The sequence below is a fragment of the Lytechinus variegatus genome, chromosome 14 (genome assembly GCF_018143015.1).
Source record: "Lytechinus variegatus isolate NC3 chromosome 14, Lvar_3.0, whole genome shotgun sequence".
NCBI classification, from domain to species: domain Eukaryota; kingdom Metazoa; phylum Echinodermata; class Echinoidea; order Temnopleuroida; family Toxopneustidae; genus Lytechinus; species Lytechinus variegatus.
In genome coordinates, this window is record NC_054753.1 from 20,549,780 (window position 1) to 20,621,868 (window position 72,089).

General features: G+C 35.4%; 4 protein-coding genes and 1 pseudogene across 4 annotated transcripts in view; all 5 read right to left on the bottom strand.

Annotated features, from left to right (window-relative positions):
• Nucleotides 1-9,722: 9,722 nt before the first annotated feature.
• Nucleotides 9,723-13,449, bottom strand: LOC121427785 (E3 ubiquitin-protein ligase TRIM71-like). The gene is made up of 2 exons (XM_041624345.1): nt 12,767-13,449; nt 9,723-11,716 (listed from the first exon to the last, which is right to left on the bottom strand). The coding sequence occupies exons 1-2, from the start codon at nt 13,397-13,399 to the stop codon at nt 10,451-10,453; spliced, it is 1,899 nt and encodes a 632-aa protein (XP_041480279.1). The 5' UTR covers nt 13,400-13,449; the 3' UTR covers nt 9,723-10,450.
• Nucleotides 13,450-22,014: 8,565 nt separating this feature from the next.
• LOC121428020 (E3 ubiquitin-protein ligase TRIM71-like) lies at nt 22,015-25,265 on the bottom strand. The gene is made up of 2 exons (XM_041624598.1): nt 24,537-25,265; nt 22,015-23,406 (listed from the first exon to the last, which is right to left on the bottom strand). The coding sequence occupies exons 1-2, from the start codon at nt 25,170-25,172 to the stop codon at nt 22,141-22,143; spliced, it is 1,902 nt and encodes a 633-aa protein (XP_041480532.1). The 5' UTR covers nt 25,173-25,265; the 3' UTR covers nt 22,015-22,140.
• A 7,232-nt stretch (nt 25,266-32,497) lies between these two features.
• On the bottom strand, nt 32,498-35,436 carry LOC121428041 (E3 ubiquitin-protein ligase TRIM71-like). Its single transcript, XM_041624614.1, has 2 exons — nt 34,725-35,436; nt 32,498-33,763 (listed from the first exon to the last, which is right to left on the bottom strand). Exons 1-2 carry the CDS (start codon nt 35,358-35,360, stop codon nt 32,498-32,500), a joined length of 1,902 nt encoding a protein of 633 aa, XP_041480548.1. The 5' UTR covers nt 35,361-35,436.
• Nucleotides 35,437-51,163: 15,727 nt separating this feature from the next.
• On the bottom strand, nt 51,164-54,159 carry LOC121428225 (annotated as a pseudogene).
• A 17,131-nt stretch (nt 54,160-71,290) lies between these two features.
• LOC121427996 (E3 ubiquitin-protein ligase TRIM71-like) overlaps nt 71,291-72,089 on the bottom strand; it is a 5,507-nt gene continuing 4,708 nt past the window's right edge. The window contains exon 2 of the mRNA XM_041624573.1: nt 71,291-72,089. This exon is cut by the window's right edge and continues 752 nt beyond it. Within this exon, the coding sequence (XP_041480507.1) occupies nt 71,564-72,089 (526 nt within the window). The 3' untranslated portion in view covers nt 71,291-71,563.

The window sequence follows — 72,089 nt, forward strand, 5'->3', positions numbered from 1 at the left end:
GCGCCCCCTACCTCGAACATCGATTCGGCCCCCCTCCCTAGTTCGAGTATCAATTTGGCGCCCCCACTTCGAACATCATTTCGGCGCCCTCCTAGTTCGAATATCAAGTCGGGGCCCCTACATCTAGGTCCAACATCAATTTGGCGCCCCTACATGTAGGTCGGTCATCAATTCGCCCCCCCCCCGTTCGAACATAACTTCGGCCCCTAGTTCGAACATCATTTTGGCATCCCTTCGAATTCAATTTGCCTTCCCTAGTTCGAATATCATCCCCCTAGCTCGAGTATCAATTTTGCGCCCCCCTAGTTTGAACATTAATTCGGCGCCCCCCTAGTTTGAGTATCATAGGCGCCCCCCTAGCTCGAACATCGATTCGGCCCCCCTCCCCAGATCGAGTATCAATTTGGCGCCCCCACTTCGAACATCATTTTGGCGCCCTCCTAGTTCGAATATCAGTTCGGCGCCCCTACATGTAGGTCGATCATTAATTTGGCCCCCCCCCCTTCGAATATAATTTCGCCCCCCTAGCTCGAGTATTAATTTTGCGCCCCCCTAGTTAGAACATCAATTCGGCGCCCCCTAGTTTGAGTATCAATTTGGCGCCCCCTACCTCGAACATCGATTCGGCCCCCTCCCTAGTTCAAGTATCAATTTGGCGCCCCCACTTCGAACATCATTTCGGCGCCCTCCTAGTTCGAATATCAGTTCGGCGCCCCTACATGTAGGTCGATCATCAATTTGCCCCCCCCCCCCCCCCGTTCGAACATCAATTCGGCCCCCAGTTCGAACATCATTTTGGCATTCCTTCGAACTCAATTTGCCTTCCCTAGTTCGAATATCATTTCGCCCCCCTAGTTTGAGTATCAATTTGGCGCCCCCTACCTCGAACATCGATTCGGCCCCCCTCCCTAGTTCGAGTATCAATTTGGCGCCCCCACTTCGAACATCATTTCGGCGCCCTCCTAGTTCGAATATCAATTCGGCGCCCCTACATGTAGGTCCAACATCAATTTGGCGCCCCTAGTTGAATATTAATTTGGCGCCCCTACATGTAGGTCGATCATCAATTCGGCCCCCCCCCCCCCCCGTTCGAACATCAATTCGGCCCCCAGTTCGAACATGATTTTGGCATCCTTTCGAACATCATTTCGGCGCCCTCCTAGTTCGAATATCGATTCGGCGCCCCTACATGTAGGTCCAACATCAATTTGGCGCCCCTAGTTCGAACACCATTTCGCCCCCCCCCCTAGCTCGAGTATCACTTTGACCCCCCAGTTCCAACATCAATTTGGCGCCCCTACGTCGAACATCAATTCGCCCCCCCCCCCCGTTCAAACATCAATTCTGCCCCCAGTTCGAACATCATTTCAGCGCCCTTTTGGTTCGAACATCATTTTCTTTCCTCCTCTTCCTCTTTTTTTCTTCTCGTCCTTTCCCTCTTCGTCTCCCCTTTTCTTCTCTTCTTTCCCCCTTTCTCTCTTTCTTTTTTCTTCTCTCCTTTCTTCCCTCTTCCTCTTTCTCCTTTTCCCCTTTTCCTCTCTCTTTTCACCCTCTTCCTCTTTTTTTCTCCCCCTCCCCTCCCTTTTCTTCTCTTCCTTCCCCCTCTTCCTCTTTTTTCTCTTTCTTTCCCCTCTTCTTTTCTCCTTTTTTTCTTCTTTTCTTTCCCCTCTTCTTTTTCTTCTTTTCTTTCCCCTCTCTTTTTTTCTTTCCTCCCTCTTCCCCTCTCTCCTTTTCTTTCCCCTCTTCCTCTTCTTTCCCCTCTTCCTCTTTTTCCTTCTTTCCCCTCCCTTTTCTTCTCTTCCTTTCCCCTTTTCTTCCCCCTTCTCTCTCTTTTTTTCCTCTTCTTTCTTCCCTCTTCCTCTCTTTCCTTTTTTTCTTTTTCCTCCCTCTTCCCCCTCTTCCTCTTTTTTTTCTTTTCCCTCCCCCTCCCTTTTTCTTCTCTTCCTTCCCCCTCTTCCTCTTTCTTTCCCCTCTTTTTTTTCTTTCCCTTCTTCTTTTCTTTCCCCTCTTTTTTTTCTTCTCTTCTTTCCTCCCTCTCCCTCCCCCTTTCTTTTCTTCTCTTCCTCCTTTTCTTTCCTCTTTTTCCTCTCTCTCCTTTTCTTCTCTTCCTTTCCCCTCTTCCCCTCTCTTTTTTTTCTCCTTTTCCTTTCCCTCTCTTTTTCCTTCTCTTTCTTTCCCCCTTTCCTCTCTCTTTTCCTTCCCTTCCTTCCCCCTCTTCCCTTTTTCTTCTTTTCTTTCCCCCTTTCCTCTCTCTTTTCCCCCTCTTCTTCCTTCCTCTCTTCCTCTCTCTCCCCCTCTTCTTTTCCCCCTCTCCTCTCTCTCTTTTTCTTTTTTCTTTCCCCCTTTTCCTCTCTTTTTTTTTCTTCCTTTCTTCTTTTTCTTCTTTTTTCCCCTCTTCCCCTCTTTTTCTCTTTCTTTCCCTCTCTCTTTTTTTTCGCCGAAGGGGGGGGGGGGCCAAGGCCCCCTCGGCCCCCCCCATGGATCCGCGCCTGCATACAGCTGTATATATACTTACTTTCTATCTACCTCTCACCTCTGTCTATACCTACATGTTCCCCTCCCCCTCTCTCTCACCGACTACCCCCCCCCTCCATCCTCTTTTCCTTTTGCAACCGTATGTAGTAAGTATTCAATATAAACAAAGTTTGAACAGACTCGATTCAATGTTATATTTACAATTTAATGAAAAGAGAAATCCATAGATTCAATTCAAAGGGAAGAATGTTCGTTTCTCGATAAACTTCGATTCTAATCAAATATGCATTAGTCCAGGATAGGCCCCATAGAAAATTGACCAACCTTGTTTTTTTATATATACAATATTTTTTGATGGTTTCTTGTCAATTCGAGGGTGCTGATTACGAATCTGAATGATGCCACTCGTGTAACCTTGAGCATTTTCTGCAAATTGGCAAAATCCAATATGGCTGCCAAAATATGCAAATTACCCATGAAACTCATAAAATTGTCCTCACATTGGCTGTGAAATGCATGAAATTGTATGGCAGGAGTGAAATACAATCTTAAAAAATAATTTTCGACAAAATATTTATTTTCCTGATATTCAAAATGGCCTCCATAGGCCATTGTATACATTATCATGTACAATATGAATAGGCAAAAACTAGTTTTCACAAAAATGAGCACTAAACTGCAAAAATCGTGATGTACATGTATGAACGAAGTAATATATGCAAATCATCATTACTAATGAGATATATTATCTATTATGTCAAATATTGGAACATTGCTGTATTTTGATATCTAAAATAGCCGCCACTGGCCCAAAGAGTATTATGTACAATGGCAATGGCCGGGGCCCCCAAAATGACAAGATTGAGCATTAAAATGCAGATTATTAAGATATACGAGTGGAATACTGACTAAATACATGTAAATATGCCATTTATGTGGTAAATGTTGTATTTTGAAATTCAAAATGGCCGCCATAGCCCCTTATTAATTATGTACAATGCGAATAGAGAAACTAATTTTTACACGAGTAAGAAACATAAAATGCATGTAGTTGTGATCTATGAATAAAATATTGTCTGACAACATGTTTTATAGCAAGACATATCATTTCTTTTGTCATGCATGAGATATTCAAAAATCTATATTCCCTAACAGTCCCTAACAGTATTATCTACAATGTGAATTGGGACATATGATTTTGTAAGAATTTGGATTTGCTTGACTTTGACATCCATATAATCCTGTTGTATGAGTAAAACGTTATTTGAAAACATTTTTTTTTTTTAATCATCGCATTTCTTCTTTCATATAGGTGATAAATACTGTATTTTGACATTCAAAATAACCTCTACAAGCCCTAAGTAAATTATGTAACATGCGAACAGGAAAACTTATTTTCACAAGAGTGAGAATCATAAAATGCATAACTGTGATATACGGGTAAAGATATTGTCTTAAACATTATTTCTAACTGAATACATCACATATGGGTGGTGTACATGGTGGAGGTAATAAATGCTGTACTTTGAAATCCAAAATGGCTGCCATAGGTCCTAAAAGTATTGTGTACATTGTAACATGTGACATATAATTTTGACAGAATTTGGCTTTGCTTGACTCTAAATATTGCATATAATTGTGAATTGTGATGTAAAGGTGAATTATTGTCTGAATCCATGGTTTCTTACTAGATATATCATAATGTTGTGTAATTAAGGTGATAAATGCTGCATTTTTAAATTGAAAATGGCCACCATAAGCACCTATCGTATATATACAATTTCGGTGGAGACAAATGATGTTCACAAAAAGGGCATATGACAGCCATTTTTAATGTTGAAATACAGTATTTATCACCTAAATTACATAAGATATTATATATTTTGTTATAAATCATGTTTTCAGACAATATTCCACTCATACATCACCATTTGACCAAGCAAAGGCAAATTCTGTTCAAATGATTTGTTCCCATTCATATTGTGTATGATACCGTAAGGGACTGTAGCGGCCATTTTGACTTTAAAATAACCGTATTTATCACCTAACTGGCAGAATAAATGATATATCTTAATAGAAATTATGCTTTCAGATAATATTTTACTCATAGATCACTATTACGTGCATTTATGGTGCTCACTCCTGTGAATATTGGTTTCCCACTTTTCATTGTACATAATACGGTAAATGTCGATGGCGGCCATTTTGAAAGTCGAAATACAGTATTTACCACAAACTTGAAACCTGAATGATATATTTCGTTAGAAAATTCGTTTTTAGACAGTATCCAATTAATTTATCACATATATATGCAATTTAGTGCTCACTCTTGTGATTTCTTTTCTCCAATTTTTCATTGTGTATAATACTTTTAGGGCATTTGGCAGCCATTTTGAATATCAGAATACAACATTTACCACATACATAGCATATCAATAATATATTTCGTTAATAATTATGTTTATAGTCAGTATTCCAATTGTTTAATCTTCATAATAAGCATTTTAGTGATCACTCTTGAGAATTTTTTGGCCTCCATTGCCATTGTACGCAATACTGTTTGGGCCAGTGGCGGCTATTTTAGATATCAAAATACTGCAATTTTCCCATTTATGACATTACAAATTATATATCTCGTTAGTAATGGTGACTTGCATATATTACTTCGTTCATAAATAGCGATTTTTTGCAGTTTAGTGCTCATTTTTGTGAAAATTAGTTTTCCCTATTCATATTGTACATGATAGTGTATACAATGGCCTATGGCAGCCATTTTGAATATCAGGAAAATAAATATTTGGTCAAAAATTATTCTTTAAGATTGTATTTCACTCCTGCCACACAATTTCATGCATTTCACAACCAATGTGCGGACAATTTTATGATTTTCATGGGTAATTTGCATATTTTGGCGGCCATATTGGATTTAGCCAATTTGCGGAAAATGCTCAAGGTTACACGAGTGGCATCATTCAGATTCGTAATCAGCACCCTCAAATTGACAAGAAACCATAAAAAAATATTGTATATATAAAAAAACAAGGTTATGCCTCTTCTATCCTGGACTACATTGGTTGTTTTTTAAATAGCAAGCTCTAGATTGTCCTCTCGGAATCATTTTCATTCGTTTTCTATCTTTACCATTTATATCTTTAAAAATAATCTAATATCCATTTGTTGTCTCGTTTGCTTTGATATATGCATTATAATACATATAGGTCTAAGGGAATCAAACAATCGAATATGAAAATGTAGCCACTGTATAATGTAATAAAATGACTTCCAGCTTTAGGCGCCTTTCTTCTGTAATGATGATTCTTGATTTGAAGGTCAAGTCCACCCCAGAAGAGTGTTGGTTGGACTGAAAAAGAGGAAAATCAACCTAGCATAACGCTGAAAATTTCATCAAAATCGGATGTAAAATAAGAAAGTTATTTCATTTTAAAGTTTCGCTTATTTTTCACAAAACAGTGAAATACATGTACAAAACTCAGTGACAAGCAAATGAGACAGTCGATGATGTCTCTCTCTCACTATTTCTTTTGGTTTTTATTGTTTGAATTATACAATATTTCATTTTTGTTTACCAATTTGACTATAAGGAACAACCTGACTGAACCATATATATCAAACAATAGTAGTTACACATGTTCAGAGATGAATTAATCGTTGTTTTACTTGACAATTAGGTGAAAATTCGAATATTTCATATTTCATTGAATAAAATACAAAAGAAATAGAGTAGATGACATCATCAGTAATTAGTATCCTCATTTGCATACCGACCAGGATGTGCATCTTAAAGTTCTGTAATATATTATTTTAAAATAATTTTCTTATTTTTCATCCGATTTTGATGAAATTTTCAGTGTTATTCTTGTTGGATTTTTATATTTTCATTCAAGTCAACTTATTTCTTTGGGTGAACTTGTCCTTTAAGTATGAAACAACATATTTATTCAACAGTCAGCATATTAAGAGATATTTTTTTTTTCAATTTTTACATTATATAGTTGGTAATAATCTATACCTAAACCATTCCCATATAAACAGTCTTATAACCATGGCAACATAAAGATTAGCGATTGTTCTAAACAGAGGTCATAACTATACACAAGATAATCTCATAGAATAAAACCTCCGAGAGAGCAGTAACTCGATAACATGCATTTATAAAAATATAAATCGTGATATTTACACAAGAAAAAAATTATTTATACATCAAATTGGAAATAGAATGAAATGTTATTAAAGAAAATAACCACGGATTGACCTGGAGTTGTCCATCTACGTTAATTTCTATCTCAAATTAGTGTGTAAAAAGTTTTTTGTAGCACGGTTAAAGAAAGGCTGTTTTCTTAATCCTGAACTCACAATCAAAAAGAGTTTCGTCGTTTGGGGCTTGTACTAAAACAGCTGTAAATGTTATTTTTCTTTTCCAGGTCAATGTTTACAATTATCTAATTTTACTTCATTAATCTTCCATTTTGAATTTCGGAATAAGGGGTGGTTATATTTTTATTTTTTTACACAAATTGTTAGATGCAAATTTGGGTTAACGATTGCAGAAATATTCTTTAAGAACTACTAAACGGGTGTCAAATACTGGGATTTAAAGTGATCATGGTTACACACTTGAATGTAGAGAGAGAACACCGGGCAATGAAAACTTGAGTGTACAAGTTGAATAGCAATCGTTAACTTAATCTGAAGTTAAAGATAGTGAAATCTATCTCTACGAATTTTCTCTCAATAAATCTTAGAAAGCCTCTGCACCTGACAATAATGCAAGATTTGTACTTATTCTTTACACCATATACAATGCATTTCTATATGCAATATTATGTATATAATATTTGAGATCAAGTTTATACTTATACACGCATATATTGACAAATGAATATAGATCATATATTCACATTCCCACCTGTTCACTAATAATGTTGAAATACACGATTCTTTTCGTATAACTGATATATTCAATCAATACTTCACACAAATTGGAAAAAGTCTTGCAGATAATATACCTTTAACACAAAAAAATATACGGATTTCATTCACCAACCAAATCCAAATTCTTTATTTTTAGTATCTGTACATAGAAATGAAGTAATAGATATAGTGAACAACTTAAAAAACAAAAAAAGCTGTGGTCACGATGGTATTGACAATATTTTATTTAAAAAATGTTATAGAATACATTGTTGACCCATTAGTATACATATTCAACCTTTCTTTAAGTAATGGCGTAGTGCCTGACAGTATGAAAATATCAAAGATAATACCAGTGCACAAAAAGGAGAAAAGATTAATGTATGTAACTATAGACCAATAGCCTTATTACCTACTTTGTCTAAAGTTATGGAAAGGGTGCTCTACACAAGATTATGAAATTTTTTGAATAAATATAATATAATTTCCGATTTTCAATTTGGATTTCGCCAAAAACATAGTACATCTCACGCCACTCTCTCATTTACTGACAAAATCACAAACGCTATTGACAACTTTGAACATACAATAGGTTTTTTTCTGGACCTCTCCAAGGCCTTTGACACTATAAATCATGAGATACTGCTCTACAAACATGAAAATTATGGAGTTCGTGGGAAAGCCTTAGAGTGGTTCAGAAACTACCTCGTAAATCGCAAATAATTCGTAAGCATAAATTAACAAAATTCTTCTCTACAAAATGTTAACTGGGGTGTTCCCCAAGGCAGCCTCCTGGGCCCTCTTTTATTTATAATCTTTATAAATGACATCCAGAACTCCTCTGAAATATTATCTTATGTCCTTTTTGCAGATGATTCAAATGTACTCTATACTCTCATCCTAACCCCGATATTTTAATTAATGTACTGAACACTGAACTGGATAAATTGGTACAATGGATTAGGGCTAATAAATTGTCAATTAATGTTCAAAAAACGAAATGCATGCTTTTTAGCAATTCTTTAGAACAATTGCCATGTAATATCAAATTAGACAATGTGGAAATTGAAGTTGTTACCACAACAACATTTTAAGCCACATAATAGACAACAAATTATCTTGGAAATCGCATATTGACTCTACATATATATGTCGTACAATTTCACGCAATATTGGTGTTATCAACAAAGTTAAGTTTTTTCTTCCAACTTCCTCCCTAAAAATGCTTTATTCAACATTAATTTTACCATATCTAAATTATGGAGCAATTGTTTGGGGAAACACACACTCAACCTACCTAGATAGAATATCGCTTTTACAAAAGAAGACATTGCGTGTTATTTTCAACTTGTCCTAGAGATCGCACAGATGAGTTGTTTTTAAACAATAACATTCTAAAAATAAAAACACTGTACCAATATAATTTAGGTCAATTCATGTATCAGTTAAACAATAATGTGTTACCACCCATATTTAATTCTTGATTCAACAAAAACAAAACCCTTCACAAATATCCCACACGTCAATCCGATGAATTTCATTTACCACTACCCCGGACCATCCTTGCAAACTCAATTTTTACTTTTGAAGGCCCTAGACTCTGGGGAACTATTAATAGCAACATCAACGAATCTCCAAGCCTTAATTCTTTCAAATATAAGTTCAAAAAAATTCTTCAAGATAACCATTTCATTTAACTCTTCATCACTCAAACTCTTGTATTTTTTAAATCAAACATGTTTATCATGTCACGTACACTTTTACATCTCTCTCGTTTCCCTGTTGATCGGCGAGGTCCGTCTGTGAGTGCTGGGGCTGGATTCTGGAGACCATTAATCTCTATTTTTCTTATTTCCTTTTTTATTTTTATTTCCCATTTTTCCTTTTAATTTAACTGGTTATGCTCAAGTTGTTATTTTATTTTTATATGCTAAACAACTGCAAGAATATTTATTCGGAGGCTGTACTCTACGATCTCCGCTTTTTAGCAGCCTCCTCCATTTCCAACCTGATTTGTAATAATCTTGAATATAATTTTCTGTACAGGAATATTTGAAAAATGTTTTGTTATTTATATATGAAAACATGTACAGAAGAAACTGTAATTGTTGAAAATGGAAATAAACGAATGAAATATAGAAATTACCATTACATTGCTTTTATTCTTTTCACAGTGACTTATGACAAATTCAAGGAAGAATAGAAGAATATTATTCTTCAGATGAAAACACTCATAGAAGTAAGGAAATCAAAATAATATATTTTTAAGACTACTAATATCTATATATAAAAAAGGCAGGTTTCATCGGCAAATATTTCATTTTTCAAATGAATGGTTATCAGTGGTTGGCATATTCCCCTCTTGGAGAAGATCACATCGAAAATAAAGAGCAAGATTCGTATGGACGGTCCAAAAGAAAGCATCTTATCATTCCATTATCCACCATGATCCACGATAATTTAACTGAAAAATATACAAATAGCAAACAGGCATGAGTATGATGATACGAATTTTTCGCGTGATGTGAAAGCAAAATGGTCTTATACGGTAGAGTGTACTCTTTCTGCTTATATACCGTTAATTCCCCTTGTGCACTGTAAACATTTTCATTATCATGTATGATAGTGATCATCTTGATTTATATTTAATTACATTTGCTGATTACTTTGTTATATTCTTAATAAATACTTAGTTATGTTTTTTTATAAGTAATTTTTCTATCACTTGATAGCTACAATGATAAATACGATAGGCCTATGCTTTTTGCAGACTAAATATTATATACATGTAGAATACACATGAAACTGGTGTGACGTTAAGTTTATAAATTTGATTCATTTTTTTAGATGTATAACTCGTACATTAGAAGTAACCATGGTAATTAAGACTATCAATATCACATTAACTGATTTTGTCATTGGATGAGGTTATCACATGGTAATACATGTAATACTGGATATCGACACGTGTTAAAGTAAATTTGTATTGTTGCAGGGTGAAAGCATATCAGTCCCCATACTACATGGTGTGATATAACGTGGATTACAGTGATACCTTGATGAAATATAACTTCTCGTAGCAGGCAAAGGCGAGCATGCCTGGGGAGAGGGAAACCAAATAACACCAACTCGAACACAATGTCATATCAAGTGCATTGAACTCAACTCTTTCCTTCAGGTTCAGACCATCAAGATCATAGAGCCTGATCACGACGCTACCATTATCCACATCAACACTCGCTACATACACCCTATCCTGTTCATCCACGGCAGCGTACAGGTAGACACACTCTGGAGCTTGTAGAGACTCACCAGCATTCCCATCCCTGTCATAGACCGTCACCACGCTTGGATCGTCCCAACATGAACTCGTGACGATCAAACCCGTCCTGGTGGTAGATGCCTGCCACGTCTCGTGCTTTGTTTGAACAGTGTGTTTAAGAGTGGATCCTGTCGGGTCATAGATATAGACTTGTTTTTCATAGTTAGTAATGATGATTTCATCTGTTGGACTTCTGTTAACGCTGAGAAAATCTCGAATGTCTCTCACGTGGATTGTTGCTTTCCTGGAACCAAGGGGAGAGTAGATGTAGGCTTCTAAATGACCAGTCGACACGCAAATCGCCCCGTCCCGTTGCAAAATCAGATCATAACAATACATGTCATTTAAGGCTAATATGTTACTATATCGCTGCTTACCACCATTTGAATCAATGATATCAATACCTTGTGCATCGCTCCCATACCCGATAGCGACAGTGCTATTGGAGTACCTTGTCATACCTTGCATCCATTCCCGTAGATCAACACACTGAATGACTTCCATCTTGGGATATGATCCTGAAATACTCCCGAGGTCAAGACGAGTATCGTCTGCTGGTTTGAACATCTTCTCTTGTGCTTTCTTCCTAATAGCTTCCGCAGAGGTGTGATCAGTAATCTCCTTCAGCATGGCATCCAGCTCCTCACAGAGCAAGATATGAGCAGATAAAGTGTCTGTCTCAAGATGACCCAGTCTGTCATTATCTACCAAAGTAATTGAACTACAAATACTCTTGATCCTCTGTCGATCTTTTGACTTCAAGACGTCGAGTTCGTCATCAAAACTATGCTGTAAGGCATGTATCTGCTCGGTGAGATTTCGAAGATTTTCTTCCAGCTCCTTGGCCTTGATACTGTAGGCTTGCTTGACATCATCTAGTAGTATCTGCACTGCAGTGTGTACCTCATGACGTTGTATTTCTATGTTCTGAATGTTCTTTTCCAGCTCTGCTTTCTTGTCAGCACATCGTTGAGCAAGGTCTGTCACCTACGAATTGAAAGTGATAAAAACAGTGAGTTAGATCTGGAAGTATTCCATAAAGGTGAAAATAATAAGTAATAATACTACTAAAAAAAAGAAGATAAATCATACAAAACGACATACGATGTTCTGAATAAGCTTGAATAGAGACAACATATAATCACAAAATTGTACGTCATATTGAAACAATAACGATAATAATCACCAATGTACATTAGTTCAACATAAAGATCAAAGAACTGGATTAAATGCAACAACATTTTAGATGCTGATGATGGTATTACAGATCATTATATATCATTGTCAATCTGTATTCAACAACATCTATATATATTGTTGTTTTATTAATCAATATTCTGTTCTATAGTCTTATTTATTATATCATTATCATGACTATTATTATTCCTGTTACCTTAATTATTATCATTATCATTATTTTATTAGTATTATTTCTTTTTTTTTACTGTTAATGTTCTTAATATCTTGTATATCTTGATATTGTGATTATCATTATTATCGTCATCAGTTTCATCACCATCGTAATCATTAAAAAAAAATAGCGTGATCGTTGGTGTTTTCATCATGAATCTACATAGTGTCCACTGTGTTGGGTAATGTTTGATAGTAAAAAAAAATGTATACATACTTATGTATTCTGGGCAGTTATTGTCTAATTCAGCAAAGTTATTACCCAATTATTAGTTTTTATTACCCAATTTGGACAGACTTTAACTAATAGTAGTATGGATAATATGTTGCCAAGTGATGGTTAAAAATTGGGCCTTTTTGCCCAACCTTTTTAAGAGTGTACGCTCTAAACATGTTGCCTACATTTTTATACAACTGTTTAACCTCACATTACTGGCTTAAATATTTTTTTAAGTGTTTAAACTTGTAAACAGCTAAATTTGATTATTGATATTTGATTCTGAAAAAAATTCTGATTGTTTAAACTTCTAAACATTCCAACTACATAACTGTAAGGTTCAAATAGTGAACAGTGTTATATGGATTTTTATACAGCGTTTTTGCTGTGATAATTATGAATAAATTCACCTTGTGTCGCAACTCCTGCTCAAAGTTAACCTGGTTCTTGACTTTGTGATTTTGATGATCAACGAGTACGCACTTGTGACAGACATGGACCTTACAAACCTCACAAAACATGTCCTTGTTCTCTGGTTTGTGGATGGAACACTTCTCGAATAAATGACCAATGCTGACCTTCCCTTCGATGACATCATCCATGGAGACAATCTCATGATCTTCAAAGACTGACAGATATTGATGACATTGCAAACATTTATCACATATGTAGTTATTACAGGTTCTGCAGAATGAGACAGCATCTCCTTGAAGCTTGCAACCAGAACATTTTGGTCGCATCTCGAGGACAGCATTCATCCCTCCACACTTGGCGTGGTGATCGTCTACGCATCCGTTGATGGAGACATTGAGGCGGAGATCATCGACACGGTTGGCCGACAACTTGGTGATCTCCCTGCAGAGAGGACAGACCATGTGATCAAGGTCCTGGTGGGTTAGATCGTATTTCTTGAGGCATCGCCTACAAAATGTATGTCCACATGAAGTTAAGATTGTCGCCTCGACAAATATATCAAGACATAATGGACATATCAGGTTCGGTGAAGAACTTGATGCTTTCTCTGATCCACACTTCTCAGCCATCTCTAATAAATTTAGAAACTCGAGATCTAAATTCCTCAATGTCTATCAGTACAAATGTATATTGAAACGTCGAGTTTGTGGTTCGCATCGCAATGGTTCAGCTTCATACTATTGTCGTACTTCAATACAAATTCAACTACAAGTCAAACACCCACTTTGAATAGAACTGGGTATTCCCAGCTACCTTTGATCTTGACTGCGTGTTATGTATTTATTCGTTGATAGAGGGAGTGTCATTATCAAATTAGGCAATTATGTGCAAAATCCCACAATGGATGATTTTATTTTAGAAATTATATTGTACGCAGGCAACTCTATTTCCCTATCGAGAAGATATATTTTATTCGGCTACCTTACTTGAATTTTCGAATTTTCCTTTATTAAAAGAGAGAATTCATTTTCAGTGTAACTCAGTGTAAAATACAAGAGTCAATTTTTCGTGTTTTTTCACCTTCATATGCATAAATCCAAGAATGGATGATTTGATATTTCCAATGTTTTATAAATCTCTTTTTTCTACATCAAGAAAATATCTCATCAGGTTACCTGACTTGAATGTTCCAATTTTCCTTTACAGACAGAATCTGTTTTCATCATTTAGATATCTGATTATGTAAAAAAAAGGTCCTTTTCCACAATTTTTGTCTTCATGTGTAAAAATCCCAGCATGGATGATTTGATATTTTCAATATTGTAATGCATCTCTATCGAGAAGTGATTCTGTTATGGTATCTGACTAAATGTTCTGTATTTTGAGAGATCTTATTCGGTAACAAGTACAAAAATCTTCAATGGAAAGTTCTGAGTCTGTATGTTGATATTGTTTTGTGACATTGTGGTTTTATGCTCTTTTTAAAAAATTGTTTGAGTAAAAGAAAATCATTCATTAATGTTTGTGTTGGGATAATTATATTAAAAAATATTCGTATCTTTCTCTCATTTCTGATTCTCGCTCGGGTTTCATCTCATGTACTCCTGATCTACTTTTGTCATATTCTCCCCCCTCCCCCTCTCTTTATTTCTTTCTGAGTTTATTTTTTCTTTGTGTATTTTCCTTTTTTTTCATTCCGTTTTCTTATAGTAAGAGGGTGTTTTTCTCAGTGTTTATTGTTGTCTCTCATTGTTGTTCATTCTTTTCTCTTAAAGTTTTTCTATGTCCGTTCGGGGGGGGGGGGTAATACTTTCTTTGTATACTTTTTCTAGCTTTATTGTTTTTAATACCATAGTGGTTCCCGTTCCTTGTAATCTGTTCCTTGTCAAAAGTTATTGAACCCCACCACAAAATGCATGCACTTCTTCATGCTCGGTGTTGAATATAGACAACAACACTACGATACGCAGCGAGCCCATAGATTAACAAACTTTAATGAATTTGAAAGTTTATCATATTAATTCATTATTAGATATCTAAAAAAAAATGGCAGGACTTGAACATTCTAAATACATAATCGTGTTTATTTTTGGTAGGATTCACTGACTTTGTAGCTTCAAGATAAATCAGTATCCGAGTAATTATGATTTATTATCAATTATCTTAATACGATTCCATGATGAAAAAAAAAGACTTAAATCACCAAGAACCTATTATGCACATAGTGTACCAAAAGTAATGCCACCGTTTAAGAAGATAGAATAGCGCCATCATACACAGTTTTGAAACCAGTCTTACTTTCTTGAGAATTATTTCGAAAACCGATATTATTGTTATCATGTTTCTTTCCTACTCCTCTTTTAATCTTTGCTACTTTATTTTTCTAATTTCTTACCCTTTTTTCTTTAATTCTTTCTCCCTTTCTTTCACCCCCTCCCCCTCTTGTTTCTTTCCTTTCTCCCTCTGGGAGTGCGTACATGACCCATTTTTAATAATCATTTATAAATCAGTGTCCACCAAGAGTTCTTCCTTATCATGAATATTCAGTTAATTTTGATGATATTTTTGATAAAGGTTATTTCATGCGCATGTCAATCGAGATAAATTTGCTGTTTTGAATATATATGTAGATTAAGGAAAACATCATATTCTATTTTCATTGTGATTTTCGCATTCGTCCAAAAGCAATTTATATCTCAATTGTCCTTCTTTACATCTATCTCTGCTTATCATCACCATACGTATTAACGATGGTTATTCCGTTATAACTTATTTATTTATATTTATTTATTTGTTTCTGCATGTCATGATAATTTACATAGTGTAACCATCACAAAATTGATTACATTGAATTTTACATAATAATAATGTATAATTATGATGATTAACATAACATTAACATAACTGATTATAACAAGGTTGCAGACATGCAGTGGTATGACAAAATAAGCAGATGCTTGAGCTGTTGTCAGACCTTTGAATATATGAAATGCATACATAAATATAAAAACAATACTGAAAAGTCAAAACTAATGATTACTCAAAGAAGGGAAAGAAAAAGAAAAACAAAACAAAGAAAACTAAATAAACAAATTATTATGTTCCACAACTATTTACAAATATTTACAAGAAGTGTATGAGGCGTAATAATACTTGAAATTATATCAATCTATAAGTTTAAAATGTACAGTGCAACAAAATGTGTCTTGCTAAAGAAATTACATCTTAGAGACAAGTATGCGTTTTACCGCATTTTTGAAGGAATGCACTGATAATATATTCCTAATACTAGTAGGTATCGAATTCCAAACATCAGGTCCATAATGTCTGACAGATTTGTGAGCCAACAGTGTGCGAGGGTTATACAAATGCATATTAGATGCTTGTCTTGTGTGGTAGGTATGGATAGTATTATTTTGTTGAAACATATTGGAAAAGCAGGTAGGTAACATTTTGGCATTAAACCGATACATAAAAAGGGAAGTTTGAAGAAAATGGACATCATCAACAGTAAGACATTGCAGCTTTATAAAGAGAGGGCGTGTATGATCACGGTAACCAACTCCAGCACAAATGCGAATTGCTTTCTTTTGTAGCAAAAGAATTGAGTTTGTGACACTCGTTGAAGTTGCCCAAAGAATATTGCAATATGACACATAAGGTAGAATAAGAGTATTGTACAACATGTAAAGTATTTTATAAGGTACAAGGTACTTAACTTTATATCATCACCGTCATCATCATCATCATTACCATCACCATCATCGTCGTCGTCATCACCATCTTTACCACCACCATGCCACATTCGTCATCATCGTCTTCATCATCATCACCATCATCATCTTCGTCATCATCATCAGCAGCATCATCATCATCCCAAACTCTATCACCACCACCATCATTATTATTATCATTTTGATCATCATCGCTATCATCTTCACCACCACTATTATTATCATTATCACCATTAATACCACCACGACCAAAACTACCTTCATAATGACAGTAATAATAACCATCGTCATCACAACCACCACTCCTATCATCATCACCACCACCATCATCATCACCACCATCATCCTCATAGTCACCATCGTTATCATCACCACCACCCCTATCACCACCACGGCTACCATCATTTGAATAATCTTCATCACCACCATCATCATCATCTATGATCGTAATCTTACGAACATCATCATCATCATCATTGTCATCATCATCATCATCAATGTAATCATTATCACCATCACCACTATCATCATCTATCATCACCATCATTACCATCATCACCACCACCATCACCATCATCATCATTACCATCACAATAACCATCATCATTACCAGCATGATCATATTCATCGTCGTCATCATCACCATCTTTACCACCTTCTTCATCACCATCATGTCACCAAAATCACTATCATCGTCGTCGTTATCACCATCATCATTACCATCATCATCACAATCATCATCGCCGTCGTCATCATCATCATCATTACCATCACCATCTTCATCACCACCAGTTCCACTAACTTCATCATCATCATTATCATCTTCTTCTTCATTATCATCACCATTACACCATCATCGCTATCATCTTCACCACCACTATTATCGTTATCACCATCAATATCACCACCACGACAACACTACCTTCATAATGACAGTAATAATAATCATCGTCATCACAACCACCACCCCTATCATCATCACCACCACCACCATCATCATCACCACCATCATCCTCATAGTCACCGTCGTTACCATCACCACCACCACCCCTATCACCACCACGGCTACCATCATTTGAATAATCTTCATCACCATCATCATCATCTATCATCGTAATCTTTACGAACATCATCATCATCAACGTAATCATTATCACCATCACCACTATCATCATATATTATCACCATCATTACCATCATCACCATCACCATCATTACTGTCACAATCACCATCATCATTACCAGCATGATCATAATCATCGTCGTCATCATCACCATCTTAACCACCATCTTCATCACCATCATGCCACCAAAATCACTACCATCGTCGTCGTTATCACCATCATCATTACCATCATCATCACAATCATCATCGCCGTCGTCATCATTATCATCATCATTACCACCACCATCTTCATCACCACCAGCTCCACTATCTTCATCATCATCACTATCATCTTCTTCTTCATCATCATTATCATCATCATCATCATCATCATCCTAAACTCTATCACCACCACATCATCATGACATCACCTTCATCGCTACCATCTTCACCACCACTATTATTATCATTATCACCATTAATACCACCACGACCAAAACTACCTTCATAATGATAGTAATAATAACCATCGTCATCACAACCACCACCCCTATCATCATCACCACCACCACCATCATCCTCATAGTCACCGTCGTTACCATCACCACCACCCCTATCACCACCACGGCTGCCATCATTTGAATAATCTTCATCACCACCACCATCATCATCATCTATCATCGTAATCTTTACGAACATCATCATCACTATCATCGTCGTCATCATCATCAACGTTATCATTATCACCATCACCACCATCATCATCTATCATCACCATCATTACCATCATCACCACCACCATCAACATCATCATTACCATCACAATCACCATCATCATTACCATCAATATTACCATAATCATCATCGTCATGACGTCATCATATCATTACCCCATCATCATCGCCATCATCATCATCATCATCGCCACCATCACCATCATCATCGCCATCATCACATCGTCTGTCATAATCACTACCATCTCATTCGTCGCCATGACACTTATATCACTTACCTATGTGCCGGAAGCAGTAACTAGCAAATTTAACACAAAATGTATTCGAGATGACACCCCCCCCTTCCTCAACTTTTTTTTCTTGTTTTTTTTTTTTCAATTCAATTTCAATTCAAATAAACATTTATTTTCCTCCATTTTACAAAGTTACATTCATTATTGTTCACAAGAATACACTTCAAATCAATTTCTATAAAGAATATAAATATAAACAAATTATGTGTAAAGAGGAAGGCGTATGTCCCTAGAAGCATAATGCTTGTGGCGGGATACGCCTGTGGACAAATAAATACAATACACAAAATACAATACAAAGATAAGGGCGAGGAAAGGAGAAGAGAAGTAGAAAAGAAAACGGGAAGAAAACGAGAGAGGGAGAAGTGAGCAGGAAGGCGGGCGGGCATGAGTTACCGAGTACCGAGCAAGTAGAGCGTACAACAATGTATGATGGAGAGAGGGAGAGATAAAAATAATAATGCCGCAACATTTGCACATTATTCATGTTAACTTAAGATCAAAAGGAATGTAAGGTATTAGGATATTCAAGCATAGGATGATAAAATTGATTTTTTAATCTTAAATTTTAAGCTAGTTGCTGACAAGGATTTTTTATGTAGTCTGGAAGATCATTCCATATTTTCGGGCCAGAATAACGGATGTTGTGTTGAAAGATAATCTTTTTGTGTTTAGGAATATATATTTGGTTATTTGTTCGGGTATCAAAATGATGTATATTTAATACATGCGTAAAGAAATCACGAAAATTTTCTGGAATTTGAGAATTTAAACACCTGTACATAAAATTACATTGCTGAAGTTTATTGATGTCGTTAAATTTCAGCAGTTTCTGGGAATGAAATAAAGATTTCGTGTCTGTTGGTGGTATGATGTCATTCACAGAAATTATACGCACAATTTTATTTTGAAGGGAACATAATTTTTTAAGATGGGTTTGGTATGTGTTAGCCCAGACCAAATTACAATAATAAAAATATGGCAAGATTAGAGAGCAATATAATGTACGTAGGACCGGTTTTGGAAGATAAAAGCTTAGGCGATATATAATTCCGATATTTTTCGCTACCTTGTTTTCAATTTCATTTATGTGATGTGACCATGTTAAATTACTGTCAATGATAATACCAAGAAATTTTGTATTTTCAACTCTGGGAATAATTTGGTTATTAAGCCTAACTAGAAACTCTCAGAATTCATGTTGGTGTCTCGGTGATTATCTATTAAAACTATTCTACCAGAATCTGATTGTGTTAACTTTACATGTTTAAGTGGGAGGAGGTTTACCGAAATTAGTGATAAAATAAATCATCTTCATATTCCCCTCTCTTCTCGGTCCCTCTCTCTCAGCGACTACCCCCCCCCCCCTCATTCTTTTGCAAGCGCTCTAGTTAGTATTCAACAGGTACACAGTTTGAACAGACTCGATTCAATGTTATCATATTTACAATTTAATGAGAAGAGAAATCCCTAGATTCAATTTTAAAAGGAATAATATCTATACAGCTCGATAAACTTCGATTCTAATAAAATATGCATTCAACGCTTTAGATGACAAATTCTAGATTGTCTTCTCTGAACAATTTTCTCTCGTTTTCTATCTTCACCATTTATATATCTCATAAAATAATCAGATATATTATTTGTTTCTATTGTTTTCTCTTTTGATTTGCTAAATGCATTCAAATACATAATTATAGGCCTAAGAGAATAAAACAATCGAATATCAAAATGTAGCCTATGTATAATATAATATCATTTGCATCTTTATGCCCCTTTCATCTGTAAAGATGATTCTTGATTTGAATATAAAACATGATATTTATTCTACACTCAGCATATTAAGAGATAATATATTTCCTATATTATTATACTACATAGTTGGTAATAATCTATACCTATACCATTCCCATATATACAATATTATATGTCTACGAGGGTTCTGTAGGTTGGCGATTGATCGTATGCTTGGTATTCATGATTAATTGTACATTGTAGTCAATTCAATCAATCATAGAGATATTCATCCAAGATGATTGTTAAGGTTCGTGTAAGAGGTCCCACAAGTGCATTTCCAAACATGACGCCAATTTGATTTTTTTTCATGTTGAACTAACTATATAACACAAAGGTTAGCGATTAATCGTTAAATGAAATAGCCAATCAGGATCGTCGTTGCATGCGTATTTTGCTCACTTGACTGAATAGGAACCAATCAGAATTGTTCTTTCAAATAATGTGTTACTGGCTCCTGATGTCACTGGTTATACATTCAAAATAAATTCATCTAATAGCTACGCATAGTCACTAATAGTGGTGCATTCACGGCGTCAAGAAACACATATTATTAAATAAAACAAACCTTATACCGAAATTAAAAAACTATAAGTTTTGTAATCAATTTACTTTTAAAATACTCTTTCCCCAATGATAAACTGAGTCGTTTAAAACATAAGTCATAACTATACACAAGAGAATGTCAGAGACCAACCCCTGAGAGTGCAGTAACTCGATAACATGCATTTATAATATATAAATCGTGATATTTACACAAGAAAAAAAATTATACATCAAATTCAAAGTACAATTACATGTTTTTAAAAGAAAATTACCAAAAATCGACCTGGAGTTGCCCCTCTACGTTAAAGGTGATAACCAGGTCTTTCGAATTATTGCATAGAAGTTTGGGTTGCTTTTTTGCACGTTTCTTTTTTTTTTTAAGGCTGCTTTCATGATCTTAAACTTTTGGGGATAGAGATTGCTGGAATGTTCTTGAAAAAGCAAATAAATGGTGTCAATTGGGGGATCTGGTGGGTGTTCCATAAAGCTGTTCGTAAGTTAAAAGCGACTTTAAGAACGACTGGTGATCCTTTCTTACGCACTAAATCATCGTCAATGGTGTCTACCATTTACCAAAGAAAGGATCACCAGTCGTTCTTAAAGTCGCTCTTATCTTACGAACAACTTTATGAAACACCCACCTGAAGCGATCGTGGCTACATATATACTTGAATGTAAACAGAGAAAATCTGGCACTGAACACTTGAGTATATGAGTCGAATAGCAATTGAACGTTTAAGTTAATCTAGAATTAAAGATAGTGGAATCTATCTTTTTGAATTTTCTCTAAATAATTCTTAGAAAGACTCTACACATTAATATAACGATAATGGACGATTTGTAATTATACTTTACACCGTATACAATACATTCCTATATGCAATATTATGTATATAATAATTGAGATAAAGTTTGTATTTATACACGCATATATTGGAAAATGAATATAAATTATATATTCACATCTCCACCTGTTCACTAATTTTTACGAAACCATGGTAATTAAGACTATCCATATCACATTAAGTGATTCTATCATTGGATGAAGATATCACATGGTAAGTAATATACATGTAATACTGAATATCGACACGTGTTCAAGTAGATTTGTAGCAGGATGAAAGCATGTCAGTCTCCATACTACATGGTGAGATATAACGTAGATTACAGTGATACCTTGATGAAATATAACTTCTTGTCACAAGCAAAGGCGAGCATGTCTGGGGAGAGGGAAACCAAGTAACACCAATTCCAAACCAATGTCATATCAAGTGCATTGAATTCAAATCTTTCCTTCAGGTTCAGACCATCAAGATCATAGAGTCTGATCACGACGCTATTATTCTTCCTATCAACACTCGCTACATACACCCTGTCCTGCTCATCCACGGTAGCATACATGTCGACACCCTTTGGAGCTTGTAGAGACTCACCAGCATTCCCATCCCTGTCATAGACCGTCACCACGCTTGGATCGGCATTACATGAACTCGTAACGATCAAACCCGTCCTGGTGATAGATGCCTGCTCCGTTTTGTGCTTTGTTTGAACAGTGTGTTTAAGAGTGGATCCTGTCGGGTCATAGATATAGACTTGTTTTCCATAGTTAGTAATGATGATTTCATCTGTTGGACTCCTGTTAACTCTGAGAAAAATTCCATTGTCTCTCACGTGAATTGTTGCTTTCCTGGAGCCAAGGGGAGAGTAGATGTGGGCTTCTGTAGAACCAATAGACACGCATAACGCCCCGTCCCGTTGCAAAATCAGATCATAACAATTCATGTCATTTAAGGCTAGTATGTTACTATATCGCTGCTTTCCACCATTTGAATCAATGATATCAATACCTCGTGCAGTCTCCCCATACCCGATAGCGACAGTGCTATTTGAGTACCGTGCCATACCGTACATCTCTCCCCGTAGATCAATATACTGAATGACTTCCATCTTGGGATCTGATCCTGAGATGCTCCCGAGGTCAAGACGAGTATCATCTGCTGGTTTGAACCTCTTCCGATTTGCTTTCTTCTTAATAGCTTCCGCAGAAGTGTGATCGGTAACCTCCTTCAGCATGGCATCCAGCTCCTCACAGAGCAAGATATGAGCAGATAGAGAGTCTGTCTCAAGATGACCCAGTCTGTCATTATCTACCAAAGTAATTGAACTACAAATACTCTTGATCCTCTGACGATCTTTTGACTTCAAGACGTTGAGGTCGTCATCAAAACTATGCTTTAAGGCATTTATTTGCTCGGTAAGATTTCGAAGATTTTCTTCCAGCTCCTTGGCCTTGATGCTGTAGGCTTGCCTGACATCATCTAGTAGTGTCTGCACTGCTGTGTGTACCTCATGACGTTGTATTTCTATGTTCTGAATATTCTTCTCCAGCTCTGCTTTCTTGTCGGCACATCGCTGAGCAAGGTCTGTCACCTACGAATTGAAAGTGATAAGTAAAAACAGCGAGTTAGACCTGGAAATATTCCATAAAGGCGAATATAAGGAATGCTAATACTCTAAAAACAAAGAAATCATACAGAATGACATACGACAATCTGAATAAGCTTGAAGAGAGACAGCATATAATTACAAAATTGTTTGTCATTGAAACGATACGATAATAATCATTAATGCTGTTCAACATAAAGAATGAATAACAAAATTAAATGCAACAACATTTTAGATGCTGATGATGGTATTACAAATTATTCTATGTCATTGTCAATCTGTATTCAACACCATCTATATTTTTATTTTATTAATCAATATTCTTATTCATTATATCATTATTATAGCTATCATTATTCATGTCATCATTAGTAGTAGTATCATCATTGATATTTCATTATTATTATTATCTTTATTTTTTATTTTTACTATTACTGTTCTTAATATCCTATATATCTTGATATTGTGATTATCATCATTATTGTCATCACAATCATAATCATTATTAAAAGTGGTATGATCTTTGGTGTTTATTCTTTAATTTTTAATTCTTAAAATTTTAATTCTTTAATCATTTAATTTTCATCATGTTCTGCTCAATGATCGCCCCCAATAGTTATAAACATGTTAAATCTATACCTATTATACACACTTAAAATGTTGGGCAACATACTGTCCACTGTGTTGGGTAATGTTTGTAAAAATATATATACATGCTTATATATTCTGGACAATTATCCAATTGAGCAAATCTATTACCCAATTTTTATTTTTCATTACCCAATCTGGACGATTTTAACCAAGAGTAGTATAGATAGTACGTTGCCCAGTGATGGTTAAAAATTCGATCTTCTTGCCCAATCTTTTTAAAAGTCTACGCTCTAAAAATGTTGCCTACATTTTTGCACAAGCTGTTTAACCACACACTACTTGTTTAAACAGTTTTTTACCTGTTTAAATCATATAGCTAAGTCTGATTTTATTATTCTCAATCAAAATTAAGCATTTTTGTATGAAATTCTAAACAACTATACTCTAAGATTTACATAGTAAACAGCGATATATACAGTAATTTTAAGCAGGGTTTTTACTGTGATAATCATGAATAAATTTACCTTCCGTCGCAAATCCTGCTCAAAGTCAACCTGGTTTTTGATTTCATGAGCTTTATGACCAACAAGTACGCACTTGTGACATACATGAACCTTACAAACCTCACAAAACATGTCCTTGTTCTCTGGTTTGTGGATGGAACACTTCTCGAATAAATGACCAATGCTGACCTTCCCTTCGATGACATCATCCATGGAGACGATCTCATGACCGTCAAACAACGCGGTAAGATGTTGATGACAATGTAAGCACTCATCACACATATAACAATTACATGTTTTGCAGAATGATACAGCGTCTTTCAGAGACTTGCAAGCGGTGCATTTCTGGCACATCTCAAGGACAGCATTCATCCCTCCACACTTGGCGTGGTAATCGTCTACGCATCCGTTGATGGAGACATTGAGGCGGAGATCATCGACACGGTTGGCAGACAACTTGGTGATCTCCCTGCAGAGAGGACAGACCATGTGATCAAGGTCCTGGTGGGTTAGATCGTATTTCTTGAGGCATCGCCTACAAAATGTATGTCCACATGAAGTTAAGATTGTCGCCTCGACAAATATATCAAGACATAATGGACATATCAGGTTCGGTGAAGAGCTTGATGCTTTCTCTGATCCACACTTCTCAGCCATCGCTAAATAAAGAGATCTAATTAAATCCAACCACAAGAACTATCACATTACAACGAAGCCAACAGTGCATTTCGATACAAATCATTCGTAGTGCTGCAATTGTAAAAGTACACTACTGTGAACTGAAGTAGGAACTTTCTATTAATAGAACTGGGTATTCCCACCTACCTTTGAACTTGGCAGCGTTAAGTATGCATAATTTCATCGAAAGAGGGATTTTTTTCATTCCGCTTATATAATATATTTAGTACACATTGATCCAAAAGCCTCGTATTACTTTTTGATTACAATCAAAGGTAAAAGCACACTGCTGCGCAGTATAAACTTCCTAAAAATAGAAGTGGGTATGATAATTATATATCAATAGCATGTATGGTGCTGACTCCATGTGACTACCTGATGACTATGTCATCGGAATTGTTCTTCCACTACAAACTCTTGTCAGTTTTATCTATTACAAAGGTTGATAAGCCAGAATGCAGATATTCCTATTTTCAACTGATTATCTAATTATTCGAGATTTATCGATCCGTGCTGGTCTTGGCATTGTTTGACTGAAGCAACACAGCCAAGAAGCTGTTTAAAACATGTATACATATACCACGCTGTTTTGCTAAATCAACTTTACAAGAGTTGTTTAAACGTTGTTTAAAGTCTGAAACAACATTAATAAATCAAGCATGTTTCTTTAAACCGTTTAACAACTACTGTGAGATTCATATAGTAAACAGTCTTGTATTAAGAAACCCAAAACTTTTTACTGTGAAGGACTTAATTTGATCGTGGTGTTGGATACTGCACTCTAAAAACGTGATTATCAGTGATTGCCATATCAGTTGCACCCAGCTGACTACTGGTCTAGTCAATTTGACTGATTTGTTTTAAGAGTATTGGCGCTTTAATTTGTATTTGAAACCAAACAATATTTCAATGTAGAATGTGATCTGGAAAATTAGTCACGTGATAATACCTGGAAAAGAAGATCTTTTAAAATGATTGTTTTGGTTGAAAGGTTCTTTAATATATAGTCTCAATGAGAAAAAAGGGTAGATTTAAAGAATCATTTACCTATTAAAAATGACAGATTCAAAGAAAGCTATAATCTAATTAATCTTTAAAACACATAGCGTGATATGTAGGAGCTTATGAACGTTTTCCTCACATTTCAAAGGGAGTTACTTGTAGATTAATAGGCCGTAGGGTAGTCACATAATAATGGAAGGACTGGTAATTTCTTTCGGCCCCCTTTTCTTGCTACGGCAGCAGATCCCAAGGGATATCATTATCCCCTTTATTCAATCACCAACCAGTACCCCCCCCCCCCCACCTCCCGTTTCCTAATCCCCTCATTTCATGCAGGCAACGTTTAAATATTAAATTCCAGTTCCCTAGCACCCCCCTCCCCTTGAAGAGGACCATATAGTTCTTAAATACTTTCCTTTTCATATCAACTTCAATTCTTAATTGCTTGGAGACATGGTTTCAGATTTTGGGCCCGCATTGTGTAAAAATGAAAACTGATCATTTTTTCATATAATTTTCGTCTTCATGTGCAAAAATCCCCGACTGTATGATTTGATATTTCCACTATCATGACTATTGTAAAATCTCTATTTCTCTATCAAGAAGATATTTCATTCATAGATTACGTGACTTTAACGATCAAGTTGCCATCTTTAGAGTAATCTCTGTGTAACTCATTGCGGGATCTTTTTCTATATCATTTATAATTTAATATATGTGTAAGACAGATCTTATTCGGTTAAAAAAGATATTAATCTTTAATTTCTGAGTCTGTATATTGATATTGTTTTGTGTAATTGTGATTTTATGTTCTTCTTTATATTGTTTTTAAGAGAAATTATTCATTCATGTTTTGTTATATATAAGAATAATTGTAGAAGGATTGTGAAAGCAGTTACATTAATCTATTAGTTATTTCCTCTTTAAGAATAGCCTAGAATGATCAAGTACATTCCACAGCATGTTTGTAAGAACGTTCCAGAATGTCTTTTATTATGCAGTCCTTGCCTCTTTAAAGGCCAAGGAGTTTTATTGTTGAATAGGGAAAAGCCAAACAATAGAATTGTATTGGTAGTGGAAATGAATAGGCTTAGCTCTGTTATTTACACATGTTGATTTCAATGAGGTCATTCAAGAGTCTTCTGGATTTTGACTGCTCCTGAAAGGAGAAAGTTCTTTTGGAAGGCAATCCTAGAACTTTCCATTATAGTGAATTCTAGAAGGATAGCTGTAATGAGTTTATAAAGCTGCAGTTTCTTTAAGGATATCATCACATCATATGAGAGCAGGAGATCACATCATATGAGATCACTTCACCAGATCATATCAGTTTATTTCCACCTGGAATATCTATATTGTGTGGAATTACTTGCCCACCATCAATGAACTGTTTGCAGTTATTTTGAGAGAGAAATTATCAGGTCTCATCGAGATCATCAACATCATCAACCTGTTCAATGAACACGCTTCAACCCATGGATTGTTGAAATTGACTGTTAATCATCATCACCATCGTCTTCACGGACATTTCTACTCGTTACAGTGACTTTTATTATTCATCGGACTTCAACATCAGTTTCATCATCGCCATCATCAATAAGGAATCTTCCCAGCCTACCTGGAATATATATTGGACTATAACAGTGAACTATAACCCTGGATTGTACATCAGACACTTCAAGAGATTAATGTAAGATTATTTGGTTTTATTTCGTTTATGTATAATTATTTCCTGTAATAAAAAAGGAAAATTTAAACTTTATATATATTTAAAAATCTTCTTTAGTATTTGTTGCAGTATCGTAACAGTTTCATTTCTGTTTTCTAAAATTTTTCTGTCTACCTTCCTCTCCTATAACCCTACGCAACCATTGATGGAGACATTTAGGCAGAGATCATCGACACGGTTAAGAGACGTTAAGAAATTATTCAGTTATTTTTTATTTGTGATAGTTCTAAAGATTTCTCTCCTTATCCTTCTATTCATGTTTCATTTCTGGTATTTCTAAAGATTTTCTGTTTATATAATTCCTCTCCTATAACCCTACGCAACCGTTGATGGAGACATTAAGGCAGAGATCATCGAAACGGTTGGGGGACAGTTGAGGGACGTTAAGATAAATTATTCAGTTATTTTTCATTTGTGATAGTTCTAAAGATTTCTCTCCTTATCCTTCTCTTCTCTTTGATTCTATCTCTGGTTTCATCTCATGTACTCCTGATCCACTCCTCCCATATTCTACCCCCCCCCCCTCTCTCTCTCTCTCTTTCTCTTCCCCTTCTCCCCCTAACTCTCTCTGGGTGCGTTTATTCGACACTTTTTTACCCTAGAATCATGATTCAAATCACGATTCTGCAGAATCACGATTGCGTTTAGTCGAAATTGAATATAATCATGATTAGAATCACAAACATGAAACACGAAAAAAGGGGCGTTTGGAAAGACGTTTCTGTAGAATCACGAACGAAAAAGGTCGTATAAACGATATCGTGATTTGAATCATGATTCTATGACGTCATTGTGTCGTGCTTCTTCCGGGTTCGACTCAAAGGCGCGCGCTGTGTTTCGTGCAGGTTAATTTTCGTGTAGCAGTATTGCCAGCATTTAGGAATTATCATTCTGTGTATTGTACCCCCGGGGTTGTACTGTAGCGTCATTTGTATATTTCATTGTTTTCATCAATCATTTCTTCAAGTTCCAAAGGCACAAATTGGACTGATCGACGATGAATTAACTCAGGGCTCTGCTTGTGCTTTGGCCCGTGCTTTGGGCTCAGCCTGAAGCTTACCGGGATTCACAGAAATAAGACGATCCTTTTCAGCGGCGCTTGCGAGGGAGGGATTTCAACGGAGATGTGGCACCGCCTGTCGAGACAAAATTAACAGAATTATTGCCCAGTTCAGGACCATCATAGACAAGAAAAATCGATCGAGAGGTGGGAGGGAGGATAATGACCCCTTCTGGTTCCCGATCAAAAACAATATGAGGTACAATACACGGAATTCTGGAAGTAAAAGATTTATTTTTCGGAAGCCGAGTAAGCGTTGCACTTGCACAAACGTTTGCTCGTTAGCTCCGGCGGCAGCAAAAATCTAGCAGCCGACGTGAAGTTAGAAACACGTGCGAAAATGTTGACCTATACTTCCTGGGTCAAACTGCGCACTGTGATGCGCACTGGATCTGCCCGAATTCAGGGAGAAACAGCGTTAGAAAGATGGTCGTATAAACGCTGATTCTGTCGGATCGTGATTCATGCTGCTGTTTTGAATCATGATTCAAATTGTGATTCAAATCATGATTCTGGGTCGAGGTCGCATAAACGCAGCCTCTGATTGCCTCTCTCTCTCATCCTTTCTAGTTTGCATTCAAAGTTTGAACAGACTCGATTCAAATTTATGATATTCAGAGTTTAATGAATATTGAGAAAAACATAGGTTCAATTAAAAGAAAAACGATATAACAAACCTCCATAATTATGTGCTCGATCTACTTCGGGGTTAATGTGATTGGGTAGCTTTTAGAAAGCAACTAATGGGCCTAGTAACACAAAGGTTAGCAATTAAGCGCACGCTTGATTTTAACGATTGATGATACATTATAGTCAATGCAATCAATCGTAGAAAAATGTTCTACGATCATTGCTAAGCTTTGTGTATACGGGCCCCCGGTCGACTTCCCCTCGTTTGTTGTTTTTATATCTCATAAAGCCATCGTAAATCCATTTGTTTTCATTTTTCTCTTTTGTTTTGATAGAGCTACTCTACTACACATGGAAGTCTACGTTAGCGAATGAAATGATCGAACATTAAAATTTATTGATAATGTTAAATTAAACGGATTTATATATTTACAAATATTAATTTTACAAATATAAATCAGTCAGCCTATCGATAACATATTAATTTCTGTATTTTCATGCTATTATACTACTTTTTCCATGTTTTCCGAATGCTGTAAAAAAAATGGGCCTGAATAAGTGAATGAAACAATCAGGGGAAAAGTATTATTTCATGCGGCTGTATCGATTGTATTTGCGATATACGATGACTTTCACATCCTACCGGGTCCAGAGTGACAAAGTGTGGATAGACGCCTCGCCAAAGGACGCCAGACCGCGGTGGAATTCGCACACACATCCTCTGTTTACAAGGCGAGAGTCAAAACCACTACACCACGGCTCCTCAACACTATAATTTTTTCATTAATTTACTTTTAAAGTACTCTTTCCCTTTGGATAAACAGTACTGGAGTCGATCCGTGACGTCATACTCTTCAATTGGGGGATGAAACAATAGGCCACCCCCCCCCCTTGAACAAATTAAAGATTCACAACACAAATCGACACCCATGATAAACAGAATCGTTCTAAACAAGGTACTAAAAAAACAGATACAAGAGAATCTCATAGAATAACCTCTGAGAGAGCAGTAACACGATAACATGCATTTCTAAAATATAAATCGTGATATTAACACAAGAAAAAGGTCACTTTTACATCAAATTCAAAGTACAATGAAATATTATTAAAAGAAAATAACCACAGATCGACCTGGAGTTGTCCATCTATGTTAAAGGTCTCTTGAATCATCGTATAAAGGTTTTTAAGCACGTTTTTATTAAAGAAAGGCTGTTGTCATGATTATAAACTCGCAATCGAAAAGAATTCCGCATTTGGGGCTTGTACTAAAAATAAAACTAGTTTTGTTTTATTTATTTATTTTTATTTTAGCCTCGTCAATATATTTCAATTCATACTTGATTTAAATTCCATTCGGAATATCGAAAAAAGGAGCGGGTTTAGTTTTTTGACACCGGTTTGTTTTCGTTATATGCAAAATGGGGATAAAGATTGAAGAAATGATCTTTAAAAAACTTGTAAATGGGTGTCAAAGTCATGGTTTTGTGGCGATCCTCAAGGTGATTATTGTATGATACACGACTGCATTAGAACATACGCCAACCACTGGAATATACGAGTCGAATAACAATGGAACATTTGATGCAAAATTCAAGTTAAATCAGGAATTCTGTTTGTATGATTTTTTTTCTAATGGCCGCCGTACCGCGAGTCAAAAACAGCCGTTTTAACATTGTTTGTACCAACTGTGATTTGAATATAAAATTAGATAAAACGACTGTTTTCGACTCGCCGTACGGCGGCCGTTATAGGTGGAAATGTGACTGCAACATCTTAAACTTCTCTGTACCATAATATAGAGATATTGTAAGCCTGGTATTATATACCTAAATACATTTCGTATATGCAGTATTATGATCTTCGATATCTTGCAGATAATAATTAAGATTAATTAAGACATTTATATCTAAATGTATCTATTCACAAAATGAATGTGTCTATTCATATCTCCTTCTGTTCACTAATATACAAAATACCATTATATTGCTTTCATTCATATTCAGAGGGACTTATGACAATTTCAAAGAAGACTGAAAACAATGTTATTCTTGAGATGTCTTGTTTGCATTCTTAAAAGAAAGGAAATCAAAATGGAATATTTTCAAGACTGTTCTGAAACAATACCTATACAAAAAGTTTTTACCAGCAAATATTTCATTTTTCAAATAAATGGTTTTAAGCGGTTGGTACATCTTTCCCTTTTGGAGAAGATTACATAATAAGAAAAAAAATGCAAGAATCTTCTAGACGGTCAAAAAGAAAGCATCTTATCATTCCATCATCCACGATGATTTAACTGAATAATATACAAATAGCGATCATGCATGAATATGATGCTACGAAAACTTCGCATGATGTGAAAGCAAAATGGTCTAATAGAGCGTAGTCTTTGTGCTTATGGTACGTTTATACCCCTTATGCACTGTAAATATATTCATTAGTATGTATTATAGTAATTCTCTTAATATATTTTCAATTACGTATGCTTATTACTTTGTTATATTACAATAAACGCTTTGTTATATTTCAGTTTTTAAGTTAGTAATTTTGCTATCACTTGATAATTACAATAATAAGCACGGTATGCCTGTGTTTGTTGCAGACGAAATTGTATATTCAATATTCGGAAAATTGGTGCAAAATAATGTATAGTATTTATACTTCATTAATCGATTCATTTTCGTTATCACTTGTATCACTCGAATATTGTCGAATTGAATTCTAAAATTTACATGTTTTATCCAGCTTCTGGCTGCGAAACATGTTCGTTTTTTTCAACACATCTTCTACGAATTAAATTGTATGTTATTTATATCACATTAAGTGATTTTGTCATTGGATGTAGATGTCACATGGTCAGTAATATACATGGTGTATGTGTGATTACAGTAATACCTTGATGAAATATAACTTCGTGTGACAAGCAAAGGCGAGCATGTCTGGGGAGAGGAAAACGAAGTAACACAAACTCCAAACCAATGTCATATCAAATGCTTTGAACTCAATTCTTTCCTTCAGGTTCAGACCATCAAGATCATAGAGCATGATCACGACGCTACTATTATCCATATCAACACTCGCTACATACACCCTGTCCTGCTCATCCACGGCAGCATACAGGTAGACACCCTCTGGAGCTTGTAGAGACTCACCAGCATTCCCACCCCTGTCATAGACCGTCACTACGCTTGGATTGACCCAACATGAACTCGTGACGATCAAACCCGTCCTGGTGATAGATGCCTGCTCCGTTTCGTGCTTTGTTTGAACAGTGTGTTTGAGGGTGGATCCTGTCGGGTCATAGATATAGATTTGTTTTCCATAGTTAGTAATGATTACTTCATCTGATGGACTTCTGTTAACTCTGAGAAAATATCTATTGTCTTTCACGTGGATTGTTGCTTTCCTAGAGCCAAGGCGAGAGTAGATGTGGGCTTCTGTAGTACCAGTGGACACGCATAACGCCCCGTCCCGTTGCAAAACCAGATCATAACAATTCATGTCATTTAAGGCTAATATGTTACTATACCGCTGCTTTCCACCATTTGAATCAATGATATCAATACCTTGTGCAGTGCTCCCATACCCGATAGCGACACTGCTTTGCGAGTACCGTGCCATACCGTGCATCCCTCCCCGTAGATCAACACACTGAATGACTTCCATCTTGGGATCTGATCCTGAGATGCTCCCGAGGTCAAGACGAGTATCGTCTGCTGGTTTGAACCTCTTCTCCTGTGCTTTCTTCCTAATAGCTTCCGCAGAAGTGTGATCAGTAACCTCCTTCAGCATGGCATCCAGCTCCTCACAGAGCAAGATATGAGCAGATAGAGTGTCTGTCTCAAGATGACCCAGTCTGTCATTATCTACCAAAGTAATTGAACTACAAATACTCTTGATCCTTTGGCGATCTTTTGACTTCAAGACATTGAGGTCGTCATCAAAACTATGCTGTAAGGCATGTATTTGGTCGGTGAGATTTCGAAGATTTTCTTCCAGCTCCTTGGCCTTGATACTGTAGGCTTGCCTGACATCATCTAGTAGTGTCTGCACTGCAGTGTGTACCTCATGACGTTGTATTTCTATGTTCTGAATGTTCTTTTCCAGCTCTGCTTTCTTGTCAGCACATCGCTGAGCAAGGTCTGTCACCTACGAATTGAAAGTGATAAGTAAAAACAGCGAGTTATATCTGGAAATATTCCATAAAGGCGAATATAAGAAATACTGATACTCTACAAACAAAGAAATCATACAGAATGACATACGACAATCTGAATAAGATTGAAGAGAGACAGCATATAATTACAAAATTGTTTGTCATATTGAAACAACAACGATAATAATCATCAATGTAGTTCAACACAAAGAATAAGTTACATAATCAAATGAAACAACATTTTAGATGCTGATGATGGTATTAAAAATCATCATATATCATTGTCAATCTGTATTCAACAACATCTATATATATTGTTATTTTATTAATCAATATTCTGTTCTAAAGTCTTATTTATTATATCATTATCATGACTATTATTATTCCTGTTACCTTAATTACTATCATTATTTTATTAGTATTGTTTCTTTTTTACTGTTAATGTTCTTAATATCTTGTATATCTTGATATTGTGATTATCATTATTGTCGTCATCAGTTTCATCATCATCGTAATCATTAAAAAAAATGGTGTGATCGTTGGTGTTTTCATCATGAATCTACATACTGTCCACTGTGTTGAGTAATGTTTGTTAGTACAAAAAATATATACATACTTATATATTCTGGGCAGTTATTGTCTCATTCAGCAAATGTATTACCCAATTATTAGCTTTTATTACCCAATTTGGACAGACTTTAACTAATAGTAGTATGGATAATATGTTGCCAAGGGATGGTTAAAAATTTGGCCTTTTGCCCAACCTTTTAAGAGTGTACGCTCTAAACAAGTGTTTAAACTTGTAAACAGCTAAGTTTGATTATTGATATTTGATTCTGAAAAAAAGTCTGGTTGTCTAAACTTCTAAACAACTACTGTAAGGTTCAAATAGTGAACAGTGTTATACAGATTTTTATACAGCGTTTTTGCTGTGATAATTATGAATAAATTCACCTTCTGTCGCAACTCCTGCTCAAAGTTAACCTGGTTCTTGATTTTGTGATATTGATGATCAACGAGTACGCACTTGTGACAGACGTGGACCTTACAATCCTCACAAAACATATCCTTGTTCTCTTGTTTGTGGATGGAGCACTTCTCGAATAAATGACCAATGCTGACCTTCCCTTCGATGACATCATCCAGGGATACAATCTCATGACCTTTGAAGACAACTGTAAGATGTTGATGACAATGTAAGCACTCATCGCACATGTAATAATTACATGTTCTGCAGAATGATACAGCGTCTTTCAGAGATTTGCAATCGGTGCATTTCTGGCACATCTCAAGGACAGCATTCATCCCTCCACACTTGGCGTGATAATCGTCTACGCATCCGTTGATGGAGACATTGAGGCGGAGATCATCGACACGGTTGGCGGACAACTTGGTGATCTCCCTGCAGAGAGGACAGACCATGTGATCAAGGTCCTGGTGGGTTAGGTCGTATTTCTTGAGGCATCGCCTACAAAATGTGTGTCCACATGAAGTCAGGATTGTTGCCTCGACAAATATATCAAGACATAATGGACATATCAGGTTCGGTGAAGAGCTTGATGCTTTCTCTGATCCACACTTCTCAGCCATCGCTAAATAAAGAGATCTAATTAAATCCAACCACAAGAACTATCACATTACAACCTACGAAGCCAACAGTGCATTTCGATACAAATCACTCGTAGTGCTGCAATTGATTGATTGATTGATTGATTGATTTTATTCGTCAAGAATATCACAAGAGATTACAATGAAATTGAAGAATACCTTGACAGGATAGCCCATGAAAGCCGAAAGGCTTATTTCCAATGGGGTCCTATAGTTAGTATAAAACATTAACATATTGTAACAAAACTGGAATATGTAAAAGATAATAAAATACATACATGTTACATCAGTCAAATAATATGCAAACATCTGAAGCAAACAACAATCCTCCTAATATGTGAAACAAGATTATATTTTAACATGCCCTAATGTATACATTATCTAAAATAGTAGAAACCAACAGTACAAAATGTGTGATTTTTAATGGTAATATTGCTCCCGAGTAGCTTCCAGTTTTAGGTGCTTCTTTAATGCACTCTTAAACTGAGAAAATATTTTAACTGCTTTTACTTTATTGGGAAGAGCATTCCAAGATTGGATGCCATTAAAATAAAAAGTGTTCCCTATATGTCCTTCACGCTTTGGCAATATAAAATTAAAATTACTATTTCGAGTACCGTACCTATGGATATTTGATACACGGGTGAAATTATTTGCTATATAATGATCTAATGTATCCGAATAGAATATTTTATGCACATGGTGTAATACTAATTGTTGTGATCTGTGATCTACATGAAGTAATCCTGCCCTTTCAAGTTCATTACATCCGACATGTGCTCTTGGTCCTAAAACATTTATGTATCTCACAATTTTATTTTGGATTATTCTAAGCTTTTTCTTATCCGTAATACCCAGGCTACCGTACCAAGCCGCATTAGCATAGTCAAATAGACATTGTATCAAAGCAAAGCATAAAATACGTCTAGACTTCATATTCAAACAGGTTTGATATCTATACAAAAATTTCAAGCGCGAATTGAGGCGAATTGTAAAAGCACACTACTGTGAATTGAAGTAGGAACTTTCTATTAATAGAACTGGGAATTCCCACCTACCTTTGAACTTGGCAGCGTGAAGTATGCATAATTTCATCGAAAGAGGGATTTTTTTTCATTCCGCTTATATATATTTAGTACACAATGGTCCAAAAGCCTCGTATTACTTTTTTTATTACAATCAAAGGTAAAAGCACACTGCTGCGCAGTATAAACTTCCTAAAAATAGAAGTGGGTATGATAATTATATATCAATAGCATGTATGGTGCTGACTCCATGTGACTACCTGATGACTATGTCATCATAATTGTTCTTCCACTACAAACTCTTGTCAGTTTTATCTATTACAAAGGTTGATTAGCCAGAATGCAGATATTCCTATTTTCAACTGATTATCTAATTATTCGAGATTTATCGATCCGTGCTGGCCTTGGCATTGTTTGACTGAAGCAACACAGCCAAGAAGCTGTTTAAAACATGTATACATATACCGCGCTGTTTTGCTAAATCAACTTTACAGGAGTTGTTTAAACGTTGTTTAAAGTCTGAAACAACATTAATAAATCAAGCATGTTTCTTTAAAAGGTTTAACAACTACTGTGAGATTCATATAGTAAACAGTCTTGTATGAAGAAACCCAAAAGTTTTTACTGTGAAGGACTTAATTGGATCGTAGTGTTGGATACTGCACTCTAAAAACGTGACTATCAGTGATTGCCATATCAGTTGCACCCAGCTGACTACTGGTCTAGTCAATTTGACTGATTTGTTTTAAGAGTATTGGCGCTTTGATTTGTAAAGTTTGAAACCAAACAAAATTTCAATGTAGAATGTGATCTGGAAAATTAGTCACGTGATAATACCTGGAAAAGAAGATCTTTTAAAATGATTGTTTTGGTTGAAAGGTTCTTTAATATATAGTTTCAATGAGAAAAAAGTGTAAATTTAAAGAATCATTTACCTATTAAAAATGACAGATTCAAAGAAAGCTATAATCTAATTAATCTTTAATGCACATAGCGTGACATGTAGGAGCTTATTAACGTTTTCCTCATATTTCAAAGGGAGTTACTTGTAGATTAATAGGCCGTAGGGTAGTCACATAATAATGGAAGGACTGGTAATTTCTTTCGGCCCCCTTTTCTTGCTACGGCAGCAGATCCAAGGGATATCATTATCCCCTTTATTCAATCACCAACCACTACCCCCCCCCCCCACCTCCCGTTGCCTAATCCCCTCATTTCATGCAGGCAACGTTTAAATATTAAATTCCAGTTCCCTAGCACCCCCCCCATTTGAAGAGGACCATATAGTTCTTAAATACTTTCCTTTTCACATCAACTTCAATTCTTAATTGCTTAGAGACATGGTTTCAAATTTTGGCCCGCAACCCAGTAATCATGTACTCATTTAGGAATCTTATTGTGTAAAAATGAAAATGAGCATTTTTTCATATAATTTTCGTCTTCATGTGCAAAAATCCCCGACTGTATAATTTGATATTTCCACTATTGTATAATCTCCATTTCTCTATCAAGAAGATATTTCATTCATAGATTACGTGACTTAAACGATCAAATTGCCATCTTTAGAGTAATCTCTGTGTAACTCATTGCGGGATCTTTTTCTATATCATTTATAATTTAATATATGTGTAAGACAGATCTTATTCGGTTAAAAAAGATATTAATCTTTAATTTCTGAGTCTGTATATCGATTGATATTGTTTTGTGTAATTGTGATTTTATGTTCTTCTTTATATTGTTTTTAAGAGAAATTATTCATTCATGTTTCATTTCTGGTTTCTAAGATTTTTCTGTCTATCTTCCTCTCCTATAACCCTACGCAACCATTGATGGAGACATTTAGGCAGAGATCATCGACACGGTTAAGAGACGTTAAGAAATTATTCAGTTATTTTTTATTTGTGATAGTTCTAAAGATTCCTCTCCTTATCCTTCTATTTATGTTTCATTTTTGGTATTTCTAAAGATTTTCTGTTTATATAATTCCTCTCCTATAACCCTACGCAACCGTTGATGGAGACATTAAGGCAGAGATCATCGACACGGTTGGGGGACAGTTGAGGGACGTTAAGATAAATTATTCAGTTATTTTTCATTTGTGATAGTTCTAAAGATTTCTCTCCTTATCCTTCTCTTCTCTTTGATTCTATCTCTGGTTTCATCTCATGTACTCCTGATCCACTCCTCCCATATTCTACCCCCCCCCCCTCTCTCTTTCTCTTCCCCTTCTCCCCCTAACTCTCTCTGATTGCCTCTCTCTCTCATCCTTTCTAGTTTGCATTCAAAGTTTGAACAGACTCGATTCAAATTTATGATATTCAGAGTTTAATGAATATTGAGAAAAACATAGGTTCAATTAAAAGAAAAACGATATAACAAACCTCCATAATTATGTGCTCGATCTACTTCGGGGTTAATGTGATTGGGTAGCTTTTAGAAAGCAACTAATGGGCCTAGTAACACAGAGGTTAGCAATTAAGCGCACGCTTGATTTTAACGATTGATGATACATTATAGTCAATGCAATCAATCGTAGAAAAATGTTCTACGATCATTGCTAAGCTTTGTGTATACGGACCCCCGTCGACTTCCCCTCGTTTGTTGTTTTTTATATCTCATAAAGCCATCGTAAATCCATTTGTTTTCATTTTTCTCTTTTGTTTTGATAGAGCTACTCTACTACACATGGAAGTCTACGTTAGCGAATGAAATGATCGAACATTAAAATTTATTGATAATGTTAAATTAAACGGATTTATATATTTACAAATATTAATTTTACAAATATAAATCAGTCAGCGTCAGCCTATCGATAACATATTAATTTCTGTATTTTCATGCTATTATACTACTTTTTCCGTATGCTGTAAAAAAATGGGCCTGAATAAGTGAATGAAACAATCAGGGAAAAAGTATTATTTCATGCGGCTGTATCGATTGTATTTGCGATATACGATGACTTTCACATCCTACCGGGTACCCATTTAGCACCTGGGTCGAGAGTGGCAAAGTGTGGATAGACGCCTTGCCAAAGGTACTAAAAAACTATATACAAGAGAATCTCATACTCGATAACATGCATTTCTAAAATATAAATCGTGATATTTACACAAGAAAAAGGTCATTTTTACATCAAATTCAAAGTACAATGAAATGTTATTAAAAGAAAATAACCACAGATCGACCTGGAGTTGTCCATCTACGTTGAAGGTCTCTTGAATCATCGTATAAAGGTTTTTTAACCACGTTTTTATTAAAGAAAGGTTGTTGTCATGATTATAAACTCGCAATCGAAAACAATTCCGCATTTGGGGCTTGTACTAAAAAATAAAACTAGTTTTGTTTTTATTTATTTATTTTTATTTTAGCCTCGTCAATATATTTCAATTCATACTTGATTTAAATTCCATTCGGAATATCGAAAAAAGGAGCGGTTTAGTTTTTTGACACCGGTTTGTTTTCGTTATATGCAAATGGGATAAAGATTGCAGAAATGATCTTTAAATTTTGTGGCGGTCCTCATGGTGATTATTGTATGATACACGAGTGCATTAGAACATTATGCCAACCACTGGAGTATACGAGTCGAATAACAATGGAACATTTGATGTAAAATTCAAGTTTAATTATAAATTCTGTGCTAATGCTGCAAGTCACATTTCCCCCCTACGGCCGCAGTACAGCGAGTCGAAAACGACCGTCTTAAGATTATTTTTCTACCAGCTACATTATGGTGGTTTGAATAAAATTAGATAAAACAGTTGATTTAGACTCGCCGTAAGGCGCCCGTATAGCGGAATATGACTGCAATATAAACAATTCTTAAGAATGCATCTATACCATGATATAAAGATAGTGTAAGTCTGGTAATTTTACTATACATTGTATACATAAATACATTGTGTATATGCAGCATCATGCGAGATCTTCGAGATCTTGTATATAATGATTAAGATGAAGTTTATATCTCCATGCATCTATTCACAAAATGAATATGTGTCTATTCGTATCTCCTTCTGTTCACTAATATACAAAATACCATTATATTTCATTCATTCATATTCAGAGGGACTTATGACAAATTAAAAGAAGACTGAAAACAATGTTATTCTTGAGATTTCTTGTTTGCATTCTTAAAAGAAAGGAAATCAAAATGGAATATTTTCAACACTATTCGGAAACAGCAACTACAAAAAAGTTTTTATACCAGCAAATATTTCATTTTTCAAATAAATGGTTAATTGGTTATCAGCGATTGGTATATCTTTCCCTCTTGGAGAAGATCACATAATTATCAAAAATAAAATGCAAGAACTTATAGACGGTCCAACAGAAAGCATTTTATCATTCAATCATACACGATAATTTAACTGAATAACAAATAGCGATCATGCATGAATATGATGCTACGAAAACTTCGCATGATGTGAAAGCAAAATGGTCTAATAGTGTAGAGTGTAGTCTTTCTGCTTATGGTACGTTTATATCCCTTATGCACTGTAAATATATTCATAAGTATGTATTATAGTAATTCTTTTGATATATTTTTACTAACGTTCGCTGATTACTTTGTTATATTTCAATAAACGCTTTGTTATATTTCAGTTTTTAAGTTAGTAATTTTGCTATCACTTTATAATTACAATAATAAGCACGGTATGCCTGTGTTTGTTGCAGACGAAATTGTATATTCAATACTCGGAAAATTGGTGCAAAATAATGTATAGTATTTATACTTCATTAATCGATTCATTTTCGTTATCACTTGTACACTCGAATATTGTCGAATTGAATTCTAAAATTTACATGTTTTATCCAGCTTCTGGCTGCGAAACATGTTCGTTTTTTTCAACACATCTTCTACGAATTAAATTGTATGTTATTTATATCACATTAAGTGATTTTGTCATTGGATGTAGATGTCACATGGTCAGTAATATACATGGTGTATGTGTGATTACAGTGATACCTTGATGAAATATAACTTCGTGTGACAAGCAAAGGCGAGCATGTCTGGGGAGAGGAAAACCAAGTAACACAAACTCCAAACCAATGTCATATCAAATGCTTTGAACTCAATTCTTTCCTTCAGGGTCAGACCATCAAGATCATATAGCCTGATCACGACGCTACTATTATCCACATCAACACTCGATACATACACCCTGTCCTGCTCATCCACGGCAGCATACAGGTAGACACCCTCTGGAGCTTGTAGAGACTCACCAGCATTCCCACCCCTGTCATAGACCGTCACTACGCTTGGACTCTCCCAACATAAACTCGTGACGATCAAACCCGTCCTGGTGGTAGATGCCTGATTCGTATTGTGCTTTGTTTGAACAGTGCGTTTGAGAGTGGATCCTGTCGGGTCATAGATATAGACTTGTTTTCCATAGTTAGTAATAATGATTTCATCAGATGGACTTTTGTTAACGTTTGTTGAATTTATATTGTTTCTCAAGTGGATTGTTGCTTTCCTACAGCCAAGGCGAGAGTAGATGTGGGCTCCTGTAGTACCAGTAGACACGCATAACGCCCCGTCCCGTTGCAAAACCAGATCATAACAATTCATGTCATTTAAGGCTAATATGTTATTATACCGCTGCTTTCCACCATTTGAATCAATGATATCAATACCTTGTGCAGTGCTCCCATACCCGATAGCGACACTGCTTTGCGAGTACCGTGCCATACCGTGCATCCCTCCCCGTAGATCAACACACTGAATGACTTCCATCTTGGGATCTGATCCTGCGATGCTCCCGAGGTCAAGACGAGTATCATCTGCTGGTTTGAACCTCTTCTCCTGTGCTTTCTTCCTAATAGCTTCCGCAGAAGTGTGATCAGTAACCTCCTTCAGCATGGCATCCAGCTCCTCACAGAGCAAGATATGAGCAGATAGAGTGTCTGTCTCAAGATGACGCAGTCTGTCATTATCTACCAAAGTAATTGAACTACAAATACTCTTGATCCTCTGGCGATCTTTTGACTTCAAGACATTGAGGTCGTCATCAAAACTATGCTGTAAGGCATGTATTTGGTCGGTGAGATTTCGAAGATTTTCTTCCAGCTCCTTGGCCTTGATACTGTAGGCTTGCCTGACATCATCTAGTAGTGTCTGCACTGCAGTGTGTACCTCATGACGTTGTATTTCTATGTTCTGAATGTTCTTTTCCAACCTGCTTTCTTGTCAGCACATCGCTGAGCAAGGTCTGTCACCTACGAATTGAAAGTGATAAGTAAAAACAGCTAGTTATATCTGGAAATATTCCATAAAGGCTAATATAAGAAATACTGATACTCTACAAACAAAGAAATCATACAGAATGACATACGACAATCTGAATAAGATTGAAGAGAGACAGATATAATTACAAAATTGTTTGTCATATTGAAACAACAACGATAACAATCATCAATGTAGTTCAACACAAAGAATAAGTTACATAATCAAATGAAACAACATTTTAGATGCTGATGATGGTATTAAAAATCATCATATATCATTGTCAATCTGCATTCAACAACATATTTTATTAATCAATATTCTGTTCTATAGTCTTGTTTATTATATCATTATCATGACTATCATTATTCCTGTTACCTTAATTATTATCATTATCATTATTTTATTAGTATTATTTCTTTTTATATTTTTACTGTTAATGTTCTTAATATCTTGTGTATATCTTGATATTGTGATTATCATTATTATCGTCATCAGTTTTATCACCATCGTAATCATTAAAAAAATAGCGTGATCGTTGGTGTTTTCATCATAAATCTACATAGTGTCCACTGTGTTGGGTAATGTTTGATAGTAAAAAAAAATGTATACATACTTATGTATTCTGGGCAGTTATTGTCTAATTCAGCAAAGTTATTACCCAATTATTAGTTTTTATTACCCAATTTGGACAGACTTTAACTAATAGTAGTATGGATATGTTGCCAAGTGATGGTTAAAAATTGGGCCTTTTTGCTCAACCTTTTTAAGAGTGTACGCTCTGAACATGTTGCCTACATTTTTGTACAACTGTTTAACCTCACATTACTGGCTTAAATATTTTTTTAAGTGTTTAAACTTGTAAACAGCTAAATTTGATTATTGATATTTGATTCTGAAAAAAATTCTGATTGTTTAAACTTCTAAACATTCCAACTACATAACTGTAAGGTTCAAATAGCGAACAGTGTTATATGGATTTTTATACAGCGTATTTGCTGTGATAATTATGAATAAATTCACCTTGTGTCGCAACTCCTGCTCAAAGTTAACCTGGTTCTTGACTTTGTGATTTTGATGATCAACGAGTACGCACTTGTGACAGACATGGACCTTACAAACCTCACAAAACATGTCCTTGTTCTCTGGTTTGTGGATGGAACACTTCTCGAATAAATGACCAATGCTGACCTTCCCTTCGATGACATCATCCATGGAGACAATCTCATGACCGTCGAATAAGACTGTAAGATGTTGATGACAATGTAAGCACTCATTACACATGTAATAATTACATGTTCTGCAGAATGATACAGCGTCTCTCTGAGACTTGCAAGCGGTGCATTTCTGGCACATCTCAAGGACAGCATTCATCCCTCCACACTTGGCGTGGTAATCGTCTACGCGTCCGTTGATGGAGTCATTGAGGCGGAGATCATCGACACGGTTGGCGTACAACTTGGTTATCTCCCTGCAGAGAGGACAGACCATGTGATCAAGGTCCTGATGAGTTAGATCGTATTTCTTGAGGCATCGCCTACAAAATGTGTGTCCACATGAAGTCAGGATTGTCGCCTCGACAAATATATCAAGACATAATGGACATATCAGGTTCAGTGAAGAGCTTGAAACTTTGTCTGATTCACACTTCTCAGCCATCGCTAAATCAATTTACGAACATGAGATTTAAATTCCGTCAAATAACATACAAGTCAAGTCAATACTAACGTATTGAAACGCCAGGTTCGCATTACAACACAATGATCACTTCATGTTATTGCTAATGTGTAGTTCAATACAAATTCAAATCAACTACAAGAGTAAAAAAAAACCACACCCGATTCGAACTTCCTGTAAATAGTACCGGGTATTCCCAGCTACCTTTGAACCTGACTTACTCATCAAAAGAAGAGGAAGCAACTTTAACTGAAGGGATAAGGGTTTACTAGGATGTCTGAACATTGAATTGGTGATAAGCGTAAGAATTTTATTTTGTAAAACTTTTAGTTTTTCACTGTAAGTCTCAAAAGTAAAATTGTCCCATACAACATTACAGTAAGTCAGATAGGGAAGCACAAAGCTGATATGTATGTAAAGTTCCTAGAAAAGTCTCAGACAAAACACATCTTAATCTATATATAGCACCTACACCTCAAGAAACCTTTGTACACACTGACTTTATGGGGTTTCTAAGTCAAAGGTTCTTCGATAATTACTCCTAGAACTCGAACATGCTCACTACGAGCAACACTGTGGCCCCCAACATTAAGAACAGTTTCTGGAATAATTTTGCCTCTAGAACCAAAAATTAATACTTGGGAAGCACTTCTCATCTCATGGACAGAAGTAACTCCTCTCTGAATCCGTAGCCCTCTGGAGATGTTGTACCGTATTCCTTGCTCGTGTCCACCGCTGTACTCCCCATCTAATTGACAGCACGTTCGAATTTGTAATTGATGTAGATACCCCCACATCCAAACTTGTCACCGACCCAGACGTATACCCAGACATCAGGTGTTTTTCATCGTGGATACCAAGACATCACTCAGTCCGACTCCGGTGTGATCAATGGCTCCGATGCAGTCAACTTTAATACGTAAATGTGATAACTGGTCTCCCCCCCCCCCCCTAGTGGAAGGGTCATATTTCCTTTCATCTTCTACTGACCCAACCCTTATTTCTGATCCTGCTGCTCCTGCGGGTCCCATCCACACTTCTTAAAAGGGTCCTGTCCAATGAGCTCTTGGTGGATATCATGTCACTGTTTGATGCATCTCCGACTAGGCCCAGCTCGGAGGGACGTCCCCCATGTGCCTTAATGACTTAAGAGGCTTCTTGTTATCATCTCTAGTTCGAAGAGGTCGACATCTTTCCAGGCCGCCCTCCAGACTCAGCTGGGTGGGACGTTTCCCATATGTGTCAAGAGAACTAGTGAGGGAATTGTTATCATCCTTACTTCGAAGAGGTCGACATCCCTTCTGGCCGCCCTTCAGGGTTGATGATTTTTTTTGTCAAATTATTGTATAAAGGTTGTGATCTATGAGCTAGCTGTTTTTGCCAGCTGAGGATGCTTAATGGTTGTTTATTTAATAACATGCCCCTTTTTATATTTTTGATGCCGAGTTTAAATTGGGTAACACTAGGGTGATAACAATAATTCCATTTTGGCAAGCCAGCTTATAGCGAGGTAGCGACGCAATAAAAGTAATTTTCTATCAATACCAGTAGGTAGAATCCCTTTAATTAATGTTGCCGTTTTGAAGTATATTCGTGTTCGCAAAAATAGGTTAAAACCGGAAAAACCGTTTTGAAGAGGAAGGAGGTAGTGCCTTTTGTGTGTCTTGTTTTTCCTATAACAATTTTTTTTACAGCGTTATTGTAATTTATCGGAAACAGGGGTGGGAGATCAAGGAATTATACTGAAAGTGGGGAAATTCATTTCCTTACTTTACCAGCATTGTGATAGTGCATGAATGTAAATGTTCTAAAATTTGCATATTCTTAGAGAACTTGAAGACATGAATGGGATACTGCATTACTCAATATGTGTACATGCATACATATTGTCGATATTCATTAATGTCTTTTGTTAAGGTACGGGTGGGGCCTCAAAACACCCATTTACATTTACACCGTGCTAACTGAGGCGCGGCTCTATAAAGCCGCGCCTCAGTTAGTGGTGGTCAAACTAGGGGAGGGGACAAGTCCCCCACCCCCCCCAAAAAAAAAAATTATAATGATAATAGATAAATAAAAAAAAATAAAATGTGGAATAAAATATGATAAAATGAAATAAATAGATAAATAAATGAATAAATAAATGAATGAATAAACAATAAGTTTGGGGCACAATAGGACGTGCCCTCCAAATATTTGGAATTCTATTTCGGTTGATTTTTTTTTACAATCGTATGCGTGTAATAACTTTCCCTACACGTCAGACAATGCTTAAAGTGATCATCCCCCCCCCCCCCCTATCTCTCTTTCTGTATATACCTGCCCCTTCCACTCTCTCTGTTTTATTTCCTTTTGTCTGTATTAATTTTTTTCTTTGTGTATTTTTCTGTCTTTTTCATTCTGTTTTCTAGTCGTACTTTTTTAATGCTTCTTAATATTTCTGTCTCTCTTTTTTCCGTTCTTTCTTTCCTTTTAAAGTTTTTCTGTGTTTGTTTGCGTTTTGTGTTGTTCTTTCTTTGAACATTTTTCTAGCTTTGTTTTATTTTTTAATACCTTAGTAATAGTGGCTCCCCTTCCTTGTACACAATTCCTTCTCAAAAGTTAGTGAACCCCACCACAGAATGCAGTTCTTCATGCTGAGTATTGAATGTAGAATGTACAGCGAGCCATCAACAAACTTTACTGAATTTCAAAGTTTATCGAATCAATTCATTAATAGATATCTAAAAAAAAAATGGCAGGACTTGAACATTCTAAATACATAATCATGTTTATTTTTGGTACACAGCAAAAACTGTGGTGTTAACCGTGTGGACCACATCAGTTATTTTACACCGGTGTTAAATTGGCGGTGTTAGTTTTACACCTATAGGTGTTATTACAACACCTATGGTTGTTACATTTGGTGTTATGTCCAATCTCTAGGGTGTTATTTTAACACTTCAGGGTGTGGTCCTCTATTAACACCAATTGGTATCAGTTTTAAACACCACAGTTTTTACAGTGTATGATTCACTGGCTTTGGAGCTCCACTGTAACACTGTCAAGATAAATGTCAAAGATTCTCATTAACATGGTCAAGAGATGAATAGAATCACTACTAAACTGTTGCTATAGTAGGCCCTATCAGTATCCGAGTAATTATGAATTATTGTCAATTATCTTACTTAACACGATTCCATGTTGAAAAAATAAGACTTAAATCACCAAGAACATATTACGCGCACATAGCGTACCCGAAGCAATAGCACCGTTTAAGAAGTTGGAATAGCGCCATCATACACAGTTTTGAAACCAGTCTTACTTTCTTAATAATCATTTCGAAAAACCGATATTATTGTTTTGAAGTTTCTTTCCTATTCCTCTTTGCTACTCTATTTTTCAATTTCTTATTTTTTTCTTTCTACCCATCATTGTTTCTTTCTTTAATTATTTCTCCCTTTCTTTCAGCCCCCCCCCCCTCCTCCCCCCTCCCCCTCTCTCTCCCATTCTCTTTCCTTCCTTTCTCACAGAGCGTTCGTGCATGGCCCATTTTGATAATTATTTCGTAATCAGTGTCCACCTAAAGTTCTTCCTTATCTTAATAATATTTTTTGATAAAGATTATGTCATGAGCATGTTAGTCGAGATAAATTTGCTGTTCTAAATATAGATCAAGGAAAACCTAATTTTATTTCATTTTCATCGCGTGCGTTCAAAAGCAATTTATATCTCAATTATCATCATTAACATCTATCTCTGCTTATCACCACCATACGTATTAACGATGATTATTCCGTTATAACTATTATCATCACCGTCATCATCATCATTACCATCATCATCGTTATCATTACCATTTTTACCACCATCTTCATTACCACCATGTCACCACTATCTTCATCATCATCATCATCGTCGTCGTCATCATCCTCAACACTACCACCACCACCATCTTCAAAACTACTGTCATCATCATTATCGCTATCATCTTCACTACCACTATTATCGTTATCATCATCAATAACACCACCACGAAAATCACTACCTTCATAATGATAGTAATAATAATAACAACTTTCGTCATCACAACCACCACCCCTATCATCACCACCACCACCACCACCACCACTACCACTACCGCCACCATTGTCATCAACGTAGTCATCATCGCCATCATCACCACCACCCCTATCACCATGCACCACGACTACCATCGTTTGAATGATCTTCATCACCATCATCATCTATCATAGTAATTATCATTATCTTCTTCACTATCATCACCATCATAATATCGTCATCATTGCCATCATTATCATTACTATCATCATCAACATCATCCTCATCATCATCATCATCACCATCATCATTACCATCATCAACATCATCATCATTACCATCATATTAGCAATTCACAAATGTATTCGAGATGACACCCCCCCCCCCTTCCTCAACCTTTTTGTTATAGAAACTCTTGGAATTGATGTTGGTGTCTCGGTGGTTATCTGTTAAAATTATTCTACCAGAATTTGGTAGTGTTCAATATACATGTACATGTATAAGTTTGGTGTTTTTTACCGAAATTAGTGATAAGCAGTTCTTGGTTTTTAAGTAAATCATCTTCTCACTCCCTTTCTCTCTCTCACCGACTACCCCCCCCCCCCCCCCCTCCTCGTTCTATTTAGTTAGTATTCAACATGTTCAAAGTTTGACCAGACTTGATTCAATTTATCATATATACAATTTAATGAAAAGAGAAATCCATAGATTCAATTCAAAAGGAAAAATCGGTATGTGCTCGATATATATACTTCAATTTTAATCAAATATGCATTTTTAGAAAGTAAACTCTAAGATTGTCCTCTCGGAATAATTTTCCCTCGTTTTCTATCTTCACCGTTTACATATCTCATAAAATAATCGGATATCCATTTGTTGTCTCGTTTGCTTTGATATATAATATTCATTCTAATACATATAGGCCTAAGAGAAAAACAATCGAATATCAAAATGTAGCCTTTGTATAATGTAATATGATTTGCAGCTTGAGGCCCTTTCATCTGTTATGGTGATTCTTGATTAAAGTATAAACCAAAAGATTTATTCTACAGTCAGCATATCAAAATATAAGATATTTTTTTATATTTTTATATTAGATAGTTGGTAATAATCGATACCTATACCATTCCCTTTTAAGTCTACAATGGTCCCGTAACATTTAGGTTAGCGATTGATCGCATGCTTGGTATTCATGATTAATTGTACATTGTAGTCAATTCAATCAATCGTATAGATATTCATCCAAGATGATTGTTAAGGTTCGTGTAACAGGCCCCAGAAGTTCATTTCCAAACATGACGCCTATTTGATCTTTTTTATGTTGAACTAACTAGGCGGGATAACACGAAGGATAGCGATTAATCGTTAAATGAAATAGCCTATCAAGATCGTCGTTGCATGCGTATTTTGCTCACTTGACTGAATAAGAACCAATCAGAATTGTTCTTTCAAATTCGTTTTACGGGGTCCTGGTGTCACTGTTTATACATTCAAAATAAATTCATCTAATAGCTACGCATAGTCACTAATATTGATTCATTCATGGCGTCAGGAAACATGTGTTATAAAATAATACAAACCTTATGCCGAAATTATAAAGCTAAAATTTTGTAATCAATTTCCTTTTAAAATAGTCTTTCCCCGTGGATAAACAGAGTCGTTCTAAACATAGGTCATAACTATACACAAGAGAATGTCAGAGACTAACCTCTGAGAGAGCAGTAACTCGATAACATGCATTTATATATATAAATCGTGATATTTACACAAGAAAAAAAATTTATACATCAAATTCAAAGTACAATTACATGTTCTTAAAAGAAAATTACCACTAATCGACCTGGAGTTGCCCCTCTACGTTAAAGGTGATAACCAGGTCTTTCGAATTATTGCATACAAGTTTGAGTTGCTTTTTTGCACGTTTCTTTTTTTTCAGGCTGCTTTCATGATCTTAAACTTGCAATAAAAAAGAAACCGAACTATTTTCGGACTTGTACTAATAAAAATACATAATGGCTAGTTGTTTGGATTTTTCTTTTTTGCCAGATCAATGTTTACAATCTTCTATTTTCACTTAACAAAAATTTAATTTCGAAAAAAAGGTGGTTCGGATTTTTTACACCGATGTGTTATCGTAACGAGCAAAATGGGGATAGAGATTGCTGGAATGTTCTTGAAAAAGCAAATAAATGGTGTCAATTTGGGGGATCTGAAGCGATCGTGGTTACATATATATACTTGAATGTAAACAGAGAAAATCTGGCACTGAACACTTGATATGAGTCGAATAGCAATTGAACGTTTAAGTTAATCTAGAATTAAAGATAGTGGAATCTATCTTTATGAATTTTCTCTAAATAATTCTTAGAAAGACTCTACACATTAATATAACGATAATGGACGATTTGTAATTATACTTTACACCGTATACAATACATTCCTATATGCAATATTATGTATATAATAATTGAGATAAAGTTTGTATTTATATACGCATATATTAGAAAATGAATATAAATTATATATTCACATCTCCACCTGTTCACTAATTTATACGAAACCACTGTAATTTCTTGTCAGTTTGTTCAATTTTTTGTATTTATTTATTTCATTTCTGTTTATATAAGTTTAATTGTTCGCCTTGAGTGTCATCGACAGATATGTGCGCTATACAATTCTTTATTTTTATTACTATTATATCAGTAGTATATCACATTAAGTGATTCTATCATTGGATGAAGATATCACATGGTAAGTAATATACATGGTGTATTGAATATCGACACGTGTTAAAGTAGATTTGTAGCAGGATGAAAGCATGTCAGTTTCCATACTACATGGTGTGATATAACGTAGATTACAGTGATACCTTGATGAAATATAACTTTTTGCCACAAGCAAAGGCGAGCATGTCTGGGGAGAGGGAAACCAAGTTACAGATCCCATCTTTCGATTTCATATCAAGTGCATTGAACTTAACTCTTTCCTTCAGGTTCAGACCATCAAGATCATAGAGCCTGATCACGACGATACTATTAACCCTATCAACACTCGCTACATACACCTGTCCTGCTCATCCACGGTAGCAAACGGGTAGACATCCTCTGGAGCTTGTAGAGACTCACCAGCATTCCCATCCCTGTCATAGACCGTCACCACGCTTGGATAGCACCAACATGAACTCGTGACGATCAAACCCGTCCTGGTGGTAGATGCCTGCCTCGTATCGTGCTTTGTTTGAACAGTGTGTTTAGAGTGGATCCTGTCGGGTCATAGATATAGACTTGTTTTCCATAGTTAGTAATGATGATTTCATCTAATGGACTCCTGCTAACTCTGAGTTTATTAATATTTTTTCTCACGTTGATTGTTGCTTTCCTAGAGCCAAGGCGAGAGTAGATGTAGGCTTCTGTACTACCAGTGGACACGCATAACGCCCCGTCCCGTTGCAAAATCAGATCACGACAATTCATTTCATTTAAGGCTAATATGTTACTATGTCGCTGCTTTTCACCATTTGAATCAATGATATCAATACCTTGTGCATTGCTCCCATACCCGATAGCGACAGTGCTATTGGAGTACCTTGTCATACCGTGCATCATTCCCCGTAGATCAACACACTGAATGGCATCCATCTTGGGATCTGATCCTGAGATGCTCCCGAGGTCAAGACGAGTGTCATCTGCTGGTTTAAACCTCTTCTCATGTGCTTTCTTCTTAATAGCTTCCGCAGAAGTGTGATCGGTAACCTCCTTCAGCATGGTATCCAGCTCCTCACAGAGCAAGATATGAGCAGATAGAGTGTCTGTCTCAAGATGACCCAGTCTGTCATTATCTACCAAAGTAATTGAACTACAAATACTCTTGATCCTCTGTCGATCTTTTGACTTTAAGACGTCGAGGTCGTCATCAAAACTACGTTCTAAGGCAGTTATTTGCTCGGTAAGATTTCGAAGATTTTCTTCCAGCTCCTTTGCCTTGATGCTGTAGGCTTGCTTGACATCATCTAGTAGTGTCTGCACTGCAGTGTGTACCTCATGACGTTGTATTTCTATGTTCTGAATGTTCTTTTCCAGCTCTGCTTTCTTGTCAGCACATCGCTGGGCAAGGTCTGTCACCTACGAATTGAAAGTGATATGTAAAAACAGCGAGTTATATCTGGAAATATTCCATAAAGGCGAATATAAGAAATACTGATACTCTACAAACAAAGAAATCATACAGAATGACATACGACAATCTGAATAAGATTGAAGAGAGACAGCATATAATTACAAAATTGTTTGTCATATTGAAACAACAACGATAACAATCATCAATGTAGTTCAACACAAAGAATAAGTGACATAATCAAATGAAACAACATTTTAGATGCTGATGATGGTATTAAAAATCATCATATATCATTGTCAATCTGTATTCAACAACATCTATATATATTGTTATTTTATTAATCAATATTCTGTTCTATAGTCTTATTCATTATATCATTATCATGACTATTATTATTCCTGTTACCTTAATTACTATCATTATTTTATTAGTATTGTTTCTTTTTTTACTGTTAGTGTTCTTAATATCTTGTATATCTTGATATTGTGATTATCATTATTGTCGTCATCAGTTTCATCATCATCGTAATCATTAAAAAAAAAATGGTGTGATCGTTGGTGTTTTCATCATGAATCTACATACTGTCCACTGTGTTGAGTAATGTTTGTTAGTACAAAAAATATATACATACTTATATATTCTGGGCATTATTGTCTCATTCAGCAAATGTATTACCCAATTATTAGCTTTTATTACCCAATTTGGACAGACTTTAACTAATAGTAGTATGGATAATATGTTGCCAAGGGATGGTTAAAAATTGGGCCTTTTGCCCAACCTTTTTAAGAGTGTACGCTCTAAACAAGTGTTTTAAACTTGTAAACAGCTAAGTTTGATTATTGATATTTGATTCTGAAAAAAAAAGTCTGGTTGTCTAAACTTCTAAACAACTACTGTAAGGTTCAAATAGTGAACAGTGTTATACAGATTTTTATACAGCGTTTTTGCTGTGATAATTATGAATAAATTCACCTTCTGTCGCAACTCCTGCTCAAAGTTAACCTGGTTCTTGATTTTGTGATATTGATGATCAACGAGTACGCACTTGTGACAGACGTGGACCTTACAATCCTCACAAAACATATCCTTGTTCTCTTGTTTGTGGATGGAGCACTTCTCGAATAAATGACCAATGCTGACCTTCCCTTCGATGACATCATCCAGGGATACAATCTCATGACCTTTGAAGACAACTGTAAGATGTTGATGACAATGTAAGCACTCATCGCACATGTAATAATTACATGTTCTGCAGAATGATACAGCGTCTTTCAGAGATTTGCAAGCGGTGCATTTCTGGCACATCTCAAGGACAGCATTCATCCCTCCACACTTGGCGTGATAATCGTCTACGCATCCGTTGATGGAGACATTGAGGCGGAGATCATCGACACGGTTGGCGGACAACTTGGTGATCTCCCTGCAGAGAGGACAGACCATGTGATCAAGGTCCTGGTGGGTTAGGTCGTATTTCTTGAGGCATCGCCTACAAAATGTGTGTCCACATGAAGTCAGGATTGTTGCCTCGACAAATATATCAAGACATAATGGACATATCAGGTTCGGTGAAGAGCTTGATGCTTTCTCTGATCCACACTTCTCAGCCATCGCTAAATAAAGAGATCTAATTAAATCCAACCACAAGAACTATCACATTACAACCTACGAAGCCAACAGTGCATTTCGATACAAATCACTCGTAGTGCTGCAATTGTAAAAGCACACTACTGTGAATTGAAGTAGGAACTTTCTATTAATAGAACTGGGAATTCCCACCTACCTTTGAACTTGGCAGCGTTAAGTATGCATAATTTCATCGAAAGAGGGATTTTTTTTTTCATTCCGCCTATATATATTTAGTACACAATGGTCCAAAAGCCTCGTATTACTTTTTTTATTACAATCAAAGGTAAAAGCACACTGCTGCGCAGTATAAACTTCCTAAAAATAGAAGTGGGTATGATAATTATATATCAATAGCATGTATGGTGCTGACTCCATGTGACTACCTGATGACTATGTCATCAGAATTGTTCTTCCACTACAAACTCTTGTCAGTTTTATCTATTACAAAGGTTGATTAGCCAGAATGCAGATATTCCTATTTTCAACTGATTATCTAATTATTCGAGATTTATCGATCCGTGCTGGTCTTGGCATTGTTTGACTGAAGCAACACAGCCAAGAAGCTGTTTAAAAACATGTATACATATACCACGCTGTTTTGCTAAATAAACTTTACAGGAGTTGTTTAAAACGTTGTTTAAAGTCTGAAACAACATTAATAAATCAAGCATGTTTCTTTAAAACGTTTAAACAACTACTGTGAGATTCATATAGTAAACAGTCTTGTATGAAGAAACCCAAAAGTTTTTACTGTGAAGGACTTAATTGGATCGTAGTGTTGGATACTGCACTCTAAAAACGTGACTATCAGTGATTGCCATATCAGTTGCACCCAGCTGACTACTGGTCTAGTCAATTTGACTGATTTGTTTTAAGAGTATTGGCGCTTTGATTTGTATTTGAAACCAAACAAAATTTCAATGTAGAATGTGATCTGGAAAATTAGTCACGTGATAATACCTGGAAAAGAAGATCTTTTAAAATGATTGTTTTGGTTGAAAGGTTCTTTAATATATAGTTTCAATGAGAAAAAAGGGTAGATTTAAAGAATCATTTACCTATTAAAAATGACAGATTCAAAGAAAGCTATAATCTAATTAATCTTTAAAACACATAGCGTGATATGTAGGAGCTTATTAACGTTTTCCTCATATTTCAAAGGGAGTTACTTGTAGATTAATAGGCCGTAGGGTAGTCACATAATAATGGAAGGACTGGTAATTTCTTTCGGCCCCCTTTTCTTGCTACGGCAGCAGATCCCAAGGGATATCATTATCCCCTTTATTCAATCACCAACCAGTACCCCCCCCCCCACACCTCCCGTTGCCTAATCCCCTCATTTCATGCAGGCAACGTTTAAATATTAAATTCCAGTTCCCTAGCACCCCCCCCCCTCCCCTTGAAGAGGACCATAATTATAGTTCTTAAATACTTTCCTTTTCATATCAACTTCAATTCTTAATTGCTTGGAGACATGGTTTCAGATTTTGGGCCCGCATTGTGTAAAAATGAAAACTGAGCATTTTTTCATATAATTTTCGTCTTCATGTGCAAAAATCCCCGACTGTATAATTTGATATTTCCACTATTGTATAATCTCCATTTCTCTATCAAGAAGATATTTCATTCATAGATTACGTGACTTAAACGATCAAATTGCCATCTTTAGAGTAATCTCTGTGTAACTCATTGCGGGATCTTTTTCTATATCATTTATAATTTAATATATGTGTAAGACAGATCTTATTCGGTTAAAAAAGATATTAATCTTTAATTTCTGAGTCTGTATATCGATTGATATTGTTTTGTGTAATTGTGATTTTATGTTCTTCTTTATATTGTTTTTAAGAGAAATTATTCATTCATGTTTCATTTCTGGTTTCTAAGATTTTTCTGTCTATCTTCCTCTCCTATAACCCTACGCAACCATTGAATGATGGAGACATTTAGGCAGAGATCATCGACACGGTTGGGAGACGTTAAGAAATTATTCAGTTATTTTTTATTTGTGATAGTTCTAAAGATTTCTCTCCTTATCCTTCTATTCATGTTTCATTTCTGGTATTTCTAAAGATTTTCTGTTTATATAATTCCTCTCCTATAACCCTACGCAACCGTTGATGGAGACATTAATGCAGAGATCATCGAAACGGTTGGGGGACAGTTGAGGGACGTTAAGATAAATTATTCAGTTATTTTTCATTTGTGATAGTTCTAAAGATTTCTCTCCTTATCCTTCTCTTCTCTTTGATTCTATCTCTGGTTTCATCTCATGTACTCCTGATCCACTCCTCCCATATTCTACCCCCCCCCCCCTCTCTCTCTCTCTCTCCTCTCTTCCCCTTCTCCCCCTAACTCTCTCTGATTGCCCTCTCTCTCATCCTCCTTCTAGTTTGCATTCAAAGTTTGAACAGACTCGATTCAAATTCATGATATTCAGAGTTTAATGAACATTGAGAAAAACATAGGTTCAATTAAAAGAAAAACGATATAACAAACCTCCATAATTATGTGCTCGATCTACTTCGGGGTTAATGTGATTGGGTAGCTTTTAGAAAGCAACTAATGGGCCTAGTAACACAAAGGTTAGCAATTAAGCGCACGCTTGATTTTAACGATTGATGATACATTATAGTCAATGCAATCAATCGTAGAAAAATGTTCTACGATCATTGCTAAGCTTTGTGTATACGGGCCCCCGGTCGACTTCCCCTCGTTTGTTTTATCTCTCATAAAGCCATCGTAAATCCATTTGTTTTCATTTTTCTCTTTTGTTTTGATAGAGCTACTCTACTACACATGGAAGTCTACGTTAGCGAATGAAATGATCGAACATTAAAATTTATTGATAATGTTAAATTAAACGGATTTATATATTTACAAATATTAATTTTACAAATATAAATCAGTCAGCCTATCGATAACTTATTAATTTCTGTATTTTCATGCTATTATACTACTTTTTCCGTATGCTGTAAAAAAAATGGGCCTGAATAAGTGAATGAAACAATCAGGGAAAAAGTATTATTTCATGCGGCTGTATCGATTGTATTTGCGATATACGATGACTTTCACATCCTACCGGGTACCCATTTAGCACCTGGGTCGAGAGTGGCAAAGTGTGGATAGACGCCTTGCCAAAGGTACTAAAAAACTATATACAAGAGAATCTCATACTCGATAACATGCATTTCTAAAATATAAATCGTGATATTTACACAAGAAAAAAGTCATTTTTACATCAAATTCAAAATACAATGAAAAGAAAATAACCACAGATCGACCTGGAGTTGTTCATCTACGTTAAAGGTCTCTTGAATCATCGTGTAAAGGTTTTTTTAAGCAGGTTTTTTATTAAAGAAAGGCTGTTGTCATGATCCTAAACTCGCAATCGAAAAGAATTCTGCATTTTGGGCTTGTACTAAAAAATAAAACTAGTTTTATTTTATTTATTTATTTTTATTTTAGCCTCGTCAATATATTTCAATTCATACTTGATTCAAAGTCCATTCGGAATATCGAAAAAGGAGCGGCTTAGTTTTGACACCGGTTTGTTTTCGTTATATGCAAAATGGGGATAAAGATTGAAGAAATGATCTTTAAAAAACTTGTAAATGGGTGTCAAAGTCATGGTTTTGTGGCGATCCTCAAGGTGATTATTGTATGATACACGAGTGCATTAGAACATACGCCAACCACTGGAATATACGAGTCGAATAACAATGGAACATTTGATTTAAAATTCAAGTTTAATTATGAATTCTGTGCTAATGCTGCAAGTCACATTTCCCCCCTACGGCCGCAGTACAGCGAGTCGAAAACGACCGTCTTAAGATTATTTTTCTACCAGCTACATTATGGTGGTTTGAATAAAATTAGATAAACGAAACGGTTTGACTCGCCGTAAGGCGCCCGTATAGCGAATATGACTGCAATATAAACAATTCTTAAGAATGCATCTATACCATGATATAAAGATAGTGTAAGTCTGGTAATTTTACTATACATTGTATACATAAATACATTGTGTATATGCAGCATCATGCGAGATCTTCGAGATCTTGTATATAATGATTAAGATGAAGTTTATATCTCCATGCATCTATTCACAAAATGAATATGTGTCTATTCATATCTCCTTCTGTTCACTAATATACAAAATACCATTATATTGCATCCATTCAAATTCAGAGGGACTTATGACAAATTAAAAGACTGAAAACAATGTTATTCTTGAGATGTCTTGTTTGCATTCTTAAAAGAAAGGAAATCAAAATGGAATTTTTTCAAGACTATTCTGAAACAATACCTTTACAAAAAGTTTTTACCAGCAAATATTTCATTTCTCAAATAAATGGTTTTAAGCGGTTGGTACTTCTTTCCCTTTTGGAGAAGATTACATGATTAATAATCAAAATTAAATGGAAGAATCTTCTAGACGGTCAAAAAGAAAGCATCTTATCAGTCCATCATCCACGATAATTTAACTGAATAGCAAATAGCGAATAGGCATGAGTATGATGGTACGAATACTTCGCATGACGTGAAAGCAAAATGGTCTAATACTGTAGAGTGTACTCTTTCTGCTTATGGTACGTTTATACCCCTTATTACACTGTAAATATATTCATTAGTATGTATCATAGTAATTCTCTTGATCTATTTTTAATTACGTTTGCTGATTACTTTGTTATATTTTCAATAAATGCTTAGTTATATTTCGGGTTTTAAGTTGATAATTTTGCTATCACTCGATAATTACAATGATAAGCACGATATATAGGCCTGTGTTTGTTGCAGACTGAATAGTATATTCAATAATCGGAAAATTGGTGCAAAATGACTTGCATTTTTACAATTCATTAATTGATTCATTTTATTTATCACTTGTATGTTGAATTAAATGTTAATATTTCCACGTTTTATCGAGCTTGTGGCTGCAACACATAGTCTTTTTTTCAATTAACACATTTTCTACGAATTAAATTGTACCGTATCTCTATCACATTAACTGATTTTATCATTGGATGAAGATATCACATGGTAAGTAAATTTATATCGACACGTGTTAAAGTAGATTTGTAGGGATGAAAGCATGTCAGTTTCCATACTACATATGGTATGATATAACGTAGATTACAGTGATACCTTCATGAAATATAACTTCTCGCAACAAGCAAAGGCGAGCATGTCTGGAGAGAGGGAAACCAAGTAACACCACCAAGTATCCAATGTCATATTAAGTGAATTGAACTCAACTCTTTCCTTCAGGTTCAGACCATCAAGATCATAGAGCCTGATCACGACGTTACTATTCTTCTCATCAACACTCGCTACATACACCCTGTCCAGCTCATCCACGGCAGCATACAGGTAGACACCCTCTGGAGCTTTTAGAGACTCACCAGCATTCCCATCCCTGTCATAGACCGTCACCACGCTTGGATCATGTGGATTGCCCCAACATGAACTCGTGACGATCAAACCCGTCCTGGTGGTTGATGCCTGATACGTCCTGTGCTTTGTTTGAACAGTGCGTTTAAGAGTGGATCCTGTCGGGTCATAGATATAGATTTGTGTTCCATAGTTAGTAATGATGATTTCATCTGATGGACTTCTGTTAACTCTGAGATAATAATAAAAATTGTTTCTCACGTGGATTGTTGCTTTCCTAGAGCCAAAGCGAGAGTAGAAGTGGGCTTCTGTAGAACCAGTGGACACGCAAAACGCCCCGTCCCGTTGCACAACCAGATCATAACAATTCATGTCATTTAAGGCTAATATGTTACTATATCGCTGCTTTCCTCCATTTGAATCAATGATATCAATACCTTGTGCATATCCCCCATTCCCGATAGCGACAGTGCTATTGGAGTACCTTGTCATACCGAGCATCACTCCCCGTAGATCAACACACGTAATGACTTTCATCTTGGGATCTGATCCTGAGATGCTCCCGAGGTCAAGCTGAGTATCGTCTGCTGGTTTGAACCTCTTCTCGTGTGCTTTCTTCTTTCTTATAGCTTCCGCAGAAGTGTGATCAGTAACCTCCTTCAGCATGGCATCCAGCTCCTCACAGAGCAAGATATGAGCAGATAGAGTGTCTGTCTCAAGATGACCTAGTCTGTCGTTATTTACCAAAGTAATTGAACTACAAATACTACTTGATCCTCTGTCGATCTTTTGACTTCAAGACGTCGAGGTCGTCATCAAAACTATGCTGTAAGGCATGTATCTGCTCGGTGAGATTTCGAAGATTTTCTTCCAGCTCCTTGGCCTTGATACTGTAGGCTTGCTTGACATCATCTAGTAGTGTCTGCACTGCAGTGTGTACCTCATGACGTTGTATTTCTATGTTCTGAATGTTCTTTCCAGCTCTGCTTTCTTGTCAGCACATCGTTGAGCAAGGTCTGTCACCTACGAATTGAAAGTGATAAAAACAGTGAGTTAGATCTGGAAGTATTCCATAAAGGTGAAAATATCAAGTAATAATACTATAAAAAAAGAAGATAAATCATACAAAACGACATACGATGTTCTGAATAAGCTTGAATAGAGACAACATATAATCACAAAATTGTACGTCATATTGAAACAATAACGATAATAATCACCAATGTACATTAGTTCAACATAAAGATCAAAGAACTGGATTAAATGCAACAACATTTTAGATGCTGATGATGGTATTACAGATCATTATATATCATTGTCAATCTGTATTCAACAACATCTATATATATTGTTGTTTTATTAATCAATATTCTGTTCCATAGTCTTATTTATTATATCATTATCATGACTATTATTATTCCTGTTACCTTAATTATTATCATTATCATTATTTTATTAGTATTATTTCTTTTTATATTTTTACTGTTAATGTTCTTAATATCTTGTGTATATCTTGATATTGTGATTATCATTATTATCGTCATCGGTTTCATCACCATCGTAATCATTAAAAAAAAATAGCGTGATCGTTGGTGTTTTCATCATAAATCTACATACTGTCCACTGTGTTGGGTAATGTTTGTTAGTACAAAAAAATATACATACTTATGTATTCTGGGCAGTTATTGTCTAATTCAGCAAAGTTATTACCCAATTATTAGTTTTTATTACCAATTTGGACAGACTTTAACTAATAGTAGTATGGATAATATGTTGCCAAGTGATGGTTAAAAATTGGGCCTTTTTGCCCAACCTTTTTAAGAGTGTACGCTCTAAACATATTGCCTACATTTTTATACAACTTGTAAACAGCTAAGTTTGATTATTGATATTTGATTCTGAAAAATTCTGATTGTTTAAACTTCTAAACAACGACATAACTGTAAGGTTCAAATAGTGAACAGTGTTATGTGGATTTTTATACAGCGTTTTTGCTGTGATAATTATGAATAAATTCACCTTCTGTCGCAACTCCTGCTCAAAGTTAACCTGGTTCTTGACTTTGTGATTTTGATGATCAACGAGTACGCACTTGTGACAGACATGGACCTTACAAACCTCACAAAACATGTCCTTGTTCTCTGGTTTGTGGATGGAACACTTCTCGAATAAATGACCAATGCTGACCTTCCCTTCGATGACATCATCAATGGAGACAATCTCATGATCTTCAAAGACTGACAGATATTGATGACATTGCAAACATTTATCACATATGTAGTTATTACAGGTTCTGCAGAATGAGACAGCATCTCCTTGAAGCTTGCAACCAGAACATTTTGGTCGCATCTCGAGGACAGCATTCATCCCTCCACACTTGGCGTGGTGATCGTCTACGCATCCGTTGATGGAGACATTGAGGCGGAGATCATCGACACGGTTGGCAGACAACTTGGTGATCTCCCTGCAGAGAGGACAGACCATGTGATCAAGGTCCTGGTGGGTTAGATCGTATTTCTTGAGGCATCGCCTACAAAATGTATGTTCACATGAAGTTAAGATCGTCGCCTCGACAAATATATCAAGACATAATGGACATATCAGGTTCGGTGAAGAACTTGATGCTTTCTCTGATCCACACTTCTCAGCCATCGCTAAATTAATTTACAAACACGAGATCTAAATTCCAACTATAAACATATACATGTATGTCTATCAGGACTAATGTATGTTGAAACGTCAAGTTCGAGTTATAACACAGTGATGCAGCTTCATATTATTGTCATACTTCAATACAAATTCAACTACAAGTCAAACACACCCACTTTGAACATCCTATAACAATAGAACTGGGTATTCCCAGCTACCTTTGAACTTGACTGCGCGTTATATATCGTTGATAGAGGGCGTGGCATTATCAAGATCGTATCTCTGTGCAAATTATGCATTTTCGTCTTCATGTGCAAAATCCCACATTTGGATGATTTTATCTTTCAAATATATTATGCATCCAATTCTATTTCTCTATCAAGAAGATATTCTATTAGGTTACCAGACATGAATTTTCGAATTTTCCTTTATTAAAAGACAGTATTCTGTGTAACTCATTCATATATCTTATTATTTTTTAAAAAAGAAAAAATGTCAATTTTTATCTTTCTTCATAGGCCTATGCATAAATCACAGAATGGATGATTTGATATTTCCAATGTTTTATGCATCTCCTTTTCTCTATCAAGAAAATATTTCATTAGGTTACCGGACTTAAATGTTCCAATTTTCCTTTATCAAAAGACAGAATCTGTTTTCATTATTTAGAGATCTGATAATGTAAAAAAAGGGTAATTTTTTCCATAATTTTTGTCTTCATGTGTAAAAATCCCAGCATAGATTATTTGATATTTTCGATAATGTATGCATCTCTGTTTCTCTATCAAGAAGAGATTCTGTTGGTTTACATGACTAATATTTCATATTTTGAGAGATCGTATTCAGTAACGAGAACAAAAATCTTTAACGGAAAGTTCTGAGTCTGTATGTGAATTGATAATTTTTTTGTGTTAAATTGTGGTTCTATGAACATTTTCATATTGTTTGAGTAAAAGAAAATTATTCAGTAATGTTTGTGTTGTGATAATTATATTTTAAAAAATATTTGTATCTTTCTCTCATCTCTGATTCTCGCTCGGGTTTCATCTCATGTATTCCTGATCCACTCCTCTCGTATTCTCTCCCAACTCCCAATATAGGCCCTACTATAGTGTTTTCTATTCTCCATCTGTAGTTTCTCGCGGCCCATCGGTTGACAGTTGGACTAAATAAATGACAAATATTCTCATTAACAAGGTCAGGAGATGAATAAAAATTCTACTAGATTTTTGCTATAGTAAGCCACATCAGTATCCAAGTAATTATGATTTATTTTCAATTATCTTATTACGATTCGATGATGGGAAAAAAAATTAAATCATCAAGAACATATTTCGCGCTCAATCATAAACGACCTTGTATGTTAATGACGCCATTCAAGAAGATCAAGGCCCTATATAAACATTTATATAGGGCCTTGAAGAAGATGGAATAGCGCCACCATACACAATTTTAAAACAAGTTTTATTTTATTGTAAATTATTTCCTCGAAAAACCGATATTATTGTTTCTTTCCTACTCTTCTTTTCATATTTGCTCCTTCATTTTTTGTGTTTCATACTTTTTCTTTCTATCCATCTTTGTTTCTTTCTTCATTTCTCTTTCCCTTTCTTTCACACCCCCTCTTTCTCTCTTTCGTTCCTTTCTCTTACATGGCCCAATTTAGTATTTATTTCTAAATCAAAGTATCCACCAAAAGTTCTTATCTGAAATATTTGTCTAAGTTTAATGATTTTTTAAATAAAGATTATTTTATGCGCATGTCAGTCGAGATAAATATGCTGTTTTGAATATGAATATATAGATCAAGGAAAACATGATAATGTTATTTTATTTTTATTGAAATCATCGCATGCGTCCAAAAGCAATTTATGTCTCAATTATCCTTCTTCACATCTTTCTCTCACCACCATACCTATTAACGGTGGGTATTCCGTTATAACTTATCATCACTGTCATCTTTACCACCATCTTCATCACCACCATGCCACCACTATCTTCATCATCATCATCGTCGTCATCCTCAACACTACCACCACCACCATCTTCAAAACTACTGTCATCATCATCATCGCTACCATCTTCACCACCACTATTATTATCATTATCACCATTAATACCATCACAACACTACCTTCATAATGATAGTAAGAATAATCATCGTCATCACAACCACCATCCCTATCCTCATCACCACCACCACTACCGCCGCCACCATTGTCATTATCATAGTCATCATCACCACCACCCCCATCACCACCACGACCATGACGACTACCATCATTTGAATAGTCTTCATCACCATCATCATCTATCATACGATCATCATCATCTTCATCACTATCATCACCATCATCGTCATAATATCGTCATCATTGCCATCACATTATCATTATCATCATCATCATCATCATCATCATCATTACCATTATCATCATCATCATCATCAACATTATCATCATCATCATCATCATTACCATTATCATCATCATCATCATTACCATTATCATCATCCTCATCATCATCATCACCATCAACATCATCAACATCACCATCATCAACATCACCATCATCAACATCATCATCATCACATCATCTATCATAATCATTACCATCACATTAGCAATTCACAAAATAAAAATGTATTCGAGATGACATCCCCCCTTCCTCAACTTTTTTTATAGAAACTCTTAGAATTGATGTTGGTGTCTCGGTGATTATCTGTTAAAATTATTCTACCAGAATTTGGTAGTGTTAAATATACATGTACATGTATAAGTTTGGTGCTTTTTTTTACCGAAATTAGTGATAAGCAGTTCTTCGTTTTTAAGTAAATCATCTTCTCACTCCCTTTCTCTCTCTCACCGACTACCCCCCCCCCCCTCCTCGTTCTATTTAGTTAGTATTCAACATGTTCAAAGCAGTGTTGTAGTGCCTTGATGCTCGGCCTTGGCCTTAAGGCGCCTTAAGGCCTATTTTTTCAAAGCCTTGGCCTTGAACATTCAAGCCTTGGCCTTGAGAGGGCCTTGGCCTTGAGGATTTTGAGCCTTGAAATTTCAAGGCATTTTCAAGGCATTTTCAAGGCTTTTTCAAGGCTTTTTCAAGGCATTTTGTATTTTGTACTTTCATTTGTTTTATATAAGTAATTATAAATGTTTCAATTTGTTCTGTATATTTAATGACACTCTAATGGTCAAAACTACCAGTCATCAGTCACAGTAACAACAGCAGTAAGTGCACTAGCTGTGTCATCGATTGTAATTCTTAAATCATCATTATTAAGAATTATCATCACATTGTAACAAAGAAAACAGCAGTGATGAAAAATAAAGTTTAATTGGTAATGTGTTGTAATCATGACTAATGATGATAATGACAATATTAATAATAATGATAATAATGACAGTAATGATTATGATCAAGATTATAGTGCTTTGATGAAAGGAATAATTCTGACAGATCTGACTACAATTTTGACAACAACTTTCATACTTTAAAGTTTAAACATAGCTAACTCTAAGGAATGATTTATAACAAGGTTGATTTCTATTCCATTAGGATTTTCCTTGTATTATTTTCTTTAGCCAACAAGAATGATTTAAGTCTTAATTATATTCTGAAAAGATTTGGAAAACTTGAACACAGACTTTAATTTTGTTATATCCAAATTGGCTATGTCAATGGCATGATGAGCCAAAAATTTAGAGGGGCCAAGCATGGCATATAAAACAAAATTTCTGCCAAAAAAAATGAAAGCGATTGAAGCGAGCGAGAGAACAAAATTTGTCACCCTCTTGCTATAAAAAAGCTTTTTTGAAAGATTGTGACAGTATGTTTAGAAAATAATAACAAATTTACTCCACATTTTCCTTTCCTTTATCCCCTAATTTAAGTTTATTCTTGGTGGTGGAACTTTTTTCTCTCTCTCTCATTTTTTTTGGGGGGTCCGATATATTTTTAAACAGACGAGATAGAGGAATGGGAAGAGAGAGAGAGAGGATAAGGGAGAGAAATATGTAAGGGGATAAGAAACTGGGCGTGGCTGGTTAGGCAGAAAATACTGCAAAATTAGTTAATGATAGGCAGCATATCTTTTCTAAATTGTAAGGAGAAACATGTAAGGGCATAAGAAAGATGGGGGTGGCTGGCTAGGCAGATCATACTGCAGAATTAGTTAAGAATGATAGGCAGTACATCTTTTCTAAATTGTATACATTTTGTTTTGGGTCTAGTGTCTCAGATTGACAAAACAAAGGGAAAAAAATTCAATGAAATAACGTATTTGTTTTTGTGTCAATGTGGGTTCAAGAAATAATGATTAATTAAAATAATGATATATAATTAATAATTATTAATGTTATTAATAATTATTAATAATTTAATGTTTCAGAATATAATCAAGATTTACCCCCCCCCCAACTAAGGGTATGGGGTGCACCCCATTTATTCTGTATCCTTTTGAATATAACTTTATTTTGTAAGTATCTTTATTCTTTTTTTTAAAGTAAAATAGGTGTAGAAGATACAAAAAATGAGAATTGAATTAAGTGTTTGTAAGCAGAAAAAACATGAAAACTGGCAAGAATCCTAAAAATGACACATTTTCAAGTCAGCATTTGAAAATTTCAGCTTGCGCTCTGTGCTCTCTTGTCCCCCCCCCCCAAAAAAAAAAAAAAATCCTGTAGGAAAAAATGTCTCTTTTTCCAAAGTAAAAATGCCTTCTTTTTTTCAGAATGATTTTGCCCTTTTTCAAAAAGAAATACCTTCTTTAATAGTAAAAATAATACATTTTATTTTAGGTTTGAAAATCACAAATTTTGTACCATGCTTACATCAGTTATTGTTTAGTACAGTACTACATGTAATCCTGTTCATGGTTACAAAAATGTATAGAATGGTGTTTTCTGGTTTGAATATCACAAATTTTTGGCTCGCCTTCTGCACTCGCATCAATAATTGTACTCATTCTATTCCTGTTTACACACAAAAATGCTTAGAATGTCCAGTTTTCAGGTTGGAATATCACAATTTTTTTTAGCTCGCACTTTGCGCTCACATTACTTTGATTGGTGAGTTATGTATCCTATTAAAAATGCAGTCATTAAATGCTTCCTTTTCTGATCTGTACATTATCTAGCATTATTTCTTTAATTAGATACGCATCTTTTTCATGATTAAAAAAACAGCTCAGAATATTAAATTTTCATGTCTTATTTCACATGTCCAGAAGTTTGAGATCGTGGTTCGTACCGGCAACATCACGCAACAGTGATTTAGTGATTAACAGTCATTAACTCCATAATTGACCAAAAATCGAGTTTTACAACTTCAGAATTGATTTTCTTTTCAAAATTGCTTGCTCGCTACACTTTCTCGCTGAGAAGTAAAACCTAAATCAAAATATCTATCTTATCAATAAGAAATAAATTTAAAAAGGCTTTGCTCAACTTAATTTCTACAAAACAAACAACTACTTCACGCAGTTGATAAACTCATTTTTGAAAATACATGTATCTGTTAGCACCAAAAATTCCCATTTTGGTATATAAGTGCCTTTTTGGCTCTGAACCACCCCCCCCCAAAAAAAAAAAAATATATATATAATATATTATGTCTAAATCTATCATGAAATTATTATTGTTTTAAATGTACAAGGGTGAAATTCTTTATTCCCTCAGTCCGCTCGCTCACATACATTTTTGCCATGTGTGATGTCTAGCGGCCTAAGCATTGTTAGCTCATTGTTCTGTATATCGTAAGTTTGAAATGCCTTGGCCTTGGCCTTGGCCTTGAGGTTTTCAGGCCTTGGCCTTGGGTTTCCATGCCTTGGCCTCAGCCTTGGGTATTGAAGCCTTGGCCTTGGGTATTAAAGCCTTGGCCTTGGAGGTTTGAGCCTTGACTACAACACTGGTTCAAAGTTTGACCAGACTTGATTCAATTGATCATATATACAATTTAATGAAAAGAGAAATCCATAGATTCAATTCAAAAGGAATAATCGGTATGTGCTCGATATATATACTTCAATTTTAATCAAATATGCATTTTTAGATAGTAAACTCTAAGATTGTCCTCTCGGAATAATTTTCCCTCGTTTTCTATCTTCACCGTTTACATATCTCATAAAATAATCGGATATCCATTTGTTGTCTCGTTTGCTTTGATATATAATATGCATTCTAATACATATAGGCCTAACAGAAAAACAATCGAATATCAAAATGTAGCCTTTGTATAATGTAATATGATTTGCAGCTTGAGGCCCCTTTCATCTGTTATGGAGATTCTTGATTAAAGTATAAACCAAAGGATTTATTCTACAGTCAGCATATCAAAATATAAGATATTTTTCTATATTTTTATATTAGATAGTTGGTAACAATCGATACCTATACCATTCCCTTTAAAGTATACGATGGTCCCGTAACATTTAGGTTAGCGATTGATCGTTTGCTTGGTATTCGTGATTAATTGTACATTGTAGTCAATTCAATCAATCGTAGAGATATTCATCTAAGATGCTTGTTGAGGTTCATGTTACGGGCCCCAGAAGTGCATTTCAAAACATGAGGCCCATTTGCTCTTTTTTTGTCATGTTGAACTAACTATATAACACAAAGGTTAGCGATTAATCGCTAAATGAAATAGCCAATCAGGATCGTCGTTGCAAGCATATTTTGCTCGATAGACTGAATAGGAACCAATCAGGATTGTTCTTTCAAACTTGTATTACGGGGTCCTGATGTCACTGGTTATACATTAAAAATAATTTCATCTCATAGCTACGCATAGTCACTAATAGTGATTCATTCATGGCGTCAGGAAACATGTTTTAAAATAATACAAACCTTACCGAAATTATAAAACTATAATTGTAATAATGATAATAATCCGCTTTTATATAGTGCTTGATACATCAGAACGACATGTCTAAACGTATATAACCCCAGTCATCGGATTCGTTCAGTCATTCCCGCAAAAACTGCGTGCATATCCTCTACTCCCTGGGGATTATTCCAGTCACTCGCCTGTGAGGCGCACATAGTATTGGACAAGCTACAATGACTTTCACATCCTACCGGGTACCCATTAATAGCAACTGGGTCGAGTGTGGCAAAGTGTGGATATAAGCCAGACAGCGGTGGAATTCGCACACACATCCCTCTGTTTACTGTTTACAAGGCGAGAGTCAGAACAACTACACCAAGGCTCCTCCACACTATATTTTTTCATTAATTTACTTTTAAAGTACTCTTTCCCTTTGGATAAACAGCACTGGAGTCGATCCGTGACGTCATACTCTTCAATTGGGGGAATAGGCCACCCCCCTTGAACAAATTAAAGATTCACAACACAAATCGACACCCGTGATAAACAGAATCGTTCTAAACAAGGTACTTAAAAACTATATACAAGAGAATCTCATAGAATAACCTCTGAGAGAGCAGTAACACGATAGCATGCATTTCTAAAATATAAATCGTGATATTTACAAAAGAAAAAGTCATTTTTACATCAAATTCGAAGTACAATGAAATGTTATTAAATTAAAATAACCATAGATCGACCTGGAGTTGTTCATCTACGTTAAAGGTCTCTTGAATCATCGTATAAAGGTTTTTAAGCACGTTTTTATTAAAGAAAGGCTGTTGTCATGATTATAAACTCGCAATCGAAAAGAATTCCGCATTTTGGGCTTGTACTAAAAAATAAAACTAGTTTTATTTTATTTTATTTATTTATTTTTATTTTAGCCTCGTCAATATATTTCAATTCATACTTGATTCAAAGTCCATTCGGAATATCGAAAAAGGAGCGGTTTAGTTTTTTGACACCGGTTTGTTTTCGTTATATGCAAATGGGGATAAAGATTGAAGAAATGATCTTTAAAAAACTTGTAAACTGGTGTCAAAGTCATGGTTTTGTGGCGATCCTCAAGGTGATTATTGTATATGATACACGAGTGCATTAGAACATACGCCAACCACTGGAATATACGAGTCGAATAACAATGGAACATTTGATTTAAAATTCAAGTTTAATTATGAATTCTGTGCTAATGCTGCAAGTCACATTTCCCCCCTACGGCCGCAGTACAGCGAGTCGAAAACGACCGTCTTAAGATTTTTTTTCTACCAGCTACATTATGGTGGTTTGAATAAAATTAGATAAAACAGTTGATTTAGACTCGCCGTAAGGCGCCCGTATAGCGGAATATGACTGCAATATAAACAATTCTTAAGAATGCATCTATACCATGATATAAAGATAGTGTAAGTCTGGTAATTTTACTATACATTGTATACATAAATACATTGTGTATATGCAGCATCATGCGAGATCTTCGAGATCTTGTATATAATGATTAAGATGAAGTTTATATCTCCATGCATCTATTCACAAAATGAATATGTGTCTATTCGTATCTCCTTCTGTTCACTAATATACAAAATACCATTATATTGCATTCATTCTAATTCAGAGGGACTTATGACGAATTAAAAGACTGAAAACAATGTTATTCTTGAGATGTCTTGTTTGCATTTTTAAAAGAAAGGAAATCAAAATGGAATTTTTTCAAGACTATTCTGAAACAATACCTATACAAAAAGTTTTTACCAGCAAATATTTCATTTCTCAAATAAATGGTTTTAAGCGGTTGGTACATCTTTCCCTTTTGGAGAAGATTACATAATTAATAATCAAAAATAAAATGGAAGAATCTTCTGGACGGTCAAAAAGAAAGCATCTTATCAGTCCATCATCCACGATAATTTAACTGAATAGCAAATAGCGAATAGGCATGAGTATGATGGTACGAATACTTCGCATGACGTGAAAGCAAAATGGTCTAATACTGTAGAGTGTACTCTTTCTGCTTATGGTACGTTTATACCCCCTTATGCACTGTTAATATATTCATTAGTATGTATCATAGTAATTCTCTTGATCTATTTTTAATTACGTTAGCTGATTACTTTGTTATATTTTCAATAAATGCTTAGTTATATTTCGGGTTTAAGTTGGTAATTTTGCTATCACTCGATAATTACAATGATAAGCACGATATATAGGCCTGTGTTTGTTGCAGACTGAATAGTATATTCAATAATCGGAAAATTGGTGCAAAATGACTTCCATTTTTACAATTCATTAATTGATTCATTTTATTTATCACTTGTATGTTGAATTAAATGTTAATATTTCCACGTTTTATCGAGCTTGTGGCTGCAACACATAGTCTTTTTTTTCAATTAACACATTTTCTACGAATTAAATTGTACCGTATCTCTATCACATTAACTGATTTTATCATTGGATGAAGATATCACATGGTAAGTAAATTTATATCGACACGTGTTAAAGTAGATTTGTAGCAGGATGAAAGCATGTCAGTTTCCATACTACATGGTATGATATAACGTAGATTACAGTGATACCTTCATGAAATATAACTTCTCGCAACAAGCAAAGGCGAGCATGTCTGGAGAGAGGGAAACCAAGTAACACCACCAAGTATCCAATGTCATATTAAGTGCATTGAACTCAACTCTTTCCTTCAGGTTCAGACCATCAAGATCATAGAGCCTGATCACGACGTTACTATTCTTCTCATCAACACTCGCTACATACACCCTGTCCAGCTCATCCACGGCAGCATACAGGTAGACACCCTCTGGAGCTTGTAGAGACTCACCAGCATTCCCATCCCTGTCATAGACCGTCACCACGCTTGGATCATGTGGATTGCCCCAACATGAACTCGTGACGATCAAACCCGTCCTGGTAGTAGATGCCTGATACGTCCTGTGCTTTGTTTGAACAGTGCGTTTAAGAGTGGATCCTGTCGGGTCATAGATATAGATTTGTGTTCCATAGTTAGTAATGATGATTTCATCTGATGGACTTCTGTTAACTCTGAGATAATAATAAAAATTGTTTCTCACGTGGATT

Coding starts and splice junctions, on each gene's coding strand:
- LOC121427785 (XM_041624345.1), bottom strand. CDS start 13,399: ATGGCTGAGAAGTGTGGATCAGAGAAAGCATCAAGTTCTTCACCGAAC. Junction 11,717..12,766: donor AGCAGGAGTTGCGACACAAG/GTGAATTTATTC, acceptor TTCAATTCGTAG/GTGACAGACCTTGCTCAACG.
- LOC121428020 (XM_041624598.1), bottom strand. CDS start 25,172: ATGGCTGAGAAGTGTGGATCAGAGAAAGCATCAAGCTCTTCACCGAAC. Junction 23,407..24,536: donor AGCAGGATTTGCGACGGAAG/GTAAATTTATTC, acceptor TTCAATTCGTAG/GTGACAGACCTTGCTCAGCG.
- LOC121428041 (XM_041624614.1), bottom strand. CDS start 35,360: ATGGCTGAGAAGTGTGGATCAGAGAAAGCATCAAGCTCTTCACCGAAC. Junction 33,764..34,724: donor AGCAGGAGTTGCGACAGAAG/GTGAATTTATTC, acceptor TTCAATTCGTAG/GTGACAGACCTTGCTCAGCG.